The 72089-nt window shown below is 39.1% G+C and overlaps 1 long non-coding RNA gene across 1 annotated transcript; it reads left to right on the top strand.

The window, feature by feature from the left end:
- Positions 1-46605: 46605 nt before the first annotated feature.
- On the top strand, positions 46606-53222 carry LOC113898517. Its single transcript, XR_003512672.1, has 3 exons — positions 46606-47200; positions 47437-47496; positions 51885-53222. It is a non-coding gene; the product is annotated as an uncharacterized LOC113898517 (long non-coding RNA).
- Positions 53223-72089: the final 18867 nt, after the last annotated feature.

Here is a 72089-nt window from a genome sequence, read left to right as displayed (position 1 = left end):
ATTGCCTTTCTTTGGGATTGAAATGAAAACTGACCTTTTCCAGTCCTGTGGCCACTGCCGAGTTTTTCAAGTTTGCTGACATATTGAGTGCAGCACTTTCACAGCATCATCTTTTAGGATTTGAAATAGCTCAACTGAAATTCCATCACCTCCACTAGCTTTGTTCGTAGTGATGCTTTCTAAGGCCCACTTGACTTCACATTCCAGGATGTCTGGCTGTAGGTGAGTGATCACACCTTCATGATTATTTTGGTCGTGAAGATCTTTTTTGTACAGTTCTTCTGTGTATTCTTGCCACCTCTTCTTAATATCTTCTGCTTCTGTTAGGTCCATACCATTTAAGATTAGTCATTTTGATTTCTGATGTTCATTTATTTCACATGGGGTAAAATAAATTAGTAATGGGAAAAATGAGAAATATAAAACAAATATTCCTTCAGTCGGTAGGACCTAAATATATGTCATCATTAAATCTTTACATTCAGGTCACACTTAAACTGATACTTTCTGTAACTGTTGAAATATTACAGACATTGCATTAATGATTACCATCCCGTCATGACTGGAGGTTAACATTTATAAAGAGAGTTTTATATTCTCATAAAAGAATAAATGCTTATGCTGTTTCACAACTGCATCACCTCTCCAAATACTGTTTCATTACTATTATTTCTTAGGTGACTTGATGCTGGGTTATATTGGATATGAAATTTCATGCTGAAACTCCCTAATGTGTTTCTCAATTTAATGTTTGAAATGTCTCAGGAGAAGTTTCTAGTCAGTAAGCCTGCATAATTTCTTGTCACAGAAATTAAAGGAACAACTCTTCATGTAAAATGATGTTTTTAGCATGTAGAAAGAGTTCTCTTTGGGGTTAGTGGGATACGGGAAATAAATTCTGGGAAATTTCACTGATAATATATAGATATTCTGGCTTAGAAAGTTTTACCAAGAAACTACTCGAAAACTCAAAGATATGGAGAATATGTGCTGCACAAATAAGGGATATGTTGAGAAGGTTTCTCATTCAGAATTCCTGAAAATGAAGCCTAGATGTGAGGTCTCTCAACTACTTACATAACTTGGCACTAAGTGTCCTGATTATTAACAAGGGGACCTAGGAACTACCAGGCTAACAGTGTTAGGGATGTTGTGGCATTGGTGAGCCTGTCCCTAACTAGCATGGAAGTAATGGATGCTGGGTATGGCATAGCATTAACATGTTATTTTCCAAAAGACTATTTGCCAAAATTATTGAAAAGATTGTGTGTTCTCTAGAAATTTAGCACATATCACATCTGTTTTAGTTTCTTGCTATATGTTGGGTTTTGCATTAGTATACATAGCGCAAAAGATGAGGGACACAATCTTTGTCCTGGGAGGAGGCAATGAGTGCTCAGTTGCTATGGCTGGGAGTTGTGCTGCTTCTTTTTATAACCAAGCTTCTCCCTGTCATCATAAATCAGCCAGGCAGAAAACTCACTGGGATAAAAAAAGCCCTCCATACAATCTAAACACTTTGCCTATGATCATGGTTCATTCCTCAATCCTCTCCTTCTTCACAACCCAGACATCTGGATCTCAGCAGGAGGGAGAGTAGCAGGACATAGCTCAGAACTGTTGAGGGCAGGGGTTGGGGAGAGATCATGTAGAACCCTGGATGTTGTATTGGGTTTTTTGTCCACTACTTTGAATGATATGGAAAACCATTACAGCATTGGAGACAGAGAAGAGCATAGAATGATTTAACTTATAAAAGGATCCATCTGGCTAGTGTATGGTAAGAATAAACTGTAAGAAATAAGGATTAAAGAAAGAACCATGCAGGAGGCTATCCCAATAATCCACGCAAGAGCTAATGGAAACTTGAACTAGCTTGGCAGCCGTATACATGGTGAACAGTTCCCAGATTCTGAAACTATTTTGAAGTAAAATGAATATTCACTGGAAGCACTGATGCTGAAGCTGAAACTCCAATACTTAGGCCACCTGATGCAAAGAGGCAACTCATTGGAAAAGATCCTGATGCTGGGAAACATTGAAGGCAGGAGAAGGGGATGACAGAGAATGAGATGGTTGGATGGCATCACTGACTCAATGGACATGAGTTTGAGTAAACTCCTGGAGATGGTGAAGGACATGGAAACCTGCAGTGCTGCAGTCCATGAGGTTGCAAAGAGTTGGACATGACTTAGCAACTGAACAACAGCAATGAATAAGATTTACTTAAGGTTTGAATGTGGGTCATGAGGGAAAGAGAATTCAGAGATGAAGCCACTGATTTGGGGCAAAGACTTTGGAAGAGTGGAATTGCAATGAACTGAGGGGGAGAAGATATTCAGCAGGACGGTAAAGATCAGTTGTTAGTTTTAGTCATATTAAGTTTGTAATGCCTAATATATATCTAGGTGGAGATGTGAAGTGGGCAATTGCATATAGACCTGTGTTTCAAGAGAAAGGGCTGGAGTGGACATAAAATCTGCCAGTCACCAGTACAGTGCTGTGCTTAGTCACTCAGTTGTGTCCGACTCTTTGCAACCCTATGGACTGTAGCCTGCCAGTCTCCTCTGTCCATAGGGGTCCTCCAGTCAAGAATACTGGAGGGGGTTGCCACGTCCTGTCCTCCTCCAGGGGATCTTCCAAACCCAGGGATTGAACCCACGTCTCCCACATTGCAGGCGGATTCTTTACCATCTGAGCCACCAGGGAAGCCCAGTGCAGAGTAGGTATTTGAGGCCATAGGATCAAAGAATGGCACCCCACTCCAGTACTCTTGCCTGGAAAATCCCATGGATGGCGGGGCCTGGTAGGCTACAGTCCATGGGGTCTCAAAGAGTCAGACACAACTGAGCAACTTCAATTTCACTTTCCAGTATTTAGAATTTGTAGAGTTGAGATCCCAACAGACAAAATTCATATACACAATTGAAGTCAATGTTCGTAATTATGTCAACTGACATCAAGTCAAAGAAACCAAAGATAGTAGAAGAGAAATATGATGAGCTGAATTGTAAAGTAAAACAAGTTTCAATTACATGGCTGGATGATCTAACCTAGAGAATCCGTTTAACATCTGGATCAAATGATGACTTTGCAAGAAACATGTTGCTTTTCAAAATGCTTAAAAGCAGGCACAGTGAGTCATAAATAGAAAATTCTTCAGTTCAATCAATGCTTATTATTTTGGTAAGAAAACTGATTAGCCTGACTTATTACTACTGTTGCAAATTAGAGACTATTGTACAAAGGCAAATGAGAAAAGTACGTGCTTAACCCTGTCTCTGGTTTTGTCTTTATAATTTGCATGATCACAAAATTTTACTGATGACTTTGCCTAATAATAAACAGATATATAAGTATATATATTTATGTATAGATATAATTTGTGGCTATAGGTTAAGTCAAATCTTTTTTTTTTTCACTTATAAATTTTTCACTGCATATCCAAGAATCTATTATGCTAACTGTACTGAAAGTTTTGTTTTTAGAAGTAGCCCCTGAGCTACCTCTTCAAAAGACATAAAACCCTTTACTGACTTCATAGGCTCCTAAATTGTCTCATGTCTCACATTAATAAAGAAGAGAGTAGTGAGTAGTGGGAAAGTCAGTTAACTTTAAACCATTAGTAAGATAACATATTTTCTATAAATACAAGGTGTATTTTGCCAGGTCAATTATATTGTTATTTTAGAAGACCGTTGACACATTATCTTGGTAACATAAAACTTTGCTAGGAGTAATTAGCCTGAGAGCTTGGGTATAAATTATATTTAGTGGCCTAAAACTAATTTTTTAAAAATCATAGCAGTGTATCCTCTGCCAGGAGACTTGATATAAATCTTAGAAGGCAGTTGCTGTTCTTGAGAAGTGACTAAGCAGGAACTCAGTCTGATCATCTTTTGAGAGTAGGCTGAGTCCATCACGAATCTCTTAGGTCTGAAAAACTAAGTTCTATAGTCAATTACAAAAATCAGTAGCCAAATAGTACTGATTATTTTAATGTGATTGAGTGGAATTCATGGGCAAGAAGCACAGGTACAATGACACCACTGCACCGAAGACGATCCGTTGGCGAATGGGATACAGACATATTGCTTCCCTGGTCGTTCATACAGGAAAGAATCCACCTGTAATGCAGGAGGCCCGGATTTGATCCCTGGGTCAGGAAGATCCCTTGGAGAAGAGAATGGCAACCCACTTCAGTATTCTTGCCTGGGAAATATCAGGGACAGAGGAGCCTGGTAAGCTACAATCCATGGGGTCGCAAAGAATCAGACACAATTGAGCGTTGTGTCTGAGACTGCGATGAGATGAGATGATGAAATTATGATGAGAAATTAGGATTATCTAATGTGAGGTCTGGTTTGTCTGCCAAGCCTGTTGGGCTACAGACACATACATGTGCATGCACACAAAGGAGTGGTCCAAAGTTCCTGCTGGATTCCTTTCTGAGCTCAGTGGTAGGAAGCAGTCAGTTGAGCTGACTCTCGTATGGAGCCATGTCTTCATAAGTGCCACAGAAGTCTGTATTTAGGTCAAGCTTAGCTTTGGTAAAAGAAACAAGACCTAACTCTGGTGCTCCTCCTCTTTACTCGTTTTAACTACAGAGAGGCTGAAGCTCAATGTTGAAATACTGTCATTTAATGCTTGTATTGATTTAAGGGGAATGTTAGACTGTGTAGTTTATATAAATAATAATGATAAAAATATTTTTCCCAAGCCTAGATTTTTCTCATGGTTTGTTTATTCTTTTCTTGTTTTACTGCTACCCAATCAATAAATTGTAATGAGAATTTAGGATTATCTAATGTAAGCCTTTGACTGTGTGGATCACAATAAACTGTGGAAAATTCTGAAAGAGATGGGAATACCAGACCGCCTGATATGCCTCTTGAGAAACCTATATGCAGGTCAGGAAGCAACATTTAGAATTGGACATGGAACAACAGACTGGTTCCAAATAGGAAAAGGAGTTCATCAAGGCTGTATATTGTCACCCTGCTTATTTAACTTCTATGCAGAGTATATCATGAAAAACGCTGGGCTGGAAGAAGCACAAGCTGGAATCAAGATTTCTGGGTGAAATATCAATCACCTCAGATATGCAGATAACACCACCCTTATGGCAGAAAGTGAAGAGGAACTAAAAAGCCTCTTGATGAAAGTGGAGAGTGAAAAAGTTGGCTTAAAGCTCAACATTCAGAAAACAAAGATCATGGCATCTGGTCCCATCACTTCATGGGAAATAGATGGGGAAACAGTGGAAACAGTGTCAGACTTTATTTTGGGGGGCTCCAAAATCACTGCAGATGGTGATTGTAGCTATGAAATTAAAAGATGCTTACTCCTTGGAAGAAAAGTTATGACCAACCTAGATAGCATATTGAAAAGCAGAGACATTACTTTGCCAACAAAGGTCCGTCTAGTCAAGGCTATGGTTTTACCAGTGGTCATGTATGGATGTGAGAGTTGGACTGTGAAGAAAGCTGAGTGCCGAAGAATTGATGCTTTTGAACTGTGGTGTTGGAGAAGACTCTTGAGAGTCCCTTGGACTGCAAGGAGATCCAACCAGCCCATTCTGAAGGAGATCAGTCCTGGGTGTTCTTTGGAAGGAATGATGCTAAAGCTGAAACTCCAGTACTTTGGCCACCTCATGTGAAGAGTTGACTCATTGGAAAAAACTCTGATGCTGGGAGGGACTGGGGGCAGGAGGAGAAGGGGACAACAGAGGATGAGATGACTGGATGGCATCACTGACTCAATGGATGGGACTCTGAGTGAACTCCGGGAGTTGGTGCTGGGCAGGGAGGCCTGGCATGCTGCGATTCATGGGGTCACAAAGAGTTGGACATGACTGAGCGACTGAACTAAACTGAATGTGAGGTTTAATTTATACTTGATTTGTCTGCCAAGCCTGGTAGGCTACAATCCGTGGGGTTGCAAAGAGTTGGACATGCCTGAATGACTAACACTTTGATATATGTGAGATATTAAATGTATTGTTACCATTTGGCAGTACTATTGGGTTTCACATTTTCTCAATAATAACAGACACTTACTGATGGAAATGTGACAAAGTTCATCAAATATCTCATAGTTTCAAGGAAGGCTTGATTTAATCATTTCCTGGGATACTTCCAGAGGACTTCCTATAACCTCAGTGAGTAACCCAATTTCCCTTAAAATGAAGACCCCAGATATTAGGAAAATCTTCCTCATTGTTGGCTTCTCAAAGAAGCTCAATTTCCTCCACTCCAGCCCTTTTCACTTCTAAGGAGGTGGCTGGGATGGTGCAGTGAAGATCAAGGACAAATTCTAGGCCACATTTCCAAGAGCGTGGCACATTATGGGATTTGTTTATTTTCACTTACAGGAAATTATATATTACTGAATTGCCATGCTGATTCTATTTTTCGAAGTATATATGGGAGAAATAAACACACAACTAGTAAAATATATATCTGCCTTTGTACCACCTGAAATCACCTTGCATAATAGAAAACAGATTTATAAAGTGGTAGTTTGACCATGCCCTCAGTACATCAATCTCCTTTGCAAAATAGATGTGGATTGTCAAGTTCAGCTTTTTAGCCTCTAAGGGTTATGTCTCTACCATAAATGTCTTGGCTTTAAAGTAAGAATGTTGAGCCAGATAAATTCTAAAGTTCCTTCAATCGGTGAAACGTCAGGCTTCAGTTTAGTTCAATCTTTACTGAAAACATAGGTCAGCAGATACTGCAGGCACCTTGCACCTGTCTGAATACTATTACCTGCCTTTTCTTTGGCCTTCCCTCCCCTAGGCTAGATGTCCCACTTAGTACTTTCCTTTTTGACTTTCACATGCAGTATTTCAGTTTTTCCAGTGACACCTTTCTGGCTGTACTGGGAAGGGAAATGTGGAACCAGAGCTGACAGTGCAACCATCACAGTGTAAATCACGCTGGCTGTGAGCTACGCAGCACCCATGAACAGACTGAAGAGTTAGCAAGTAAAAACAGCTGAAGGATGGAAAAAAACCAGAAGTGTGAACTTCTGACTTCTGTTTTTCCACTGTAGTTTTCCTTTTTATGATTATCTCCCCCCACCCCCCCCGCCACCCCATATACCTATCTACATTTCAAGATGTCACTGGATCCTTTAGAAGTTCTGAAACATAATTTTTTGAGTCCACAAGCAGACGTCTTCTGGTTTAGTTAAAAAATCTGAAAGTGGTCCCTATCCACCTAGAATTTCTTATTAGCACAATAAAACCCCCAGCGACACCCTTGCTGCAGATCTGAGAAAAGGGCTTGGACTATAGATTAAAGAGTTAGCCTGGACCAAAAGAGTCAACCTCACTGAGACTTTCGGAATCAGACCAGGCTGAGGGTGAGCAGAATAAACAGGAAAATCAAGTTTCTTGTTTTATGTCATGAATTACTTAGCTAAGAAGCTTTGTTAGAACAAACGTGTCACATTTTTCCATTATTCTGTTTTCATACTCATCGCACACAAAAGGGAAAGTTGTAGAACTCAGACATGTTCAGCCTAAGAGAGAAAATGAGAGTGTAACATTAAAAATGGGTCTGGTGCGGAGCTGGCCAAGAGTTAACAAATTGTGAAAAACTGTGTTTTCCCATGAACCAGGCACACTGCATGCTCTTCTTCACAAACTGATTTGTGTGTGTGTGCTCAGTCATGTCTGACTCTTTGTGTCCCCATAGACTGTAGCCTGCCAGGCTCCTTTGTCCATGGTATTTCCCACCCAAGAATACTGGAGTGGGTTGGAGTTTCCTTCTCCAGGGGGTCTTCCTGTCCCAAGGATCAAACCTGTATCTCCTGCTTTGCAGGCAGATTCTTTACCACTAGTACCATCTGGGAAGCCCCCCAAACTGATATGTTAGACCAAATACCTTCAAGCAAAGAGATGACTGTAGTCCTTAGAGCTGAGCATGTAAGAGCATCACCCTCAGAGGCATGTTCCAAAGACAGTTTCAATTAAGGGTACTTACCTGCCTTCACTCTGCCCTTTGTGCCAGCCAGTCCACTCCGATCTTGGTTACTACAACTTACTGCATGTAAGGTTTTCCAGCACATGTAAATCACTGTGGTTTTTCAACATTTAGGTAATTATACATTCTCCTATAGAAGGGAAATATTCACCTTAAATCCTTCCTATCTTGCTACTGTTTCTGTGTCAAATGAATGTGTCAAACTTTATGTTTTCTTTTAAACCAAAATATACCATCCTCTACATTGCTTTGTTAGAAAAGAATTTCAAAGGTGAAATTCTTAATATTTATAGAGAATTTGCATGTAATAAATATAAATATTTATATAATTATATGATATAAATATTTAAATATAAAATATTTATAGAGAATTTATTTATTCATTTAAAAAATACTTTTAAAATTCAGGCACTGTTCTAGGCATTGGGTAAATGGTGAATAAGAATTCCTTACTGCCCTGCATGTCAGTTGGAGACTCATACTGTTAACTTATTGTTGCATTTATTTGTAAACACAATGACTTATGAGAGTATTAATGGGCACTGATTATTCAGAAAGTAATTGCCTGCCATGCAAAATGCCACTGTTTATAATCTTGTGGTGTATGCCCGTGTGCGTGTGTCTGAAAGCATTTAAAAAGAATTGAACTGTATAGCGTATGTCGTCAGTAATATTCACAAAAGTATGAATTTAGATTAGGATTTTGTACTGTCATTAAATGCAATAAATTTGATAATAAATTCATTTCAGGGGCACGGATGAGGCAATATGCAATGTGGGAGCCTTTATTAATTATATGTGTGGTAGGACTAGGTGAGAAAAACAATAACCTGAAAATGATGAGTGACGTGCATTTAGGCCACAAGGATGCCAAAATAGAAATTCTGTCTATTCCTCTGTGAATTTATTGTAGAAAATCAAGAACTCACAGTTTGTATAGTTTTCCTTCATAACTTCATTGGTATAACGGGAAGATCCAGGGGAAAGACATTTATCAGATGAGAAAGTAATAATCAGATACTAAATTAATTTCTTCAAATTTTAGAGAAAAGGGAATAACCACCAGCCTAATAAAAAATGCCTTGCCTTTTTATTACTTGGGGAATCTCAGGTGAAATCTGAGACTATAAACATTAACTAAAGTTGGTAACTCAACAAATCTGGCCATATAAATTTGTGTTGAAAGCATCTCCCTTGAACTAAAAAACTTACTGGAATAACATTTATTCATGAATTCCAGCATTAACCACTGATTTCTGCATAAACTCAGTTTGTGTGCAGTATATTACGTTAGAGGAAAGAAGCAGACTCTTCAGTTCAGTTCAGTTCAGTTGCTCAGTCGTGTCCAACTCTGTGACCCCTTGGACCATAGCACTCCAGGCCTCCCTGTCCATCACCAACTCCCGGAGTTCACTCAAACTCATGCCCACTGAGTCGGTGATGCCATCCAACCATTTCATCCACTGTCATCCCCTTATCTTCCTGCCTTCAATCTTTCCTAGCATTAGGGTCTTTTCAAATGAGTCAGTTCTTCACATCAGGGCCAGAGTATTGGAGTTTCAGCTTCAGCATCAGTCCTTCCAATGAATATTCAGGACTGATTTCCTTTAGGATGGACTGGTTGGTTCTCCTTGCAGTTCAAGAGACCCTCAAGAGTCTTCTCCAACACCTCAGTTCAAAAGCGTCAATTCTTCGGTGTTCAGTGGACTCTTGGTTGAGAATTATTTTAAGGTGAAACATTTAAGCATCAGAGAGATTCTTTGGTAAAATGGCCAAGTTTGAGAATGCTTTCTTTTCCTGTGTTTTCAACTAAGATGTAAACTATGCTTTTACTGAATAGAGGCAGGAGTGCTATAACCATTTCAGTGTGGAATAGACTCTGTTTATTCATATTATTAATTATTGTATTAAATGTTATATACAGAATATGCAACTTGTAATTACCACTTTTAAAATCTGTGCTTTTGGAGAAAGATGATTATCAGAGTGAGTACAACAGCTCTTCACCTATGATTCCAAGTTGCAAAGAAAATAGGTTGATCAGATTCAGTGATACTATTATAGGAGAAAGATCTGGTGCCTGGGATAATTATTTTGGCAGTGCTCTTTTAAGATTTGGAGAGGAATGACAGCAATAGTCAAATGAAAGGCTGGCAAAATTAAAATTGATGATCACATTACTTATTATACCGAGGCTCATACATTATACTCAATGAAAGGAACCATAAAATACAAATAGGAAAGCCATCCATTCTGCTGATTCTTAATTATACCTTTTTTTCCCCCATCTGTGTCTGTTTCAGCCCCTTAACTCATTCTAACATAGAAGGGAAGAGGTTTCATTAGGATTTAAGTGGCAACTTCAGGGATTTTCAAAATGTAAAAGGTAATACAAATATGAAATCACAAATTTCAGGACTATTTTTTGAAGGGTCAGACCTGAAGGGTCCCAAAGGTCAGACCAGAAGAGTTCCTAGCACACCTGGGAATATGAAGTGTTGTGAAGGTTAGTGCAGTATAAGAATATACGGTTCTTGCTCCAAGATGCTAACAAGAGGTTTTTGGTTTTGATATGCCAAACACTGTGCTAGGCACTGCCATGTTTGGAGCGGACAGTAATTAATTCTTTACTCAAGAACAGAAACTAAAGTTCAAATGATAGAGTCAGTGGGAAGGAACCATATTTTTTCAAGTCCAAAGTAAATAAACAGGTGAATATACAATGTACTTACAAGTTGTAATTGATGGGGTCACATAATGGAGAGTGCCCGCTGGGGAAGGAAGTACCTTCCTTCCCCAAACTAAAACTCACTAGCTTTAGTGTGGGGGTCATGGGAAAGTAAGCTTTGTGAATACCTAGCATTAAGGAAGATGGGAGACTTAATACAGAATCATCTGTTGATGCTATAACCAAATGTCCTGCTCTAAAGACCGACGTGTAGATGAGTGTTGTCTTCTCTGTGCAGTTTAGTAAGACCTTTTATAAGGCAGGGGTTCATGTTCTTAATCTCCCCTCAAGCTTTGCCCCACAAACACACATACTTATTTTAATATGTTTTGATGATTTTTCTACTTTGATTCTTCATTTCACTCTTCTTTCTGAGATTTTTAGCTATTGATGTGGCCTCTTTCACTTCCCCAACTCCCTTTCCCTTCAAGCCTTTATCGGTTGTGTGTATTATTGCAAAATAATCTTGTGTTTTCATCCTGGAATGCTTCTTTTAGCTCTTCTGACAACCTCATCTTTCAAGATTCATCTTAGTCTCTGCTCAGTGCATGACTTCTCTGATTGATTCAGATAGGAGATGGTGACCTTCCCTCTAGCCTACCACGACTCTTTGTAAACACTGCAGTTACAGCATGTTCTGCAATTTGGTGAAATTCTTGTCTACATTGCTATTTCTCCACCTAGACTGCAAGCTCTTTGAGAGTAGTAATCTTCCCACCAGCACCTGGTTCAATGCATAACATGTAATTGGTTCTTAATAAACATTAAATATTGACCAAGTTTCCCAGGTGGCTCAGTGGTAAAGAATCTGCCTTCCAATGCAGGAGATGCAAGAGATGCAGGGTCAATCCCTGAGTCAGGAAGATCCCCTGGAGAAGGAAATGGCAACCCTGGTTCAGTGCACAATATGTAGCTGGTCCTTAATACATATTAAATATTTACTGACTATAATTTTAGCATTCACTGAATTAAAAGAGTGAAGGGCTATAAGAAGGATTGATTGTGTAGTACCTCTAGGGCTAGACTGATTAGCTAGCTGAACTCACTTAGCAGTAGGGATATTCATAAGAAATTGACATTTTTTCAAGTATGGAATCTACTTAGGAAGTTGAAGAATGAAAACAACAAATCGATACTTGAGAAGAGGCAGGAAGCTAAAATTTCTTGATGCTCAAATGCATAGAAACCTGAGTCAGGAGGAAAGTTAAAAAACAGAAGCGACCTTAGACAATGTTTTACTGAACCTTCAAAGAGAACTTACATGAACTTTTCCGTGGCCTCCCACAGGGTTATTGGCAGAGGACAAAAATCCAAGCCTCCTCTCAATCCTCTGCCGTGTCCTCTGTTCTCACTGCTGTGACAACTCCATTTCCAGTGCTTATACAACCAGCAGAGAAAGCAGACAGTGTGTTTCTCTTCCTTTTTGGCTCTCATGAATAATTTTCAGCAGCTCCCCCAATTGCTTTCTGTTGCCCTGCTGAGTTCATCTTTGCAAAGGACATCTTGTCATATAGCAGAGAGAATCACCCAGTACCTTTCCAATATCCCTTCAGTCAATCAGCCAACAAGTTATTTATTTAGCAGTTGCCGATGTGACCAACACAGGGTTAATTTGGTGAAGTTGGCTGCTTTTAAGCTCAATGCATCAATTAAGTAGCACTTTGCATGATTTTGACTTGGCATACCCCGAAGGACAATATTTTTCAAGGCCACTGTGAACTCAGTAATGGGAAGCTCACCCCGTAATTAACTTAATATGAAATCCTGTATTTTGGCCTGATTCTCAGTGTAGGCTTTAAGGCTATCAGATACACAGCTTCCAGGACTTAATTCTGTCCTCAGATGTTCAAAGACCATGTCCATCAGCTCTTTATGTCTTGTGATTGAAACTGAGTACCCAGAATGCAATAGAATGAGAAAGATATTCTTCTCAATATGAAGTTTTGAATGTTTTTATTACACTGAGAATTTGGGACCAGGAGAACGGTGGGAGTGAGAATGATGCTTTGGAGTTTGTAACAGTTTTTGCTCATGCTTTGGCATCCAAATACCCTAGCTTCTGTGGCTTAGGTTTCAATTGAAATATAAAGAGATGGATTAAACCTTTGGACAGGGGGTTATCTTGTAATTCAGACCACTAAGTCACATGGCATGGGCACTGGGCCTGAGGAGTTGCTATCACAAGGGAGCAGTTTGGTTGGGAGGAGAGAGGATGTAGGGACATAACCATTAGAGGCCTGAACATATATATGTTAAAAAGAATTGTGTTTGCCTATATATTAGGTTTGCTTGGGCTTCTTATCTCCTTGGAAGAAAAGTTATAACCAACCTAGATAGCATATTAAAAAGCAGAGACATTACTTTGCCAACAAAATTCCATCTAATCAAAGCTATGGTTTTTCCAGTAGTCATGTATGGATGTGAGAGTTGGACTATAAAGAAAGCTATTCAGTTCAGTTGCTCAGTCTTGTCTGACTCTTTTTGACCCCATGAACCACAGCACGCCAGGCTTCCCTGTTCATCACCAACTCCCAGAGTTTACCCAAAGTCATGTTTATTGAGTCAGTGATGCTATCCAAACATCTCATCCGCTGTCGTCCCCTTCTCCTCCTGCCCTCAATCTTTCCCAGCATCAGGGTCTTTAATAATGAGTTGGCTCTTCACATCAGGTGGCGAAAGTATTGGAGTTTCAGTTTCAACATCAGTCCTTCCAATGAGCAACCAGGACTGATCCCTTTTAGGATGGACTGGTTGTATCTCCTTGCAGTCAAAGGGACTCTCAAGAGTCTTCTCCAACACCACAGTTCAAAAGCATCAATTCTTTGAGGCTCAGCTTTTTTTATAGTCCAACTCTCACATCCATACACGACTACTGGAAAACCCATAGCCTTGACTAGAGGGACTTTTGTTGAAAAAGTAATGTCTCTGCTTTTTAATATGCTGTCTAGGTTGGTCATAACTTTCCTTCCAAGGAGTAAGTGTCTTTTAATTTCATGGCTGCAATCACCATCTACAGTGATTTTGGAGCCCTAAAACATAAAGTCTGACACTGTTTCCACTGTTTCCCCATCTATTTGCCATGAAGTGATGGGACTGGATGCCATGATCTTAGTTTTCTGAATGTTGGGCTTTAAGCCAACTTTTTCACTCTCCTCTTTCACTTTCATCAAGAGGCTTTGTAGTTCCTCTTCACTTTCTGCCATAAGGGTGGTGTCATCTGCATATCTGAGATGACTGATATTTCTCCCAGCAATCTTGATTCCAGCTTGTGCTTCTTCCAGCCAAGTGCCGAAGAATTGATGCTTTTGAACTGTGATGTTGGAGAAGATTGTTTAGAGTCCCTTGGACTGCAAGGAGATCCAACCAGTCCATCCTAAAGGAAATCAGTCCTGAATGTTTATTGGAAGGACTGATATTGAAGCTGGAACTCCAATACTTTTGCTACTTGATTCAAAGAGCTGACTCATTAGTAAAGACCCTGGTGCTGGGAAAGACTGAGGGCAGGAGGAGAAGGGGACGACAGAGAATGAGATGGTTGGATGGCATCACCGACTCAATGGACATGAGTTTGGGTAATCTCCAGGAGCTGTGATGGACAGAGAGGCCTGGTGTGCTGCAGTCCATGGGTTTGCAAAGTCAGACACGACTGAGTGACTGAACTGAACTGAACTGGGCTTCTTATATTTTTATATACTAAACCCTAAAATTTTTGTGGCTCAGGACCTTCTGCATGTCAGTTATTACTTTCAGGCCAAGACAGAGCTTCAGACATTATTGTAAGACTGAATTCCATACTGCATAACTATGTGAATTAATCATAGCTCATCTGATAATAGAAGTTTAGCAAGGTCAGGCTCTTGGGTAATACTTGAATGGAAACTGCCTGGGAATATGCTTTGCATTTTGGTTAAAAACATGAGTTTGGAGACAAGTGACATGAATTTGGATCTGGATTCTGCCACTGGAGTTATGTGACTTTGGGCAAGTTATTTAACCTTCCTGTACCTTAGCTCCGTCATCTGTGTAAGCTGTGATAGTAGTACAGTTGTCTCTTGATATCTCAGGGGATCAGTTCCAAGCCTCTCCGTGGATACCCAAATTGGCAAATACCCAAATCCCTTATATGAAATAGCAACACTGTCAGCCCTCCATGTCCAATGGTTCTGCAAGTACGGAGAGCTGCTTCCTTGATAGCTCAGTTGGTAAAGAATCTGCCTGCTATGCAGGAGACCCTGGTTTGATTCCTGGGTCGGGAAGATCCCCTGGAGAAGGGATAGGCTACCCACTCCAGTCCATGGGGTCGCGAAGAGTTGGACATGACTGAGTGCCTTTCACTTTCACTTTCAAGTATGTCTAACTTCATGTTGTTGTAAGGATTAAATGGATTAAGATAATATAAATGTTTGGTACCTCAAAAAAAAGCTGTATAAATATTATTTATTATTGTTTATAAGACCCACCTCAATTTTTGGGTATGTTTTTATTTATCAAAAAAAAATTAAAACCTTAGACTACTTATAAATAACATTGAACTCAAAGCATCTATTTTGAATTGATTCAGTGCATATAAAGGTAATAAATTATGTATTCCTGAGCATTTATGATTTAATTGGTCAGAATTATACATAATTGTAATTGCATGACCCTGTACATTGGAGTCTCTATGTCATTCCAAGTTTTGTCAACTTCTATTGGAATATCACACCAGGGGAATGAAAATGTTCTATGTCAAAGATGTAGGGAAAAGTAAGAACTGTAAAAATGACTTGAAATATCAATAAAGCAACCATAAGATATAAGTGAATCCAGGAAGTCCAGGTAAAGTTTGCATTTAACAAGGCAATGTTAAAAGGAACAGATATCTCCTGAAATTCCCAAGAAAATCTGTGATGACTATGATTTCAGTGTGGAATCAGAAAAAAAGAAAATGTTAAACAGTAAGTTCATGACCTCTTAATAAGCAATGTGAATGAAAAATTTGCTGAATAAGAAAACTCTAGACATTTTAGGAAATGTCACAAGTCTAATGTAATATAATCAGCTTACTAAATTGGAAAGTATAAATATAACTTAAAATTCTGTCTTTAGTCTGCATAGAAGACTCAGTCTTTTGGCTTTTAATAAGCCTGACGTAGTGACTTTTTCCAGCTTCAATTGAAACATAAATGAAAATGAAAATATAATTTCATTTACATATAAATTAAATTATAGCCAGTTATAGAGGGATTGTCACTTGAAATTGGGGAAAATAAGACATTTCAAAGGTTTTGGCAAAGAGAATTTTGAAGAGGAGCTACTTGGAATTAAGGGTCTAGTGACCATTGCACATTTACAGCCTCAGTCTAATGCCTACGTGGTCGAGGCAGGTTTTTTGATCAGGGACCTTATGATTCTGTAGGTGATTAAGCACTTCAGTTCTTACACAGATATTTTCAACAACAGTGTTTGCAAAGGACCCCTCCACAACACATGAGGGGCATGCTCAAGTTCTGAGATCCTTGGAGGAATCCCTAGTTGTGATTTTTTCTGAGATGGGACTAGGCTTCCTGGTGTTATGTAAGAGCTGCCAGGAAATATAGAGGACCGGGGGGTAGTTCTTCAATACTTGCAGTTCACCCTTCAAAGTCCTAGTCTCATGCTAAACACCGGAGGGGCAGAAGGGCTGGGGCTGAGAGACTAAGAACTCACCAGGGAGTTAAGGTTGAGATTAATGTGTATGAAAACATACACATCACTTAGAAGGGCTCAGAGAGTGTTTGCCTGTTTTCATGGCTGGTCCTTCATTCTCTGCCTCACACCAGACTTATGCAGCCTTTATTTTCCACTGGAATTAGCTTAAATGCTTTATCTAAAAGGTACCTGATTTGCTTCAATCCAGTTCTTGAATAGAACACAGCAATAGTAAAATTTTGTTGGACTTTTGAGTAAGAAATTTGACCTACTTTTAGGTGCCAAGAGAGAGAAGGATAAATACTTAATGAATCCCATGTATTCTTTTGTGTGAGTTGTGTTATTTGGAACGGAATGAAAAAAAAAAACAAACTTGAAGCTAGCTATTATTGCTTATAGCTGAGTAAATGTAGCACATTAATTGTTCAGTTTTATCAAGTTTTATAGAAAATATGGGTAGTTTGGTATCCATTGATTTTCCAGGACTTTCTCTGGAAATTTTAAGTGAGTTCACTGTTTAATTTCTTTTCCCAAGACTCATGGAAATGATAACATACATTTGCTTGTGAGGCTTTGTCCTTCTGTGAGCATGTATATAAGGAAGTGATTGAAGCAATCATTTTCCTTGTATGCACGCAAATGTTGAAGATCGTACAGCCGGGGACAGGAAAAATGTGGGACAAGTAGAAAGTTCAGAAAGAATTAAAACTTGCATAGGTGTTCTTAGTGAAAGGCTTTGGGAGACAGTTATCTGAACCCAGTGCATTTTTTAGAGTTTATTATAAATAAGAATGTTAGGGAAGTTTTATTTACTTCTGTTCTCTAGAGCAATGCTACAATGGACCAGACTAGCCAGCAAATCTTTTAATAATTATAAAATATCTAAAATACTTTGCATTTTCAGTAAAATATATCAAAATATGTGTACTATTTTAATCAATACAAAAGAAAGGTTAATTGAATTTTTATTTTTCTCAATTTATAAACTTACCTTGCTTATACAATTTGCTTTTGAAGCTGTCTTTTTTTTCCTCTTAATTTCTAAGCAACTTTCCTTTCTTCCTACAACTCTCCTGGTTTATGAAGCCAAATTTGAAACAAATGACCCTAGTTGACAGTTCTATTTAGTGTAATCCTGTAAGAGGGAGCCATAAGGTCAGGTATGTTAAGGGACCGTGGAATAAAGGATAATTAGGAAGAATTGCTTAGCAACTGAGAATGAAAGTGAATGACATTTTATATAGTTTACAGTCTAAAGGGAAATTATGACAATTCCAAAGTCTCCCTGGGAGGTTTTTATTTGTGTATTTTTTGTGCTTATAATAAAGTTATCCTGGATGAGGAAAAAGAAGAGAGTGAAAATAGCCAAGAAACTTAAAAAAAATGCTATAATTTGCATTGTCCTGTACTACACATATTGTAGAACTTGAATAATGCATACTGCGGCATTGGCTTAAGAAGAGACAGAACAATGGAATGGAATAGAAAACTTAGACTCAGATGTTTATAAAATATTGTAAATGATAAACATGAGCTTCTGAACAATGAGAAAATGGCAGATCATTAATACATGGTACTGGGAAAAGAATAAATTTCCTAAACCTGATATCATAAATCAAAATAAAGACCAAATGGAAAAATTACATGAAAAGAGTGAAAACACCAGTGAATGAGAAGAATAGTAGCTTGACATTTTTGGTGAGAACATTCTTTCAAAGAATAAATTCCTTTCTTCCTCCTCCCTCACCCCAATCATAGTTACAAATAATCTCTCCCCCAAACTTCCATAAAATAATACTTATCATATGTGAAAATGATGAATTAGTAAAAATATTAGTGACACATGGAAAAGTGTTAATAGCCTTAATATGTAAAGAGACTTTGTAAATTTATGGTGTCCTTCACCATCTCCTGGAGTTTGCTCAAATTTATGAGAAAATGAATGTAATTTTCCATGAAGGCAGAAACCAACACACCATCTCCCCCCGCCTCCAGCCACAAAATTCTCTTCCCTAGATCCAGCCAACTGTCTGGCACATAGTTGATATGCAATAAAAATGTGTTAAATGAACAAATGAATTACTGAAAAGGTAAATATTCCAATAGAAATATATAGGTAAAGAATTTGAAGAGACTATTAGAAAAGAAGTATAATGATTCATAAATATATGATAAGAATCTCTAACTTCTCTAGCAATCAATGAAATGCAAATGAGAATGCTATGACATTGTCTTTTGAGTTTGTCAAAGTTGACACAGTTAATAGTGTTTGAAGAGAATAATGAACTAGATGGTGGAATTGTAAATTGCTATAAGCTGGAGGTTTAGTTCTATGTATCAAAACATCTCTATCTTTTGATTAAGAAATGTATTTTGATGTAACATCAGAAATAGTCAAGATTTATAAATAAAGTTATATATTGTTCTGTTATTTTATTAAAATTGGACCTTATCTATATGTCCATAAGGTAGGATGATTTAAATTAATCGCAATGCATGTATACCATGAAATAATAAGCAGCCATTAAGTATGTGTTTTAGACATGGCAGCGTGTATATGTCAGTTCTACTTTCTCAATTCGTCCCTATGGTAGAAGCCAACACAATATTATAAAGCAATTATCCTCCAATTAAAATTTTTAAAAATGTGTTTTAGAGATTATTAGTGACATGAGGAAATAATTAGGACAGATAATGTGCAAAGAGCAAGCTAAAAAAATTCTAATTCATGAGTGTTGTTTTCATAAGTGTTTATGTTCATTGCTGTTGTTCAGTGGCTCAGTCATGTCTGACTCTTTGCTTCCCCCATGGACTGCAGCATGCCAGGCTTCACTGTCCTTCACCATCTCCTGGAGTTTGCTCAAACTCATGTCCATTGAGTCAGTGGTGCATAGTTCGTTCAATTCTGTGCATCTGAGATTCAAAAGAGTGGGAAGCAACACGTGTAGTAGACCAATGGTCAGTGACAAAGGCCCTGGCTCTTAGGCTTTGCAGAAAAGAATTCCCACAAAAGATGGAAAGTAGTGAAACAAAGTGTTTGTTAGGAGGAAAGAACGAGTACAGTACGTGTAGATAGACACACGTGTGGGCTCAGAGAGAGAGTCGCTGAGTCACACCCTTGTGGCATTTTGAATGACTTTTATGGGCCATTTCTTCCAGGTTTCCTTTGGCCAATCATTTTGATTTGCCTGACTCTGAGTCCACATTTGGTATATCTCAGAGTCCTCCTGTGTGTGTGCGCACATATCTTAGCCAAGATGGATTCTAGAGAAAAGGTTTATGGGTAGTTCATATCACTTACTATGAGATGACGGCCCCCTCCCTTTTTGACCTCTAAAGTGCCTTTCTGCATATGTGTAGTTAGGGAGATCTCCTGACTTTGAGAATGAAGAAAATGAAGTTTTTTATCTCTCATCTGTGTAGTGCTTAGCCTCCTCCATCATCCTGCTTTTATGGAGTTTTTGCTATTACGGAGTTTCTGGCCACAGGGGAGAAACCATTCAGCCTGGAGCCATCTATCTCCTGCCTCAGAAGGAATCTCCTCTAGAGATTTCAGAGTGAGCATGGCCCTGTGACACCTTGATTTTGGACTCCTGGCTTCTAGAACTGTGAGAGAAATAAATGTCTGGTGTTTCAAGTCCCCCAGGTTGTGGTCATTTGTTTTGGCATCTCAGGAAACTCACTCACCCTGATCCGATGACAAGGTCAGAGAAAGTTCAGGGAAGGAGGGGGCACTCCTGGGACCTTTAGCGGTGACAGCCCTCATCACTGCAGTTGACAAACAGGACTGCTCTGTCCAGGACTCCAGCTCTGCTTCCCTCTCTTAACACCCATGGCCCTTTGTTTGCACTGTTTTCATAAAGCATGGGTCATAAATCAAGCCGTGCCTTTAGGGATCTCATGGAAAAGGTGCATACATCTTTTTGAATGCTTGTTTCTTGCATGAATTTGGATGGTATTCATTAGAGACATTTATAAGACATCAGGCACAGAGATTACCCTCATGGTATTTTAGCCAAAGGAGTACCAGTTTTCCTTTTAATTTGGTAAAGTGTTTCTCCGTGGCCTTCAGGAAGAGGGAAAGGGGTATTTGTCTTTGAGGGGTATTTGTCTTTATCAAACTGGGCTATGAAGTGCAAAATTCGAGGTCCACGGGCTTCTTCTGAAGTTCTCTGACAAGGTGTGCTGGTTAGCAGGAGAAAAAGGTCCAAGCCCCCTCTGAATGTTAGAAGATAAATGTCCATGCAGTTTTAAATAATTTAGAGAGAAGAATGACTGTAGGAATTCCCACTTTGCTGCTGTTAGTCCTCCCATCCCTCCAGGGTAAATGCCCAAACAAGGCCTGATGTATTACTTTGGCTTGAATAATTCAAGCAATATAAGATTTCAGAAAATTCTGATATCCGTAGAAAAAAGAAGTCTTAGCAGTGACAACTGTTTATAGTATAACAGGGAAAAATATGAACTTGTAACTAGGCGGTGGTAGACACTAACCCCAAATGGATCCTGCTGCTGGTAGTTTATTTATGGCTGTGCTAGAGTCTTAAGCAGAGCACAGAGAAGCAGTATTGCTGATTTAGTTATTAGGCATAAGTACAAAGGGTTAGGAGCTTCTGGGGCATTATTCATTGACAATAATCAGTAGCCTGCTATGAACAATGCTGCATGCTGTGCAAATATAGCAAGACTGCCTTCATAAATAATGCCAGAGACACTAGCTTGTGCCAAGGCAGATAGGATATATCGATGGCAAGTTAATGTGTTAGGCCCCTGGGTTTGCTTAATTGTGCAGGCTGACTTACCCTGGGCAAGTGAAGAGAATTGCTTTAGCTCGATGCTGGTTCTGGAGTCCGTCATCCCGCTCCTCCCAGGCTTCTTCTCATAATGATGCAATTTGCTTGACTCTTGCTTGATAGTGAATTCTATCTTCTTACAATATACAGTGGTGCTGTCCTTCTAATTTTGGTGATGAGAATGGAATGTGTTTTCTTTTCTCATAATTATCTTCTACCAGCAACAGAAATGGATGTTTAGTCTGCCCAGAGATGTCATTGTCTGCTAAATCTGCTCATTTTCAGGCTGTTTATATGCACAAGAGGTAGCAGTCGAAACCCTTTGCTCAAGTTATATGAAGTGAGTATTACTCACATTCTCAGGCCACAGCACAGAGGTGGGAAAATGAAAGACAAGATTATTTATGGGGAATTCCTCTCCAGAATGCAACTACATAGCACATGTTTGAAAGATAAGAGGTTTCTGTAGGAGTGCCCAAGACAAGGGTGTTTTGTGTACAGAATCACACCAAATGGCAAGGTGGCAAGCAGAAGAATGACCCCTCAAAGATGTCCATGTCCTAATCCTCAGAACCTGTGAATGTTTCATGGTACATGGCAGAGGGACTTTGCTGATGTGATTAAATCCAGGACTTTTAGATGAGAAGACTATTCTGGAATTATCCAAGTAGACCCAATAGAATCCCAGGGTTCCATGGTAAATGATAACAGGAGGCAGGAGAATTAGTGTCAGAGTGATTTAGCATGATGAAGACTCACTGGCCATTGCTGGCTTTGAAGCTGGAAGGGGGCCGTGAGCCATGGAATGTAGGCAGCCTCTAGAAGCTGGAAGAGGCAAGATAACAGATTATTCCCTAGAATCTCAGGATGAATGCAGCCCTGCCAATACCTTGAATTCAGCCCCATGAGACTCGTGTTAGACTTCCGACCTCCAGAGCTATAAAATAATAACTGTGGTGCTTTACTCCACCACACTTCTGGAAATTTGTTATAGCAGTGCTAGGAAAGAAATACAGAACACATAATAAATAATTCATACAGACACCTTTATAAGGTGATCCAGTTCACTCACTCAGTTACATGAAGAACATATTGAGCATCATTATGTGTTCACCATAATATATTAGCATATGCTAAATGACACACCCACAAGCACTGTAACAGTTCTGAGGCCTACCATAAAAGGCTAAAAAGTGGGCAGTGGCCCAATTCCTGGAAATCCCTGTACCTTACCCCAAATAGTCGGAATAGTCCTCCCCCTTATTAGCCCATGAAATTACCCAGCTCATAAAAACTAACCACGCCTACATTCCAGGGCTGCTTTATCTTCTGAGATAGACTGAGTTCAGTCTATGGAATGTATGTCTTTCTATTAAAAAAAAAAAAAAAAAAGCTAATGCTTATTTAGCATTGTGTTTTGGCATTGGCAGTGCATCAGTAAATGATATATGATCATTAATTTGTTCTCAAAATACTTGCTTAGTGTCTGCTCTCTGCCAGGCACAGTTCCAGAGAATACATAGGGTAATAAGATGGGGAAGATTCATGTCCTCCCATAGTTTATGCTCTTGTACAAAAGAAAGCAGATAAAGAGCAAGTGAATGAATAAGATCACTGCAAGTTGTATTAAGTGCTACAGGAAAAATTAAAACAGGGTAGGTGATAAAGATTAACTGGGAAAAATGTCCCTTAGGTCAGCTGGACAAGGAAAGCCTCAGCTGAACAAAGAAAGACTATGAAAAGACAGTGACATTTGGGCTTAGGTCTGAAGGACAAGAAGGTGGCAGTCTTGATAAGCTTGAATGTGGAGCATAGAATGTTTAAAGACAGTGACGGGCGAAGGTCTCATGATGGACATAAGCTTAGCAAGTATGAGTAGCAGAGCTGGGTGTGCGAACAGATGATGGCATGAATGGGGTGAAACAGATCACTCAGGGCTTCAGGCCATGGTAAAGAATTTGAATTTCATTCTAAGAGAAATGGAAGACCAATGGAAGCATTTCAGCATGAAGTGGCATGAACTAATGGATGTTACAGTTTCTTGGATGACCTTGAAATAATGAAAGCGCTTCTGTAGTATTATTCAAATTTGGAGCCTAATGTGAATTTAGAGATCATATAGCTCGATTTTCTCATCTTAATGGAAACTGCTGTCTTCATTGATTAGTTCCCTTGCCTGGGACACAAGCCTGTCTCTTCTTTTCAGTTTGTATGCTCTTTACTGGGCTCTCCCACACCTGCACACAAGGTTACCAGTTTTTTCCTCAGTAATTTTTGTAATCATTTAAAAAAAAATTAAGTTTTTGTTGAGATACAATTGACATATAACATTGTATAAGTTTAAGATATACAATGTGTTACTGTGATTACATATATATTGCAATATGAATACCCCTGTAGTGTTAGCTAACAAACACCTCTATCATATCACATAATTATTTTTTATGTGTTAACTGTTTATTTAAAATCATACGAGCTTATTTTCAGATTCAGATAATTTTTAATTATGCAAAGGAAGAGGAAGAGACTGACAGAAGACACCAAAGAATGGATAATTCCAATATCACTTCTTTCTTCAGTACTGAGCCTCTCCTTTCTTCCTCCTTTTCACTGAACTCACTCAGGAACCCAGGATCTATTATATAGATAATAAAAATATTCTTATAACTAGTGGGCTTGGCTCTTGGAAATTGAAAAAAAAAAGTCCTTGAGAAACAGTCTCCACTTGTGCTCTTCACCATGACCTTAAATTCATGAATGGCTTATTCTAGATCATTCATATTGTTTTATGAAGCAAGTTATTTCTAGTAACAACCTGCATAACATTTTGGTGTTTTCTTTTTATTTGTCAGAAAGAGAAAAAGTTAGCACTGAAAATTGGATGATTGGCAGTTGCTAGGCACCAAGGAGACATTCAGGAAGTGGCAATGACACACACACACACACAAAACCATTTAAAAATAAACAGCCATTTTAATCTTTAACCACAATTCCAATGAAGCCGATTGAGTTATCTGATTACTAGTACTCTCCAAACAGAGATTTAACAAGAGAAGTGGGATAATATTTTTGAACTTGCAGTGCCGCATCAGTTGTGCTTACTTAATAGAGTTATTTTTCTTCTCAACATTTGTCAGGTTCATTAAAATTTACTTTTATAATTTTCAGGCTTAGTAGTTGGGAAGGTGGATGGTTGTTTGCAAAGCGAAGTAAAATCTGTGCCATTTAAATTTCAGTTATCTTGGCTCAACTATTTCCCTAAGGAGACCCTTGTAATCTAGATAGAAATGGAGTAGTAATTTATTCATTTCATGATCCCCAGTGATTTTTTTCTACCATCATGTAGAGCTTTATGATAAGAGCTTCAACCTTCTAACCTGCTGATGTAGTTGATTCTGAGCCGGAAATGTCTCACTTTCCTCCAAATCATTCCCTTTGCACTCATGGCTCCCCTAAAAAAAAAGAAGAAGCACCACGTCTCCCCTATGGTCTGTGGAACTTTAGTAATCTCTGTTGTAAATAATGTCAGCTTCGTATACTGAATTTTATATCTCTAGTCATAAACTCAATAAATGAGATACACCTAAGTGTACCGGGAAGAGCAATGACCTGATAATGCGTTACTTTGCAGACTTAGTAACACAGGCTGATGCAGAAACAGCATTGTGCAGTGGTTGAACAAACAGGCTCCAAAGCCAGACTGCTTAGGTCTGAAACTTGCTCTGCCATTGACAATATGTAGTCTTAGGCAAGTCACTTATCTTCCTTTTTCCTATCTTTCTCATTTTTAAGATGATGAAACTAATAGTAACACCCTCATTATTGTTAAGACGGTTACAAGGAATGATGTTTGTGAACTTTTGGAAAGTGCCTAACAGAATCAATATTATAAAAGTAATAGTATCTGATTAAGTAAAATGTATAAATGTATATAGGATTGACCTCTTATCAGATTCTAGTATTTTTCCACTTTTCTTTTCACCCCTTTTCTTAAACTATACCTAGAAAAAGGAGCTTTTTAAAAAAATTTTTATTTTGTATTGGGGTATAGTCGATTAACAAACAGTCTCATGATAGTTTCAGGTGAACAGTAAAGGGACTCAGCCATACACATACATGTATCCATCTCCCCTAAACTCATGTCCCATCCAGGTTGCCACATAACATTGAGCGGAATTCCTTGTGCTATACAGTAGCTCCTTGTTGGTTATCCGTTTTGATCATAACAGTTGTACATGTCCATCCCAAACTCCCTAACTATCCCTTTCCACCCCTACCCCAACTCCCCAGCAACCATAAGTTCATTCTCTATGAATCTCTTTCTATTTGCTAAGTAAGTTCATCTGTATCATTTCTTTTCAGATTCCACATGTAGGGGATGTTGTACAATATTTCTAAAAGAAGCTTTCTAATTGCTACCAAAAGACAAGCCTTATGAATTAATAAATAAATACATTTCTATATATAGCAGGTCAATCCTTGCTTTTCCCAGTTCCCTGTGTACAGAGTTCAGTTATCATGGCTTAGTTAACACTCGGTCCCCAACAACAAGATTCAAATTATCATGGCTTTGTTAACATTAGGTCTCCAACAATAAGATTCAAATTATCATGGCTTTGTTAACATTAGGTCTCCAACAACAAGATTCAAATTTCAGTTACTATAGCGTGTTAACTGAGCAGGTGCATCAGTGCAGACCTCCTGCTTGCTCTTCAGTCCACAGTCACTCAACAGATGCCCATCCTGATGAGTAACCCATCATGGTACTTCTTTCAGAATTTGTCAGAGACCGGTCACTGCATGTCTATTATTCAGCTCACATGACAGCAAAGCATGCGGTTGTGCTACTTCCTTGTCTCCCAGTGATACACCCACATGACGTTTTCCACAAATGGATAATGAACAGAAATATGAAAATGCAATGAAGAGACATGTGATAGCATATTGAATGAACATAAATGGGGCTATAGAAGAAAGAGCAGAGTGTGGGGAATGTTGACACTGGCCCACTTGAAGGGACTGTAGATATGCAGCAGGAGTAACTTAGTGAAAACTTAGTGAAGGTGATCTTATCAATATAAAGAAGAAAGTGTGACAAAAAGGATAAAGCTGTGACGAAAAAGGATAAAGGTCTTAGAGAAAGTGACCTCCTCACGTAAAAAGAATTCTCAGTGATATTTCACAACATTAAAAGCACAAAGTCTAAAATATTTGAAGCTGATCAAAACTTAGTGCTAAGACAGTTCCCCAAAGCAGAAAAATGCTCTTTCTGCCTCTAAAATTATTCCATGACAAGGAGAAGCAAATACTGTTCAAACTACTCTTGATAAAGGCACAAAGAAATAATTTTAAATTCTCAATAGTTCTAATATTTTAAATACAATGTACTAAATAAATATTATATTTATTTTCTTTTATCTTTCCCTTGGGCTTCCCTTGTAGCTCAGTCGATAAAGAATCTGCCTGAAATGCAGGAGACCCAGGTTCGATTCCTGGGTCAGGAAGATCTGGAGAAGGAAACGGCAACCTACTCCAGTATTCTTTCCTGGAGAATCCCATGGACAGAGGAGCCTGATGGGCTACAGTTCATGGGTTTACAAAGAGTCAGATGTGACTGAGCGACTGAGCACACATGCATATTTCCCTATACATTTATGAACTATGGTGAGAGGGTTTTAAAGTTTTGACAAACATTTTTTAAAATTAATTTATCTTTAAAGGAATAAGATTACTTTGTGTAGTCTCAGCTTGCCTGCTCATTTGTATGGCCCTGGACTACTGGGCAAAGTAAGGCACTATTCTGAAGACAGACAGTGCTAATGCAATAAGAGGGTGGGAAAAATAATGTGAACAAAATGATTTTGCTGGTTGAGGAAGAGCCTTTAAAACAAAGTTTTATTAAAACATAGCAAATTATTCTATCCTTGGGATATTTCTTGATCCAGCATTTAATCACCATTAAATACTGTCACAGAATTGTATTTATTGCATTACTCAGAACTGAGGATTCTCTAAATAGATCAAAATACCTGAAGTCTGCATTCTCATTTCCTGGCCCTATATTTTTCACGGGAAAGGAATTGAAGAAGCCTTTTCTTTTTCCTTAAGCAGTTCAAGAGAGCGTGTCATTGGACATAAATTATATGCTCAATATAGAACTTGAATTGTATAAGATCTCACAGTAAAGGGCACTGAATGTCAATGTTCATCTGAAATAACAGAGAGCATTATAGTCATTTTATCCAACTTGAGAATGAACACAAAATTTAAGGTTTTGTAAGTATGCATCAATATTATTTTGATATTTATAGACTCCTTAAAGTTTTTAGGTTGGGAATAGTGTGTTTGGTTATATCTTTCCCATCCATTTTGAACATTTAAATACAACGAACTTGTAATTAGGAGTTTTGACACATTTTAAGGATTGCTTATAGGTCATCATTCTTAAGAATAATCCTTCTTAATTCAATATTATGTAATATTAACTCTTCCTTTTTCACACTGAGCCCAAGTCAAAGGGAGACTTCTAGGTTTATTGAATGGAGCCTCTGCTTCTATATCCTCCACTAAGAGAGAAGAGACACCATTAGAGTCATAAGATCTTCACAATTATCACTCTTCAAGCTTCAAATGGTCAAAGTGAAATCTCTAAGGATCAGGAAGTGTCAATAGAGTCTGGGGCTTCATGGTTCTGGTTACTGAGTCTCCTTGTCTCACGTTGTTTTTTCTTGATTCTTTCTCTTGGGAAGGTTTTCAATATTAGTTACACCCACACTTTGGCTTCATGCTACTTGGGTTCTTAAGTTAGTTAAAATTGCCAAGAAACATCTATGATTGCAAATAGATCACAAATATAACATGTCCATTTCTAATCACAAGAAGAGAAATGCAATAAAAAATTAGCATCATGTAATAGACAAAGCACAAATAATAGACATCATGTCTAGTTTGTGGTAGAGTGGAAAAAGTCTTCCTTAATTGTTTGCTTCTGAGACTGTAAATTAGCGTATACCTGTAATTAGGAATAGAAAGTGACATAAACATCAATTTAGCAATATCCATCAAAAGTCAAAATGGGGACTCTTTAGCCACTAATTCCACTTGTTATACTTATCTAATATCTTGAATATTTATGAAATTATATAAGTACAAGAACATTCACTGCAGAATCATGTATAATATTAAACTATTGAAGAGACCATGTCAGTTCAGTTCAGTTCAGTCACTCAGTCATGTCCAACTCTTTGTGACCCCATGAATTGCAGCATGCCAGGCCTCCCTGTCCATCACCAATTCCCAGAGTTCACTCAAACTCATGTCCATTGAGTTGGTGATGCCATCCAGCCATCTCATCCTCTGTCGTCCCTTTCTCCTCCTGCCCCCAATCCCTCCTAGCATTAGAGTCTTTTCCAATGAGTCAACTCTTCGCATGAGATGGCCAAAGAACTGGAGTTTCAGCTTTAGCATCATTCCTTCCAAAGAACACCCAGGACTGATCTCCTTTAGAATGGACTGGTTGGATCTCCTTGCAGTCCAAGGGACTCTCAAGAGTCTTCTCCAACACTACAGTTCAAAAACATCAATTCTTCGGCATTCAGCCTTCTTCACAGTCCAACTCTCACATCTATACATGATGGATGGATTTCCACCACTGGAAAAATCATAGCCTTGACTAGATGGACATTTGTTGGCATAGTAATATCACTGCTTTTTAATATGCTATCTAAGTTGGTCATAAAAAAAATAATAAGTTGGTCATAACTTGCCTTCCAAAGAGTAAGCATCTTTTAATTTCATGGCTGCAATCACCATCTGCAGTGATTTTGGAGCCCCCAAAAATAAAGTCTGACACTGTTTCCACTGTTTCCCCATCTATTTCCCATGAAGTGATGGGACCAGATGCTATGATCTTCGTTTTCTGAATGTTGAGCTTTAAGCCTATTTTTTCACTCTCCTCTTTCACTTTCATCAAGAAGCTTTTTAGTTCCTCTTCACTTTCTGCTATAAGGGTGGTGTCATCTGCATATCTGAGGTTATTGATATTTCTCCCGGCAATCTTGATTCCAGCTTGTGCTTCTTCCAGCCCAGCATTTTTCATGATGTACTCTGCATATAAGTTAAATAAGCAGGGTGACAATATACAGCCTTGACGGACTCCTTTTCCTATTTGGAACCAGTCTGTTGTTCCATGTTCAGTTCTAACTGTTGCTTCCTGACCTGCATATAGTTTTCTCAAAAGGCAGGTCAGGTGGTCTGGTATTCCCATCTCTTTCAGAATTTTCCACAGTTGATTGTGATCCACACAAAGGCTTTGGCATAGTCAATAAAGCAGAAATATATGTTTTCCTGGAACTCTCTTGCTTTTTCGATGATCCAGCAGATGTTGAGACCATGTAACAGGATACAAAAAGCAAAATTTCTATCAATATGACAATAAAAAAAACTTAAATAAAATCCAGTTTTAAAGTAGATCTCCTTATGCACACTTTACAAAGAAGATGTTATAGAAATGGTTTTGTGACTATGAACTCACCAGCCATGGAGAAGGATCACAAGGAAGGGTCAGAGATTGGAGAGATGTTCTACAAGGTCATTATTTCTAAGAGGTAGGAGAGATATAATAGGTCTCCAAGTTGGGTGCTCTGGAGAGGACCACTCAGAAATATGTTCCTTGAAGTTGAACATTGATGGAGCTTAGTGCCTGGTCATGTCCAAGAAAGCTTAAGTGGCCTGTGGTAGTATTTGCTTGTCTGCATTGGTATCAGAGAGCACTCTGTCAGAGCAAGCAAGACATGGGTATTTCTTCTGGTCAGATATGGCCCACTGGATGGCAGGTAGAGTAACCTCATAAGTAATGTGGCAGGGGAATTAAAGTTGCAGATAGAACTAAATTTGGTGACCAACTGACCTTCAGGTAGGGAGATTATCTTGGATTATTCTTGACCCAACGTAGTAGAAAGTTTAGATCCTGGAAAGTGCTGAAAAATAATGAATCTCTGTCCAACAAGAGAGACAGTTTGTTATTTACTTATTTATTATATTTTTAAAATTTTTGGTTGCACGGGGTCTTTGTTGTTGCGCAGCCTTTCTCTAGTTGCAGAAGGTGGGGGCTACTCTTCATTACGGTGCATGGTCTTCTCATAGCAGTGGCGTCTGTTGTAGAGCACAGGCTCTAGAGTCTAGATTCAGTATCTGGGGTGCACGGACTTTATCATTCCCTGGCATGTGGAATCTTCCTGGACCAGGGATCAAACCCATGTCCCCTACATTAGCAGGAGGATTCTTATCAACTTCACCACCAGAGAAGTTCAGAGGGAGAGTTTGGAGTGTGCCTGGGTGTGTGCTACTCAGCTTGTCATCCCCTTCACTCACAGGGATTTGTGTTAGAACCTCAGAAAGAGGAGGAAGTCACAGCATGCTCACAGCTGGTTATGAGTGAAAGGCATTTCTCCCCTTCAGCAAAGTAACTTTTTTTATGTCAAGGAGACTAGACAAGGAAGCAGCAAGTGACATTAGAGCAGTCAGTATCAGGAGTCAGAGAAAGCATGGTTACCTGGGCAGTGGACTCGCGGCAGGGCAGCAGAAGGCTTTGGGGTGTCATGCAGAGACTGACGTCATAACAGGAGCAACCGAGGAAGGACAGGGGAGCAGGAATGACCCTGACAAAGCATCGCCGTTGCTCACTCACCATCAAGGAATTCATCCATTCACACGTTCAGAAGCTCATGAAAAATCCATAGGGCCATCTTTAATGAGTTTGGGGGAATTTGGACCTGCTGGAGGACAGGGTATGGCTTTCTGAAATGCTGCTGGAGGGGACTGAGTTAGAAAAATAATGCTTTTTTTTTTTAAAACAATTTTGAGCATTCTTTAGCTCTCCTTTAGTGTGATTTAGGAAAATATGGGTAAAATTACATTAGGACCAATTCAGACTTTAGAAATCTAATTCCTGCTTTACTTCTATCTTCTCTATTAAGAGGAATAATTTTCACATTAGGAAGAGCAGAGTCACTATGGTTAAGAAAAATATCAAATAACAATCTAGGTGAGGAGATGATTACAGCATATTTTTCTCATATGAAGAAGTTGCTGATACAATTATGAAGCCATTATAAATTATCTTCAAACACTTACAGAAAATAGAAGAGATTCCTCAGACTTCTTTCTTTCTTTTTTAAGTTTTCTGAAAGGGAAAAGGTCTGCTGGGGTCATATATGTGATTTCAATGCTTAATACACTTTCAAAAAGGATTATGAGGATATTTTTGGATCACAAAGAACTAACATGGATTCACCAAGAATATGTCATGTGATTTGATACTCGAGTAAAGTATTGTGTTATAGTCTTTAAAATTCTTCATAATGAGACAATGAAATATGACTTTGATCATATATCAGCTGCCCTCAAACTGAGTATGTGCTTTTGAACTTTTTTATCCATAACTTGAATGATGATGAAGACAGCCAGTTTATTCAACTTTTGAAAGATATAAACATAAGATTCTAAAAGATGAACATCTTAGTAGCATAAAATAATGAATTAAAATTAATGAGATGCAATGCAACAAAAAGTGAATATAAATGACCATATCTTTGTTTAAAACAATAAGTGCAAAGTGCAGATTTGGGGAACTTTAATATAATGCAAATTAATGTAAGGTTTTAGTTGGCCAGTGAAAATTGAGTGGATGTGAATGATGAAAAGGCTTATGAAATTTTGTTCTGCATAAATAAAATTTAGTGCCCAGAACAAGGAAAGTAAAAGCTCACTGTTCTCTGAACAGCATAGACCTTATTATAATATTGGATTCAGTTTTATCAGATTTTACCAAGAGTTGAACACATTAGGGTATAATTATTGAAGAATGGCCAGACTCAGAGAAATTAACCTGGAAAATAAAAAACTTGGTAATACACAATAGCTGCACTTGAATATTTGAGAGATGGTCATGAGGAAGAAGCATTAGATTTTTTTCTCTAGACTTTCACTTGAAAAGATTATAGCATGGTGGTGAGTTGAATGCTCTGACCTGAAGTGGTGAGAGATGCAGCGGGAGGGTAAAAAAGTCCAAGCGTGAAGAGGTAGCCATGTTAAAGATGGTGGATAAGAGAACACAGAAGGGCTGTAAGTAGAGGAACAGGAGCAAGTTAGTATTAATATTTTTGGAGAATCTCTTTAGCCACATTGGGACAGCAGAGGCTGACAAAGAAGATCTTGTGAAGAGGTCGATTCCAATGAGCTGCAGGCTGGATAGAATAATCTCCAAGACTTGTGGATTTGAACTACAAATGTCCAACTTTGGAGAAAATTGAAGCACTACTTAATTGCCTTTCCAGAATTATCTTGTGGTCACAGTTGCTCTTATAATTAACAGAAAGGCAAGGTTTATATTTCCTTGAGAAAATTTCAAAATTCTAATCTGTAAATAGCTCACACAGAAATACAGTGAATGAGAAAACGGAACACTAATACATTATAAACTGGAATTTAATTAGCAGAGAAAACTAAGCACAAAACAATTCAAAACAGTCTTCCTTGAGACAGATTTTAGTTTCTGAAGCTCTAGAAAATAAGCTTACTCATACACAGAAAAAATTTGGAATTAAGATATTGTTACCACCACCATCAACAACAACAAAAGCATAAACCCCAGCACCTCCACACGCACCATCAGTATAATTTGTTTTTCCTCCAAGTCAGTCCGTTCAGTCACTCAGTCGTGTCTGACTCTGTGACCCCATGGACTGCAGCATGCCAGGCTTCCCTGTCCATCACCAACTCCCAGAACTTGCTCAAACTCATGTCCATTGGGTCAGTGATGCCATCCAACCATCTTATCCTCTGTCATCCCCTTCTCCTGTCTTCAATCTTTCCCAGCATCAGGGTCATTTCCAATGAGTCAGTTCATTGCATCAAGTGGCCAAAGTAAAGTAGATAACAACAAAATAATCCAAGTCATGTCTTAGCAAAAAACAGATATGTTTATTACCTATTGTGAGGAAGACTAAATAGAGACCAAAAGACTGAATTTGTTAAGTAGGGTCTATTCTTCATTTCTCAGCTGGAATCGCATCATGTGTTAGCTTGGACTAACTTCATTTTTTTTATTAGCTTTATTGGGGATACCTACCAGTGAATACAGATATGTGTGTGATCTTTCTAAGCCTTTCCTTTTACAGAAAGATTGTGGGTCAGCCAGTATCTTTATGCCCTATTGAGCTAACAAGTGGGGATGAAATGGCATAGTAGAATGGATACTGGATTAATAGAAGGTTCAATTGAGTGGAGTCATGGTTAAGTATGGGTACTCTGGAATCAGTCTTGAGTGTGGTCAAATCTTGATTCTGCTATTTACAAAGCTATTTGACTTGGCATGTATTACTCAATCTTTCTGTGCAACTCTATTTGCCTATCAAATGAGCTCTTAAGTACCTCATATTATTATTAAAATGTCAAAAAGTCAAAATAAGTAAAATCTTATAGTTGTGCCAGATACATGATAGGTAATCAAATGAAGTTAGCTATTACTCTTAGTCCTGACTGTGTTTCAACTAGTTCTCATGCAGATCAAGATCATTAATTTCTTTGGGATTTGGTTTCCCGGATTTGGAAGCCACTTGAATAGAGGCTGGCAAATGACCCTTTCAAACTGCTTAGTTAATGTTGTCATCATTTCTTTCTAACATTTTCATTTATGAGTTATATATTGACTACTTATTATGTATTATGTACAAGGAATTATGCCTTGGAATAATGGATTTTATGGATATTTTACTGGCCTTCAAGAGTTTCCAAAATATAAAGGAGATAAGACATGAATGTGTAAGCCCTGCATGGAAACATGCAGTTTCCATGGGGCAACTTCTGTGTGCTCCATACTGTGTATAAGGTTCAGAGAGAACAGGAGAGTGGAAAATACAAGAGAAATGTTTGGGTAGAGGCAATACAGAGAGTGAAAACACGGAGGTGGGAAAGGACAAAAAATGTTTAGGAATGGAGCAATTTAATGTGGTGGAGAGCGCCTGTTGCAAGAGTAGAGCGCTAGTTTGAAAGAAGTTGTGCCACCCCGTAGAGCATACAGAGTGCCTGCCTGATGCATGGGTCATTCTGTAAACAAAAAGAAGCTGTTGAAGGTCGCTCAGTCGTGTTTGACTTTTCTGCGACCCCATGGACCATAGCCCACCAGGCTCCTCTGTCCACTGGAGGGGGTTGCCATTTCCTTCTTCAGAGGATCTTCCTAACCCAGGGATGGAAGACATGGTCCCTCCATTGGCAGGCGAGTTATTTACAACACTGAACCACCAGGGAAGAGACCAGATAAGAAGCGATAAAAACAGTCTACCCTTGACCTAGGGATGGGCATCCTTCTCATGAATTTCCCTGATTAGGAAGACTGGCTGCATATATCTCCGCTGCTACAAGTGTCTTTCCCTCTGATGATGCACATCCTGGAACCCTCAGCTCTACCAGTCCTGTGCTTCATCCAGCCGCTTCCAATTGTGCTTAGGTGCTAATACTAGTAAGTTCATACTTTCTCCTACCTGGGGCTTTTGCTCTGGAACCTTCTTTACCTTCTGCCTAGAGAACTCAGTTGGGTAAAGTAGAAGCCTCAATATCTTTTCTCCTTTCTCTTAAAACCTTACACATAGCCTAGTTCTAAGTAGCCCCTTTTCCACTGTCCTCCCTGGTCCTCTGACCCTTATCAGATCTCTGGAGCTGAAGACACACAGCTGCAAGAGGAACACCTTGCTCCAAATCTTACCGAGACTGAGAGAAAGCAGGAGGAGGGAAAGAGAGCTGGTAATCCACTGACTTTTCTCCCAAAGGTTCCGCTGGCCAACCCTGAGCAAAGGTTTGCTGAGTATTGCTGCAGGCAGCTCTTTTAGGTCCCTGATGGAACTTTCGTATCTGTATTTCCTGAAGAGGTTAGAGTGAAAAAGGTCAAGGTAAATGAAGCAAAGAATACCCTGTAATAAAGAGCATGAGCTTTGGAATCAGACAAAATTGTCTGGATTCAGATGTTAGATTTATACTTCCTGGTGACAATTCTTTAGACCTCTATTTTCTCATCTGTAAAACGGGCAAAGCACAAGCCAGAGTTGTTTTGAAAACTCAGTGAAAGGATATAAGCAAAAACAAAACAAAAAAACCCCCTACTACCTAATAGGAGCTACTCTCTACTACTTCCTGCAGCAAGGCCCTCTTCCCCCATTTCTCATGATACTTGGTGCATTGTGGTTGGTTTGTTAGCAATTCAAACTCATGGCAGAAAAGAGCCTGTGATCAATTAGTTGGATAATTTCTTGAAATATTTTAATAGTAAAATAAAATATTTTATCCTTTATTTAAAATGCTTCAAGCATTTTACCCTTTTGATGTACTTTTGAATGCTTTGGAAATCAAAATATTACAGTAACCACCTACTATAACTCCTTTGCTGCCTGGTGACCAACCAATTTTTAGGAGCTGTCTCCTCTGGCCCGTCTTTTCTCTGATCTTGCTCCCACCCAGGTAAAGTCAATTAGATATTCTTTGACTCACGCCCACATCTGTATGAGATCACGTGCCCAGTATTCTTGCTGGAGAATCCCATAGACAGAGGAGCCTGATGGACTATGGACCAAAGCCTTGCAGAGTCGGACACAACTGAAGCAACTTAACTTGCATGCACACGTGCCTCATAATAGTGTAATCCCGTGTGTTATGTCTGTTAACCATTACCTCTCCTGCCTCAGACTAAGCAGTTGGTACTTCATAGCCCACCCATCCCCACTTGGTTTACAAGGTGTGCATGCATGCTAAGTGGCTTCAGTCATGTCTGACTCTGTGACCCTATGGACTGTGGCCCTCCAGTCTCCTCTGTACATGGGATTCTCCAGGCAAGAATACTGGAGTGGGTTGCCATGCCCTTCTCCAGGGGATCTTCCCAACCCAGGGATCAAACCCACATCTCTTAGCTCTCCTGCACTGGCAGGCAGGTTCTTTACCACTGACACCACCTGAGAATAGGAGGTGTCCAACCATTAGACTGATTTTATCCAGGAAGGGGCAGCTCTTACCACAATTGTATCTGTTAGACAGTAAATGCTTACTAGATTTGGGCAATATTAGTTCTTAAGCAGAGGGCATTTGCATCAGGCAAGGGAAATATTTAAAATTTACAAAATTTTATATAAGTAGTACAACAAAAACTTTAGGATTTTATGGATTCTTTCCTTTACACAATGTTTGAAAATCATTGTTTGCAAGCGTGGGGGGATGTTTTAAGGGAATCTTTTGCTTGTAGTATTGCCTATAGTATTTTCTGAAGTCATATGAGGACATGTTCTTCTTCCCTTTGTGGCAGACTCTGGATCTCATTCACTTTAAGCCACGGCACAGTGTCCAAGAGAACAGTGCTTTGCATATGCTTGCTGAACAAATGGACGCATGGGACAGGGCATATTCTCTATATCCAGCCAAAGGAACAAACTCTGAAAGTATTCAGAATAATCCTGCCTGTCTTGACTATTCATTTATTAAGCACTTTTTGTGTGTTTGTTTTGAATTTTTTGTTTGTTTAAAGAAGACTAGCATGGAAATAGCAAGTCTTTGTTCAGGCTGGTTTTCATAAAAATTCTTTTATTTCAATCGTGGTGTTAACAAATACACAATGTTAATTGCTGCTTTCTCTACTGTGGTTTGTTTACTGCTGTAAAATCACAACACATCAAATTCTTGTCTGCCTTAGTCTCTTGACAACATTCACTAGAGAAACACAGGGGATTAGAAGCTACCTCAGAGATATGTGTACATGAACTTTGGTTAATTGAGGAGAGAAAAATACATTAGTCAAATTTCATGTTGAGAGCAAAATAATAAAAACTATGGATATCATCAAATATATCTGATTTAATAAGCACTGATCATTTCTGAATCATCTAACTTCCTAGAATCAATTAAAATTTAGTGAATATGCAATGTGTATGTTAGTTGCTTCCCATTATAAATTTACTTGAACCTAACTGGTGGCTCAGTGGTAAAGAATCTGCCTGCCAATGCAGGAGATGCAAGTTCAATCCCTGGGTCAGGAAGATCCCATGGAGAAGGAAATGGCAACCTACTCCAGTATTCTTGCTTGGAAAATCCCATGAACAGAAGAGCCTGGTGGGCTACAGTTCATGGGGTTACAAAAGATTTGGACATGAACAAGTGCCTAAAAACAACACAACAACAAATTTCATGTTTAGAAATTGTGGGAAAGGGCTTCGTTTCTTTCCTAAAATAATTTTTATGCACAGATATTTGGGACTAAATTTAGGTCTTTTCATACCAATAGCATGGCATAAATGGAAGTAATATTTATCTTCTCGTATAGGTAAGATTTTACTAGTAAAATTCTACTCCATCTCAGGTTCTTTCTGAGCTTAGAAAGTGTAGTCTGCAGTAGCTTATATATTTTTAATCTTAGTATTTAGAAAATGTGATTAGGTTTGTGGCTGTTGTCCATTGACTCTACCCTCAGGTTCCTCTGGGCACTGTGCCTTTCTTTCCACTCCCAAAGAACCATACCAGACCACCGCAGGGTTTTTCCTGTTTTTTTCTGTCACTAAACTTTCTTCCATCCAGTCCAAATAGCTTTTATGAGATCAAGATTTCAAAATCTTTATTTGACTCTGCTACTCTCATGCTCAGAAACTTTCATTAATGTAACAACTGCTTATGGAATAAAATCCAAACTCTCACTTGGAGCTGAAGGTGCTCCATGGTTATGACATCACCGACGTTTTAAGTTTTTTAAAGACTTCCCAAGTGGCACAGTGGTAACGAATCTGCCTGCCAATGCAGAAGACTGGCTTTGATCCCTGGGTCGGGAAGATCTCCTCGGAGGAGGAAATGGCAACCCACTCCAGTATTCTTGCCTGGGAAATCCCATGGACAGAGGAGCCTAATGGGCTGTAGGGGTCTGTGGGATCACAAAGAGTTGGACATGACAGTGACTAAACAACAACACAACATGTTTTAAGTCTAGCCCCGAAAGTCTCTGAAATGAACCCAAGTGATATTGTACTGTTCGCTGCACATGTGCTTTCTTGCCTCATATCACTTTATATCATTCTCCCAAATTACGATGACCCTTTCTTTTCCTATTGAAATCCTTTAAGTTTGTTTAACTCTCAGGTGCTCTGTATTGCTATTGCTCATCATAATATCCAGAAAAAGTCTCTTCCCCACACATCACAAGGATTACATTTTTTTTGTTTCCTTCCTTTGGAGAGACTGCCTTATGTTGCCTGAAGTCTAATGTCTGAAAACATTATTTTATATGTTTGTTTACCTTTCTAGTTGTGTACAGCAAGAGAGAGAGCTGGTCCTGCATAAGTTGATGTGTGATGGCCAAATGTGGGGGTTCATATTCCCAAAATACAATTATTTTAATCAGAATTTTTTTTTTAACTTGAAGGAATTTTCATCTGGAAAATGTAATTCAAAAATCAATTTTTAATGTTTCATATGCAAACACTTTTTCATTTTTAAATGAACTATTCTTTTGAATAAATTATTTCTGTGTAATGTTTAGAAGTGATGACTTGATCCATTGATAGAATTGGTGCATATTAAATTTTACTGGTCATAGCCTCTGCAATCTACCATACTAATTAGCTCTGGCAAAGTTTACCAGTGACATAATTATGGGCAAAGACAATATTATCATTCAGCCCTCATCTTATTTAATTTTGAAATTGCTTTTTCCCTTCCCTCACGAATCATGACTCTCTCCTGGTAGTCCTCTGTCCTATCTGAAAACTCCTCTTTTCCTAATTTCTCTTCTTCTAGTGATGGATTAAGTGTTTGTATTCTCCAGGGCTCTGCTTTTCCTCCAGTGAGCCTTTGTGGGCAAGCTCATTTCTCTCTGAGTTTCAAGAGTCACCTATGCCAATGACTATCAAATCTGTCCAAAAAATCTTTTTATCCATCTTAGGTCTCTCCCTCCTGAGCTTAAAAGTATGTGACTCAAATATCTGCCTTGGAGACATGTTTCACATACTTCACAACATGTCCAGAACTGACCTCATTGTCTTCCACAAACCTACCTTCCTCCTGCATTCCTCATTTTAGAAGTTCACGAAGCTGTTCAAGCCAAAAAGCCAAGAGTCAACCTAGACTTGTGTCTTTCTTCTGATTTTGATATTTAATCATTCCTAAGTCTTGTAAATTGTATCTACTTAAATTCCTACTTTTCTAGTCTTGATTCAGGCCCTTCTCATCTCTCACCTTGACTATGGCTATGGTCTCCTAATGTATTTGTCCATAGTTTCACACTCTCTTATGATACCCTTCACACTGTGGTTATTGTAAATATGTAAGGAAATTTCAATGATACATTATACTTACCTGCTCAAAAAAATATCAGTTTTCCCATCATGGACAAAATCCAAATTCCTGAGTATAGCATTGAAAACTATCTACATTCTGTTTTCATCTACATCAACTCTGACTCTCTTCCTACTCTGGGAAGAAACCAAGATAATCACCATATGAAGCAGAGTGCTTCATCTCCCCATTCATTTGATACTCTCTGTCTGAAATTTTCTCAGCATTACTTTAATTCTCTTTTTACCTACTCCCACCCCCAAGATACATGCATAGTGCTGGACAAAGGAGGTACATCAGGTGAAAAATAAGTGAGTAAATAGTAGAGAACAGAATTACCATGGACACTTAGAGTAGCACTGAAAACTAAAACTTTTATGTTTCCTTACATATGAACATAAATATCGAAACATTCTTAAATTCTGTTAGAATTTTCATAGTATTTCCATGTACATGGTTCCAATATGGCCCCCCAAAAATTGACAGTTCAAATAAGCTTAGAAAGGATATTTTTACCTATAATAAAATATTATTCTGTTTTGTTTAATTGGTTTTAGATCAGAAAAAGCGAAAGGATGAGAATCTTTTATCATATACTGCTCCCTACAATATATACATATGTTATTTACTGCTGCTGCTGCTGCTAAGTCACTTCAGTCGTGTCCTACTCTGTGAGAACCCATAGATGGCAGCCCACCAGGCTCCCCCGTCCCTGGGATTCTCCAGGCAAGAACACTGGAGTGCGTTTCCATTTCCTTCTCCAATGCATGAAAGTGAAAAGTGAAAGTCAAGTCGCTCAGTCGTATCCGACTCTTAGCGACCCCATGGACTGCAGCCCACCAGGCTCCTCCACCCATGGGATTTTCCAGGCAAGAGTACTGGAGTGGGGTGCCATTGCCTTCTCTGTGATATTTACTATATATATGCAAATTACCATTAATAATAAACACTTTGCCATCACTGACTTATTTACAGTTCTTAGCATCATTCTGGAGCATTTGTTTACCATTATTTTGAAATAAAAGTAATGCAGAATCTGCACTGATAGAAGGAGTACTTGGTTACAGTAACCAAATGGGTATTATATAACTATCTTAAACACTTTGGCAGTGAATTTGTTCATAGGAAATGAAAGAACATGTGAAATAGAATACCTTTCTCTTCCCCATCTTTCTCTTCATTTATTTATAGATATAGTTTTCACTTTCTCAGAAATGCTTTTAGAATAAATACCCAGCACTTTTTGACATTAAGTTTAAGACTTTCATTACAGAATCTGTAACATATGTTGGAAGGAAAAGCTTGTTTAAATAACAACACATATATGTGTGTGTATTTTAATATTTTAATTAAAGGCTTTCCTCATATTGATCCACAGATTAAGCATAAAGGAAAATCTAAAAGGGGAAAATACAGAGATGCATAGGGGACATATAATATCAAGGAATATTAGTATTCATGATCATAAAGCAGGTGAATGGAAACTAACTGCAAAAAGACAGATCAACTGTCTAATCAACTGCTTAGTCAGTGCTTGCTAGCAACATATTGGCTATTCTAAGATCAAATGTGAAAGGAAATGTACTCTCATGGGTGGGTTTGAGCCATCTGGACGATCACTGATGTGCCCTCAGCACACTGGTAAATTATGATTAAAGCTGGTTCTATAAATAGAGAGGGACACAGAGAATAAGGGTGAGTGAGAAAAGAGAAACAGGAAAACACTCACCTCCTGTTAGTTATATAACAAAGATATTTGACTGAGCATTTGGTTCCAGTCTGCAGTTGTGTAAAGGAAAGGAAAAGAAATTAAGAGATTCTGGCATGTAGATCATTCCATCATATTAGCTGAACTATAAATTTAATATGAAATGATTGTTGCTAAGCTATGACACTCACTGTGGGCTGCAGGAAGGAATTGGTAAAACTGTGAGGGATTTTCAGGGCAAAGACAACTTGGACAGGAGGAGGAGAAAGAGAAGAGTGTCAGCCCTCTTCTGTGTAAATTGTGTTGAATTTTCAAACACACACACAATAACAGCAGGAACATTTCTAAAATGAACAAAAAGACACATTCTTATGATAGACTGGCTTACTCCTTGATGAGCCATGAAATTCTATATTAAAAATGAATAAAAGTCAAGATACTAAATTAGATTCTTTGCAGCAGAGTTTTGTTTCTCAGACAGGCCTTCCTTTTACCAATTACCAGATTCCTCCAGGTGGGATAATATTTTTCAAAACACTTATTTCAAGAAAAAGAAAATATAAAATACAAAACTCAGGCCGTAACCTTGATAAGAGGCACCTTAACAAGAACATGTCTCCAACCATGCATGACCCTCTCCTTGTTTTACCTTTCAAACCAGACTCACTATTCAGATTTCTCTGTGGGACATAACCTCTAGCACAAAAAAATACCTGTAATACTCACTTGTTAATCAGCCACCCAGTACAACTGCATCACAATTATGGTGGTGGCAAATTCTGCTTTTGGGAGGAGATCAGAAAAGCAAAATAAACAGACCACAAAACTAGAATAGATACAATCTTTGAGCCATATGGACATTCATAACTATGGTTAGTAAAAAGAATAAGGACTATTATAATTTGGTAGTAATAGAAGTTGTTGTTGTTTATTTGCTCAGTCATGTCTGACTTTTTGCAACCCCAATGGACTGCAGCATGCCAGGCTTCCCTGTCCTTCACCATCTCCAAGAGCTTGCTCTATCTCATGTCCATTGAATCAGTGATGCCATCCAACCATCTCATCCTCTGTCTCCCCCTTGTCCTCCTGCCCTCAATCTTCCCCAGCATCAGGGTCTTTTCTGATGAATCAGTTCTTTGCATCAGGTGGCCAAAGTATTGGAGTTTCAGCTTCAATATCAGTCCTTCCAATGAACACTCAGAACTGATTTCCTTTATGATGGACTGGTTGGGTCTCCTTGCAGTCCAAGGGACTCTCAAGAGTCTTCTCCAACACCACAGTCAAAAGCATCAATTCTTCAGTGCTCAGCTTTCTTTATAGTCCAACTCTCACATCCATACATGACCACTGGAAAAACCATAGCCTTGACTAGACAGACCTTTGTTGGCAAAGTAATATCTCTGCTTTTTAATGTGCTGTCTAGGTTGGTCATAACTTTTCTTCCAAGGAGCAAGCGTCTTTTAATTTCATGGCTGCAGTCTCCATCTGCAGTGATTTTGGAGCTCAAGAAAATAGTCTGTTCCTGTTTCCATTGTTTCCCCATCTATTTGCCATAGATGAGACTAGACGGAAGTAATTCTCATTAATTGAGTCTACATAGTAAGCAACTGAACCTCATGCTTTGCATACACTCTATTCTTTGACATAGGTAGGTATTGTCATGTGGGATTTATGGATGAAGTAACAGGTTCAGAGAAGCAACATGGCTAAGGACTCTTGGCCAATAAATTCTGTGACTGGAATTCAAATTTAACCAATTCCAGTCTTGAATTTTTGCCTTTATATAACATTACTTCCTCTTTGAATCTTGTAGATTGCTTACAATGAGAAAGTAGATTATGTTAAATAAACCTAATTATGTTTATAAATAAAGTAAAAAATAAAATTTTAAGGTCTAATTGCAAAGCTAATGCTTTATGTTAATATTTCATTTTACTGTTCCTGAAGCATTTTCACAAAACTAATATTTTATATTAATATATCATTTAACAGTGTCTGCAGCATTTTCACTGACCCTAGATTATTTGATCTTTGTAATATCCCAATGATATGGGCAAAGCCATTATTACTACAGGTGAAGAAGCTATAATTCAGAGAGATGAGTGAACTTGCAAACTGAGAGTTTGATGCAGGTCTTAAGGCTGCCATTCCCTTATGTATCCCCATTCTTCTGGGGTCCTGGGTAGTATATAGTGCAGGCTACTGATATCGATTCCCTCATGGATGAGTTTTACTATGAATTCCCTAAGTAGCACCACTAAGTAGGTGGTGTCTAGAGGGTCCATTTCATTATGCTTCCATTAGAGTTTAAACAACCCAATATTACTCAAATTTCAACCTATATAGCAAGATAAATGATAGTGATTTAAATTATTACTAATCAGTTCAGTTCAGTTGCTCAGTTGTATCCGACTCTTTGCAACCCCATGAACTGCAGCACGCCAGGCCTCCCTGTCCATCACCAACTCCCGGAGTTCACTCAGACTCACATCCATTGAGTCAGTGATGCCACCCAGCCATCTCATCCTCTGTCGTCCCCTTCTCCTCTTGCCCCCAATCCCTCCCAGCATCAGAGTCTTTTCCAATGAGTCAACTCTTCACATGAGGTGGCCAAAGTACAGCTTTAGCATCATTCCTTCCAAAGAAATCCCAGGGCTGATTTCCTTCAGAATGGACTGGTTGGATCTCCTTGCAGTCCAAGGGACTCTCAAGAGTCTTCTCCAACACCACAGTTCAAAAGCATCAATTCTTCTGTGCTAAGCTTTCTTCACAGTCCAACTCTCACATCCATACATGACCACAGGAAAAACCATAGCCTTGACTAGACGGACCTTTGTTGGCAAAGTAATGTCTCTGCTTTTCAATATGCTATCTTATTACTAATTGCTGACATCTGGAAAGTGTCACCTGAAAAGCATGAATGCTTTATCTCCAATAAACGCAGAGTCACTTGAGAGTGAACCAACAACTACTCTAATAATTTCAAGCATCTTCAGAATTAGTTAGTGCATCCTTGTTATGAAAGAGATTTCTCCAACATAACCTTATTAATTATCTCAACAATGGGGTAAATTCTACTTGAGCTGGTAAAAACCCACCACTTGGCTTATTGTAGACACTCAGTAGTAAATAGATGAATAAATTAATGAATATACAATAATAGTAGCCAGATCCATTGATATCACTTGCTATACCATTTTTAGGGGTTTTGACATTTATGGACTGATTTCCTCTAATTTTGATCTAATCTGAAGTCAGTACATTAATGGTGCTATTAGTAAAAGTGTACATGTGGAATATGTCAGCGAAGTAAATGAGAGGTATAAACATTCATATTTATGAGAATATTGTTTACATGTAAAATTGTGTGTTGCACAAATGAACTACCATAATACTGCTGTTGTCTTAGTCCCTGTGTCATGTCTGACTCTTTTGTGACCCCATGGACTGTATCCCGCCAGGCTCCTCTAACCGTGGGATTTTCCAGGCAGGAATACTGAAGTGGGTTGTCATTTCCTTCTCCAGGAGATCTTCCCAACCCAGGAATTGGACCCATGTCTCTGGAACTGCTGGCAGATTCTATACCACAGAGTCATCTGGGAAGCCCACCAAAATGTAACAATTCAAAAAACTTGAGGATGTATTCACCTAGAAATTCCTTTACTTGAAGATAGTGAAGAAGCATAAAAACATTTACTTGTGTGAACATTTACTAAGTGATGTCGCAATATATTTTTTTCCTAACCCAACATTTCTAAGAATTAAGAATACATTCTCCCAATAACATTTACAAATAGAAGTGAAGTGGACTGGGGAGAGGATAGGCATCAGAAATGTGCTCAAACAGGTTGTACCAGTGATTCTGATGTGCTCATCTTCCCTGACTTCTCTCACTGAGAATTAGTTGTCAATATCTCACTGTACTTAAAATTATAGATGTATTAATGGGAAATTTTGCCTCATTAAGTTCTGGCCTGGGATGATCCATTACAATTTTATAACAATGATGTTAGTAATTATCATACATTTTGAAATATTTGCATACATGCATTATATGTGCTGATATTCCACTTGTATCTTTGCTGTTCAGTCACTAAGTCTCATCTGACTCTTTGCAACCCCATGGACTGCAGCACCCCAGGCTTCCCAGTCCTTCATTATCTCCCATAGTTTCCTCAAACTCATGTCCATTTTAATTTCCAACTAATAAACTTGTATTAGTTGGAAATTAAAACCCACGTGGAAATGAATCCCAGTCATTTCATTTACAACTGTATAATCTTGGGGAAGTAACGGAACCTCCCTGATTCTCAGTTTCTAGTATACTTCCATAGCCTACATGCTTCTTGAGAATATTCAATTAGAAAACAGGTTGAAATTTCTGGTATGATAACTGACATACAGTACTTGCTCAATAAAAAACTTGTATTAGTTGGAAATTAAAACCCACGTGGAAATGAATCCCAGTCATTTCATTTACAACTGTATAATCTTGGGGAAGTAACTGAACCTCCCTGATTCTCAGTTTCTAGTATACTTCCAGAGCCTACATGCTTCTTGAGAATATTCAATTAGAAAACAGGTTGAAATTTCTGGTATGATAACTGACATACAGTACTTGCTCAATAAAATGCTCAATAAATACTTTCTCTTTCTCACATCTTGGTCAGTTCTCCAGAGTTAATTTTAGTAACACTTACCTAGTAGGCTGTTTCAGTTGTTATATTTCTACATATTTTAAAAACTGGACATGGAGTGGGGGTTTATGAATGGAGCTAGGCCACAGCTCCAATACTCTAATGGTAACAAGAGCTTCACTGGACTTGGGCACAGAAGGTCTCAAGGTAGCCATTGTCAAGAGCAAGATCAGAGAAGTCAGTGCTCCCAGGCCAAAGCTAGGTCTACCCTGTCTACTCTTATTGCCATCTTTTCCATATTTTCCTAATCTTTGCCTTTATTATTGTTTCTCTTCTCAAATACTCTGTCTGAAAACAAGCACAATTTCAGTCCAAGACGTTTTTTTTCCCTTGGTTATGTTTTTGAATTATGAAACACATGCTGTTTTGACCATTTCTATGTTAATCAGTTGTTGCTGTTCAACCGCTTGGGATATGAGAACACACTTGTGAAGAAGTGAATTTACTTTTCCTTTAGTGGAGAAGAATAAGGAACTTAATTCCTTTGCTAACCCAGAAGAAGGAAACACACGTCAGGATCAACTTTTCAGAATTTTGTTCTATATCCTTGCTCTGAGTCAAGCATTACTTTTATTTTATTTTATATTTATTAAAAAAATTTTTTTTTTCTAATTTTATTTTATTTTTAAACTTTACATAATTGTATTAGTTTTGCCAAATCCTTGCTCTGAGTCAAGCATTACTTTTAAAATGGAACTCATTTCTTGGTGCTTCCCTGGAACCCATGCCTACTCCTCAATCTTCAAACAACAGGTCATTGGAAAATTGCTCCTATTGTGTCATCTTGGATTTCTCTTTAACCTCAGAATGCAGCTTTTGTGCTTGTTTATCCAATTTTCTATTTCTTCTTTTCCCTACGCCAAAAGAAGTGGCATGGTCTGATAGATGTCCAGTTTAAGGCACAAGTATAGAAAAAATGGATTCAAGTTCAGTTGGTTGTTGGGATAGGGAGGTGTTACTGATGTGCTCATTTTTTTTTTTTCATCTGTATAGTGGAGATAGTAATTTTAATATAATTTCCCCCTTTAATGTTCCAGATACTCCTTGTGGATGGTGCTTAGAACACTCCAGGTCCATGGTGATTGGCTTTCAGATACCTCCCATTGCCACTTAGTGACAGCCCTAGGGACTTGGAAGGATTGCAGTGGCTATTTCCTCCTGGCTCTTCATCCAATGAGATCTCTGGGGCTAATCTGACAACCATCCTTATCAACAATGCAGGTTTATGGCATACTATTGGCTGTGGAGCACTTCAAAAGGTAAAGTAGGCATTTAGTTGTTTGGATGATATTAAGATTTGGTATTCTGGAGGACAGAGGAAAAAATAAAAATTTTCATTGCTAGTATTTTTATTATAGAGTGGTGATAACTATTTCAAGATTGTTCTAGGTGCCCAACTGATTAAGGAAACAACCAGTTATAACCTGTTAATAAAAACTCAAACCCATTAGAGCCAACTTTTAATTCTCTGATCTTAAAATGATCTCTTTCTTAGGACTTTGGTTTGAATCGTACTCCCTTGTGATGAGAAAAATCCTCATCTTCATTTTGCTTTGTAAGTATTTTCTACCCTTTCCTGTGCCTATCACCATATCACTTTTAAAATCAGCTTAGCAGAGCAACCGACCGTGACCTTTCCAATTGAAACCAAACATCTTCCTTTTCATCAACAGGAGGTTTCGCTTTCAGCATGAAATTACCCAAGGTGATTTATTTACCAGTTTTAACATCTTAAAATAGACTCACCCCAACCCACCTAACTGACAAGTTCCTGGATAATAAAGAAAAAGCTCATTTCAGAATAGAAACAACAACTGCAAATCTGAGCTGAATTTGTTTGCAGAATTTCAATTGGTTCACATCAGTTCCCTCACTTTACAACAAATTCCAAGTCCATGGTCAGAAAATAGGTGAGTCTCAGTCATCTAGAAGAGAACCTTAATAAAACAGGAGCCCACAGCCTGGCATTCCACTCAGCAGTGCAGTGAAAACACAGGCAATAAGCTGGATTTGGAATTGTCTTTCTGGGAATATCTGTATGTTGCAGAAGGCTCCTTCTTTCTGCAGTATCTTCTGCGCTTTCCTGTGAGACAGCAGTAGAAAAGCAGGCCTCACTCTGCTCCTGTTCTTTAATCACTTGTGCAGCAACACAGGACAATATTATTGTATCATCCAGCCAGCTGACAAGAAGAGATTAAACATTATTTCAACAGCCATACATTAAAGCTCCAAATTAGTCCACGGAACTAGGGTGACTTCCAATGAACCTTTGCTGTATGACTCAGAAGCGAGATGCAGCCAGGTTAGGGCCAAGATGGATTTTGAGAAAAGGCAAATTTGGACTTTCTGCCTCACTGACTTCAGTAGAGGCTGCTGACCCAGAGCTATTCCACACAAAGAGAGAAATTAGCAGGAGAGTCTCTGAAAGCAAGGTTACTAAAAGGGCTCAAAGAAAATTTATATTCAAGGAAAAGAATGATGGCTCATCATGTTTTAAAATCCTAACGGTCACCACAGGTCTCCCCTGAATACCACGTCTCTGCTGAGCATTTATTGTGTGCCAGAGTTGGAAACCCAAGGCAGAAGGGCAGCCTGGAAGTTTCTTTTGTCCTTTGTTCTTCCACATGGCAGATCCAGTTTCTGTACATTCAGTTCAAGTCTGCCAATTTGCATTAGCACATCATCCGCCTGGTTACCAAGAAAATGTGCCTGAGGAAAAAAAATCAGAGCGTGTTCATGGTCATTAGGCTGGGAGCAGGAGCATGAATCAGCAGTTTTGAACTGCACAGCTGGGGAAGGAACAGGCCTGGGAGCTAGAAGAGCTTGTGGGTAGACTCGCCACTGCCTGGCAAGCTCTGCCAAGTCCACTGTGCCCTGGCTACAGAAGGGGCTGGGGAGATGCAGGACACAAGCTCCTCATTTCCATGCAGCTGCGTCTTCCTAGTCCTGGGTGGCTCAGATGGTATAAAGAATCCACCTATGATACAGTAGACTCAGGTTTGATCCCTGGGTTGGGAAGATCTCCTGGAGAAGGAAATTGCAACCCACTCCAGTATTATTGCCTGCAGAATCCCATGGGCAGAGGAGCCTGGCAATACAGTCCATGGAGTCACAGAGAGTTGGACATGACTGAATGACTAAGCACAGTCCTTTAACAAGGACCAGCTGTAAGACCAAGACACACATTTGACAGTATTCATTATATATGGATCTTTTACTTTTAAAAGAAACCAAAAAAAGTGTGAAAATTAATTTATCCTGATTTGCTTGTACATTTGGTATTATTGATATATGAAAGCAATACTAGTAGTGTTACAAATGCACGAGATGCAAACATGATTTTAAACTCTGGTAGTGCTGGCAGTAACATAAATAATGGACAGTCTGCTTTTTTCTCTCCTAAAACAACCTGTAAGTCTTCATTTCTTAGATGGAGACATGAGGGCAAGGCAAGTGGCTTTTAGATCTAAAATGAGGAAAGTCGCTTGAATGTAAACCAGGTCTTGAATCCAGATCTCTGGATTTTTTAGAGCTTTTTTGCTGTACCACAACTAACAAGGCTATCAGTCAAAAACTCTCTCTACCCTTGCCAGCACTTTGGGCTAAGGCCTTGAGCCAAAGCATTGCATTTCATGGGGAGTCTGTGATCAGGGGAAAATGATCAGTTGACTGATCAATCATGAACTCCTTGGAGAACTTCATCGCACAGACTGCTTTCTAAGGAGTCAGAAAGTTGAGAGCGGTTGCTTCCAGGACTGGCATCTAAAGGAGAGGTGAGGACTAGAGCAGAAATGGGATGATGTTTAGGAGGTGACTCATGGGCAGCATGTGGATGCAGAATACTCACAGGAGGGATGGTAAAGGGAGCGGGGGTGAGCAACGCTTAGGCCAAACCCCACTCTCTTTGAGGTTCTGCCCAGGCGATCCTTCACTCCCTGGTTTGTTTGCGGTACCATCTATCTGTGCCTCACCCAGGTGATTCTTTAATGCTCACAACTCCATGCTGATGGGATTATTTTGATGGCTCTATATGCAAAGAATGTTTCTATTAATGATATACTGGTGATTTTTCAAATGCTTTGAGTATAAATTTCTTTCTGCATTGGGTCCCTTAGAGCAGTGAGAGATTTTATTTATTTACAAGTCAAGTGACCACATTATGAGTCTCTTCTCAGGATGAGCACAAGCCATTAATGTGCACCACTAGCAAAATATATATTGAAAACTGCCCTCAATATATTTATTTTTTATTTTAAAATTTAGCATTTTTGTATACTTCAACAGAATTATCAGACTATCCTCTCATGATAGAACAGCTCTGTTTGGAAGCCAGACTTCATATGGATAAAGAAAGAGATAAAATATTGTGAAGATAAATCACATGCACTTTTATGTTGGCTCTAGCAGCAAAACGACTTTATAAAATGTAGTTATAAATAACTGAAAATTTTCTTGAAGATGTCAAAGTATAAATAAAAGTCATCTAGAGGGGAAAAAATTGCTGAGTTGTGTGCGTTAATTGATTCGTAAACTAGAAGTTAAAACAAATATTTATTTAGATGCTTATTTGTTTATAAAATGTTTTGTCAGAAATAATTTAATAGGAATGGTAGCTGCTTTTACTCAAATCCAATTTAAAATTTAAAGTCTGGGGTACCACAATGTAGGATTTGTCACTGTAAAGACTTGGGGGCCAGTCATTGTAGCACCATTTAATCAAAATTTACTCCTAAGCACATATGTATACTTGGCCAGTTCTGCTGGATGGGGCAAAAATGTGAAGTCAGACTGTGCTGTTACTGTTTCTCATCCATTAGAACTCCTCTCTCAGAGCACTCCAGCTAAGAAGGTACAGACATATCTATCAGTTTTGAAGGAGGTCTAAATGTATCCTAAGCTAAAGCAAGGACTACTTGAATATGAAGTCATGTGACTCGAGCAATGACTTGAGCAATAAGTAGGTTTCTACTTGGGAATATTTGGTGTCCTTATCTATAGAGCAGAAATATTAACAATATCAACCTCATAGGGTAAGAGTAAGGGTAGAATGTCATCATGGGTGTGAAAGCCCTTTATATGAAGAATGTAGAATACTGTGCAAATGTCGGCTATCTTTACTAACTAGAGGATAAAGAGCTTATCGTGATGCTGGTGGACTGCTGTCCTCTGATGGAAGTACCATAGTTGTACAAACATGAGAGATTTCCCAACCCAAAAGTGGGTCTAAACATATTCAGTGGATGTGCATGATCTTCACATACCTATCTGTGGAAATATAGGAAAATTAATTTGTTTATGGAGTGGTAAATGAAAATAATAAATACCTGGGTACTGTTCACTATCTTCCACAAATTGGCTGTGTAATCTTATGTAGGTCACTTAACCTAATTTAGAGGCCTTGTTTTTCTTATTTATAAAATATAAGATTTGAATTAGAGTACAGAACATTTTTTAAAACCATGAAACTGAAGGAATTATGAAGAGTTGACCTACAGATCAGAAGATAGCTCATTGAATATAGTTTAGAGCCTTGATAATAGTCAGGAGAAAACAGCTCAATCTGCTTTAATTTCTCAAAAAAAATCATGGTTTCGAAAAAAGGAATATGACTCCTCAAGAAGAGATAAAAAAGTAGAAGATGGACACTGCAGTCTGCAATGCAGTCCGTAGAGAGGACATACAATTTACCTAAGGAGGCTATGTTTTATTCAAATGGTCCCTTTTAGAATCAAAAACACTTATGCTTGAGAAGACAAGGGGGACAAAGTGATTTAGAATTTATCTTCGAGAAAGAGCTTAGTGCTTGAAATGGAAATGGAATGGAATGGAATGCCCAGTTGGATAGAATTTAAATGTTAAAAAATAAAGTGTGACTTAATGTCAAGAATGATACAGGCCACATTCCTCCTAATTCTGTTGACTGAATTCAGCTTCTCCCCTTAGACGTCTCCTGGCTCTCGGCTGTAGGTGAACATGTGGGAAGACTCAGGCTGGAAGGAGCCTATCAACCTACAGGGACATGGAGATGTGGGAAGAGCAGTGATGACCCATCTGGTTATGAGACACTTGGAGACGAAGAATTAGAGACAAAGATGTCAGGTTGAAAGGATCCCTGGGGGTATTCACCATGGGCAGCAGAAGTGGTTGTCCACATGGGACTAGACACCCATCTTCATCTTCATTCTCTGGATAATTGGGAAAATATAATATATTATTCTGTGCTGGTCAAATTTTTGTTTTTGGTTTCTCAGTGGAGGGAGGAATAATAAAAGGTAGGAAAGAAAAAGTTGTAAATCATTTAGGAAGAAGGCAGAGGCTCTAGAAATAGTCTTTGTGGAAAGAATATCATATGATATGTTTACAAGAAGGTAAATTTTGTTGCAAGGGAAATGAGGAACAAATCAATATAAGGTAAAGGAGGTGCCAAATCATAGGAAAGAGGAGAGACAGAAACATTTTTTTGAACTTGTCAAAACAACTCATTATTTCACTCTCTGTGCCAAGGTCTTAAGAGTCTCTACATTTATTTCTGTTTGCTCCTCAGACCACTGTAACTATTTAGTTTCAGCATTCATTTCCCCCTACAGACAGATATTGCTTTATTTCTAAAATACTTATCATCCATACTGTGAAGATTATAATTGGACATACTTTCCTATAAGTAACTGTCTTTGATTTTTCCAACCATGGTTAAAATATTTATTTTTTTCTAACATTGACTTTGAGATTTTCTCCAAATTCTTGGAGACATCACGTGCATAGACAGGGTATGGCACATTTCACAGCAAATGCATTTGCTGCCAGAATGATCAAGAGTTAAAAGAGAAATCACACACAAAGGCTGACATAGGAACAAATGTCCAACTTGCTTTACTTGAGAAGTACACTGCTATAAGTGGATGATATTCTTCTATACAAGTGTAAATGGGGAAGGTACTTCATCATCATGCAGCCTCCTGTTCTAGCAAGTCTGCCTCCAAAGATAGCTCCAAACGCACATAAAGGACTCAGGCTCTGTAAGTCAGAGAGAATGTCAGGAAAAAGAGAGATCAGTCGATATCTCAGATAGTTGGTGCCAAGAGGATGGAAGTAAAAATTGAGAGGAACAATCTATAGCCAGAAGTGGATTTAGAGGAACATTAGTAAGGAAGTAAACACTGAAAATTCAAAGTGTAAATGCCCAAGAGGGAGCCATCTTGACAGAAATGGTGTCATAAAGGGTAAGTGAGAAAGGTCATTTCTTTACATTTTATACTGGCATTATTGCATTTTCTTTGCAGATTGTTCTTTTCAAATTTTTTTCTCTTTCTTTTTAAATTTTTTTTAAATTATAAAAGTATGATAACACATTTTCAGGAGACTTGGAAAATACAGAACAAAGTTACATATAGTTCCACTCTATGTTAAAATTATTTTTTAAATAGATAAATTAATATTTTTAGTTGGAGTTCCAATATCAAACTCTCAAAAATTAGCAGAATGAATATACAGAGAAGTAGAAGGATGTAGTAGACTTCAAAAGCACCATGAACCAATTCAACATAATTAAGATTTATCCAATTTTCACACAACAGTAGAATACAAATTTTATTCAAAATCTGATAGACTATAAACTAGGAGACACTGAAACATATCAGGGACATAAAACAAGAATTTGCAGATTGTTCTGAAGGAGCTAAATTATATATCTTAACATCAAATGGTAATCAGTTAATAATACTCGTGTCCTCTTGTGCATAGACTGAAGTTACTTGTGCTTAAACAGACTAGTCTGCAGGACATGGTATTTTTCCAAGTATCCTCAGCTTCCTAAAAGAAACATTGTAAAAAAAATTAATGAATTTAGTTCACAGAATACTAAATTCGATAAAGAAGCTTGCACTTTTATCTCATTCATTAAAGAAATTTTATTTTCCCCTTGTGTGTTAGAAAGGTTTCCAGTCCCTCCAAGGAACCTAGGGATCTAAGAGCCTCCAAGAAAATACTACTTTTAAAGCAGAGTTGATTTACAATGTTATCTTCATTTCTGCTGTACAGCAAAGTGATTAAAGCTATATGTATATATACATTCTTTTTTTATATTCTTTTCTATTATGGTTTATTATTTATAACAGGATATTGAATATAGTTCCCTGGGCTATACAGTGGATCTTGTTATTGACTCTATACACAGTAATTTGCATCTGCTAATCTCGAACTCCCAATACTCCCTGCTTTATTGACTACACCAAAGACTCTGACTGTGCGGATCACAACAAACTGTGGAAAATTCTTAAAGAGATGGGTATAACAGACTACCGTACTTGCCTCCTGAGAAATGTGTATGCAGTTCAAGAAACAACAGTTAAAACCGGACATGGAACAACAGACTGGTTCCAAATCAGGAAAGGAGTACGTCAAGGCCGTATATTGTCACCCTGCTTATTTAACTTATATGCAGAGTACATCATGTGAAATGCTGGTATGGATGAAGCGCAAGCAGGAATCAAGATTGCTGGGAGAAATATCAGTAACCTCAGATATGCAGATGACACCACCCTTATGGTAGAAAGTGAAGAGGAACTGAGGAGCCTCTTGATGAAAGTAAAACAGAGTGAAAAAGCTGGCTTAAAACTCAGCATTCAAAAAACTAAGTTAATGACATCCAGTCCCATCACGTCATGGCAAATAGATGGGGAAACAATGGAAACAGTGAGAGACTTACTTTTTTGGGCTCCAAAATTACTGCAGCTGGTGACTGCAGCCATGGAATTCAAAGACACTTGCTCCTTGGAAGAAAAGCTATGACCAACCTAGACAGCATATTAAAAAGCAGAGACATTACTTTGCCAACAAAGGTCCATCTAGTCAAAGCTATGGTTTTTACAGTAGTCATGTATGGATGTGAGAGTTGGACTATAAAGAAAGCTGAGCACCAAAGAATGGATGCTTTTGAACTGTGGTGCTGGAGAAGACTCTTGAGAGTCCTTTGGACTGCAAGGAGATCAAACAAGTCAGTCCTAAAGGAAATCAGTCCTGAATATTCATTGGAAGGACTGATGTTGAAGCTGAAGCTCCACTCCTTCAGCCACCTGATGGGAAGAACTGACTTACTTGGAAAGACCCGGATGCTGGGAAAGGTTGAAGGCAGGAGGAGAAGGAGACGACAGAGGATTAGATGGTTGAATGGCATCACCGAGTGGATGGACGTGAGTTTAAACAAGCTCTGGGACTTGGTGATGGACAGGGAAACCTGGCATGCTGCAGTCCATGGAGTCATAAAGAGTTGGACACGACTGAGCAACTGAACTGAACTGAATTCCTAACTCCCAATTCATCCCTCCCACACCCCTCCTTCTTGGCAACCACAAGTCTGTTCTCTGTGCCTGTGAGTCTGTTTCATAGATAAGTTCATTTGTGTCATAGTTTTGATTCCACATATAAGTGATATTATACTGTATTTGCCTTTTTCTTTCTGGCTAACTTAGTATGGTAATCTCTAGGTGCTGCAAATATGGCTGCAAATGGCATTATTTCATTGTTTTTGAATGGCTGAGTAGTATTCCATTGTGTGTGTGTGTGTGTGTGTGTGCATGTACTTCCATGGTGGCTTGGGGGCAAAGAATCCACTTGTCAGTGTAAGAGGCACGGGTTTGATCCTTAAGTCAGAAAGATCCCCTGAATAAGAGAATGGCTACCCACTCCAGTATTCTTGCCTGGATGATCCCATGGACAGAGGAGCCTGGTGGGCTATAGTCCATGGGGTTGCAAAAGAGATGGACATGACTTAGCAACTAAACAACAATAACCACATCTTCTTTATCCATTCATCTATCGATGAACATTAACATTGCTTCCTTGTCTTGGCTACTGTAAATAGTGCTTCTATGAACTAAGGATGCATGTATGTTTTTGAATTATAGTTTTGTCTAGATCTATGCCCAAGAGTAGGATTACTAGATTATATCCAACTCCTGTTTAGTTTTTTGAGGAACCCAACAGTTTAGGAGGGTTCCCTTTTCTCCACATCAGCATTTGTTATTTGTAAACTTTTAAATGATGGCCATTTTGACCAGTATGAGGTGGTAGGTACCTCATTGTAGTTTTGATTTATATAAGAAAATGTTACATTTTAAGAGACCTTTCCCTGTAGACCTTAGACATATAGCTGGTTTATATATAATTCATACTATATTTGTAATAAAAATGTGATTGAGTTTTAGCTATATTTGAAAGATGAGCATTAAATAACATTCTCCCTAGGGAACCTCGGCAGAGGACTACTCCATTACTCTGGATGAGATTCAGAACCTGATGCAGATTTATGCTAACTCTCCAAATGATTGGGCTGATTGCTCTTTGATTGACTGGTTATATCTAGTAGGTGCATGCTAAGTTGCTTCAGTCATGTCCAACTGTTTGTGACCCTATGGACTAAAGCCTGCCAGGCTCCTCTGTCCATGGGATTCTCCAGGCAAGAATACTAAAGTGGCTTGTTGTGTGCACCTCTAGGGGATCTTCCCAACCCATGGATGGAACCTAAGTCTCTTGTGTCTCCTGCATTGGCAGGTGGGTTCTTTACCACTAGCCACCCTGGGGGAAGCACTGTATCTAGTATAGTTGGAATATACTGCACTGGTCCCAAAAGAAAGGGAACCCAATATTATAATTTCAGGGCAGCCTAAGGCAACAGGGCACACATGCAATGCCTTCCCACTCTTAACACCACCGAATTCCAGTATAGAAGTGCCATCCATTCTCCAGACAGATAAGAGCGGACTCGACTTTCTTGGGGACTTAAGTGTCCAAAAATTCCACTCTCCTTTCTCAACTGAAAACATGAGGAGAAAGATGAGAAAACCAGAACAGCATACACTTCTGCTTGGCTGAGCAACTTCCTTTCAGAAGGCTCAGAGGCAGTATTAATGCTTGGGTTTTATCCAGTCCTTTTAAGTCTGAATCTTTATGTGATGGGTCAACTGTTTAGGGAAGAAAAAAAAAATCTGTTCTAGTTCATTCAGTTCAGTTCAGTTCAGTCGCTCAGTTGTGTCGACTCTTTGCGGCCCCATGAACCACAGCATGCCAGTCCTCCCTGTCCATCACCAATTCCCGGAGTCCACCCAAACCCATGTCCATCGAGTCGGTGATGCCATCCAACCATCTCATCCTTGTTTGTCCCCTTCTCCTCCTGCTCTCAATCTTTCCCAACATCAGAGTCTTTTGAAATGAGTCAGCTTTTCGCATCAGGTGGCCAAAGTACCAGAGTTTCAGCTTCAACATCAGTCCTTCCAATGAACACCCAGGACTGATCTCCCTTAGGATGGACTGGTTGGAACTCCTTGCAGTCCAAGGGACTCTCAAGAGTCTTCTCCAACACCACAGTTCAAAAGCATCAATTCTTTGGTGCTCAGCTATCTTTATAGTCCAACTCTCACATCCATACATGACCACAGGAAAAACCATAGCCTTGACTAGACGGACCTTTGTTGGCAAAGTAATGTCTCTGCTTTTGAATATGCTATCTAGGTTGGTCATAACTTTCCTTCCAAGGAGTAAGCGTCTTTTAATTTCATGGCTGCAATCACCATTTGCAGTGATTTTGGAGCCCAGAAAAATGAAGCCAGCCACTGTTTCCCCATCTATTTGCCATGAAGTGATGAGACCAGATGCCATGATCTTAGTTTTCTGAATGTTGAGCTTTAAGCCAACTTTTTTACTCTCCTCTTTCACTTTCATCAAGAGGCTCTTTAGTTCCTCTTCCCTTTCTGCCATAAGGGAGGTGTCATCTGGATATCTGAGGTTATTGATATTTCTCCCGCAATCTTGATTCCAGCTTGTGCTTCTTCCAGCCCCGCATTTCTCATGATGTACTCTGCATATAAGTTAGATAAGCAGAGTGACAATATGCAGCCTTGACATACTCCTTTTCCTATTTGGAACCAGTCTGTTGTTCCATATTCAGTTCTAACTGTTGCTTCCTGACCTGCATACAGATTTCTCAAGAGGCAGGTCCTGTGGTCTGGTATGCCCATCTCTTTCAGAATTTTCCACAGTTTATTGTGATCCATACAGTCAAAGGCTTTGGCATAGTCAATAAAGCAGAAATAGATGTTTTTCTGGAACTCTCTTGCTTGTTCAGTGATCCAACAGATGTTGGCAATTTGATCTCTGGTTCCTCTGCCTTTTCTAAAACCAGCTTGAACATCTGGAAGTTCATGGTTCACATATTGCCGAAGCCTGGCTGGGAGAATTTTAAGCATTACTTTACTAGCATGTGAGATGAGTGCAATTGTGTGGTAGTTTGAGCATTCTTTGGCATTGCCTTTCTTTGGGATTGGAATGAAAACTGACTTTTTCCAGTCCTGTGGCCACTGCTGAGTTTTCCAAATTTGGTGACATATTGAGTGCAGCACTTTCACAGCATCATCCTTCAGCATTTGAAATAGTTCCACTGGAATTCCATCACCTCCACTAGCTTTGTTCGTAGTGATGCTTTCTAAGGCCCACTTGACTTCACATTCCAGGATGTCTGGCTCTAGGTCAGTGATCACACCATCGTGATTATCTGGGTCGTGAAGATCTTTTTTGTACAGTTCTTCTGTGTATTCTTGACATCTCTTCTTAATATCTTCTGCTTCTGTTAGGTCCCTACCATTTCTGTCCTTTATTGAGCTCATCTTTGCATGAAATGTTCCCTTGGTATAACCAATAGACAAGGAAATATTACTGATTTTACAGGGTAAATAGATCTGCTGCTTGAACAGAAATTTGAACATGCCATCTGCATTGAAATGCCAAAAAAGTTTCATTTCACCTTTCACAATCCCAAAGCTCTCCTGTTTATTCTTCAAAGTATTTGTTGATTGAACTAATGGTAAATTCTAAAAACAAAAATCTTGTTTTCCCATCACCTTTAGTGCCTGACTGAGGGCAGTTACCTCATGTTTGACTCAATTCATATTTCACTATGGGATTCCACCCGCGTGTTGTGAAATCTCCTAATGTTATCAACAGAGCCCAGCTTTACAAGATGCTTCCTTGTCTTAACAATGAGAGGAAAACAATCTTTGCTAGGCATTTAATTCTATTTTTATGATGCATTTCTTTCAAAGATACTTCAAGTGGAAATCAAGCACTTTGTAAAATTATCTTGAAAAAAAAATTTGTTCTTGGCCTGGGAGATAATGTTGAAGGGAAAGTATGACGTGGGAAAACCGGGGGGAGAATAGATGGGAAATGTGAAGATACAAAAAGATGGCATCCTTGAATCTCCATCCATCCCTGTATTCACCAAGCCACCTTAAATAATCGCACAGTCTAAGGAAAACGAGTAGGCTTAGTATGCAAAGGCAACTTTAAGACAATTCCCCCAACTCCTCTTCCAAGCATATTACTGCTCTAGAGTCCATACTAAGTAGGAATAATTGTAATTTGTAGCTTTCTCATCTCCTTTTCTGTGTTGTTATCAAGTCATGATAAATCTTGAATTAAAGCAATTTACAAGTGGATAATATTAATAAAGATCACATTAGCAATAACATTGGTTAAGCAAAGAGTCGGATATGACTGAGCGACTGAACTGAGCTGAACTGAACTGAACTGAAGCACTTTTTTATGCACTTGCTGTATTAAGTGCTTTATTAAGCACTCACCATAGGCCCGTCTCCGTTAAGTACTTTTTGTGCTTTATTTCACTTGTTACTCATGGCTACACTGTGTGAAGTAGGAACAATTATTTTTTCCCATCTTAATAATTGAGAAAACTAAATCTCTGAGAACATAAATGACTTGCTGAAAGTTACCTAGTGAGGGGCAGACCTGAGAGGTTAGCACAGCCAGGCCAACAGCAAAAACCAAGACACCAGGAGATATTGCCAAGACAGTGAAGAGGTGTTTGAATTTTCAGTCTGTTCACACATGCAGTTTGATGGCTACTGTGAATCGAAATAGGAACATAGCTTGGCTTGTGCAGGGCAGAAAAATATTTATTCTGTTTTCTAGGATGTAGGCTGGTGACAGAAAGTAGACTCTAGAGAACAGAAGCACTTGGTTTCAAATAAACTGTCTGCATTAAATATTCAGCTTTCCTGCAGCTTAATGCGAGTACAGAACCAACAGAATGGGCCAGTTGGCAAGGGCTCAGGCCTGGTGTGAACAAATCTCTGCATTGACCCTGTTGACAGACTAACACATTATCAACTAGTCAGACCTAGGAGGGGGCCCAGGGACCCATAGTTTCTTGGGGGCATTGGTGCTGCCTCCGTAGTGAGGCATGATGTCTGTCAGACCTGGGCTCTGGGTGGGTATATATTGATGTTGGTGAAGTTCACACAGCTAATTTTCTGTACCACCAGCCAAATGCAAGAAAAATGTGGGCTCTTGGACACTGTGAGCTCACTACCAATGCTATTGCTTGAGGGGTAGGTGTGTTTATTTTCCCTCTGATACCTGGGCAAGCACCCAGGTCCAGGCCTCTGGCTAAGGAAGCAGGAGGCAGAGGGAAATTGCCAAAGGACTGGCTCCAGCAAATGGATCCTGCTAGCAGCTATTTGATCATCACAAACATAAAGAGGAGGGGAAAGAGCCAAATTCATTTTGCAACTGGAGTTCTTTGGGTGTTCAGTTTCTTTGTAATATACTGTTAATGTGATTAAAATGGAGGCGTTCAGACTTAAACGGTTGTTGGAATAAATTAGAGACATCAAAATTGGCAGAGTTTAGGTTCTGAAGAACTCCATTCTGTCAGCTCTCCCTGAAATTTAATCACTCTAATATCAAGCTATTTTTCTTCGTGTTGTGAAATTTGGCAGCAAGCAAAATCAACAGGGTCACAGCTTTGAAGAGGAATTCGTTGCAACTTGGCAGGAGAATGATGGGGATTCTAATGTCTAAGAATGCTTCTTTCAAAGGACCTAGGAGAAAGTCACTATTAATTATTTAGATTACTGCAGGGAGTATGGAAAAGGTTTGTGTGTGTAAGTTTGTGTGTGTGTTCTTGTGTGTGCATGCATGTAAGTACAGTCAACAGACACTGAAGTCAATTTGGTGAAACTGATTTTTTATGTAATTCTGCTCTCTCTAAACACTTTTCCGCTGGCCTTTCAAAAAGAAGCAGAAGCAAAAATTCAAATAGAAAAATACCCTTAAACATACATGTGACAGAGAAAACATGCAGGGAATGAGAACGGGAGAGATGCTTTCGTATTTCTGCACACACATGCACATATGCATGATGACATTTCAGTTGCCCACACAGCAGGTGTGAAGAAACTTGATCAAGTTGAGTTAGCCATGTCTTAATGGTTTGTCATGTCTCAAGCATTTCTGGGTGGCTCAGAAGCAAATTCAAAGGCTTTTCTGAATGGTCTTTATACCTCAAACTTCCAGATTCTTTATCTTGGTTTGTGTCTACATCCTCAACTCATTAAATCTAGTGTAGAAGGGCTGGAATACAGATAATTGACACTGGCTAATGAGCTAATTGGAGAAGAAAATGGCAACCCACTCCAGTGTTCTTGCCTGGAGAATCCCATGGATGGAGAAGCCCGGTAGGCTGCAGTCCATGGGGTCGCACAGAGTCGGACACGACTGAAGCGACTTAGCAGCAGCAGCAGCAGCAATGAACTAATAGAAGTTTCTAGGCTAGTTATTTCCCAAAGAACCCTTCACTTCTTCCTCCAAACATACATACACACATACACTAATACACACACACACACATGCACTCAGAACTATCTGCTGTTCTATATGTGTGTGTCCACCAGATTAGAAATGGCATTTCTTTTCAGGGTATTTTAAAGATTTCCCTGCAGGTTATCCAAACAGTAGGGTTGGAAAAAAAAAAAAAAAAAAAAAAACCCTCATAAATGACCACATTCAGATTGTCTTTTGAATGATGCCCTTGCTAACCATGAAAATAAGCTCTCTCCAGCATGCCTGGGGCAGTACTAAAAAAGAATCAGGCAGTGGCCTTAATGAAAATCCAGTTTTAGGACTAGGAGAAACTTAATATACTGTGTCTTCTGTCTGAGGTCATGGCTCTATTCTCAAGGAGGTTAGAGCAAATAACATTTAAGGGTGAAAAACATCACATGTAAAATATGCACTGGACAGAGAGCTTAAATTACACTACTCCTAGATGTGCAAGGAAAGAAAATGGAGATTTTAGTTCCTATGGTATGTCAATTTGGGGCTTATGCACAATCAGCCAAAAGGCAGAGTGGGCTATGGGTCTGGGGATCAAGTTCTTTCCATTTTAGGCTTTGATTCTGTCTAGTTTGGGTTTTCCCAAGTAGCGCAGTGGTAAAGAATCTGCCTGTCAATGCAGGAGACGCAAAAAACATGGGTTTGATCCCTGTGTCGGGAAGATCCCCAGAGTTGAAAATGGCAACCCACTCCAGTATTCTTGCCTGGAATGTTCCATGGACAGAGGAGCCTTGTGGGCTACTCTAGTTTGTGACCTCAGACAAGTCACCTCCCCTATTCAGGATTCTTATCTGTAAAAGCAGGATGAACATATTGATTTCCATACTATTGTGACAGAAAAGCATGAAGAAGATTCTTAGACATCAAAGTATTTTGAAATTAACAAAGTACTTTACAAATGGAACCCATGATGTTAGGATTTACACAGAGGAAAACTAATGCATGTAAATATTAATAGAAAGGAAAGACCTTCCTCCCAGTGAGGGAGAGGCTCCTGAAAAGGTGGAAGGGACTGACTGCCATTATTTAAGGCCTGTGGCATGAGACTGTGTAATAAGTACCTTTCCCATTTCTGTCTCCCAAGTGGCCACTTGGTTTGAGGGCCTGCAAGGTCAGTGTGAGTTGAATTTCCAGTTTGCTGATTTGTGTTGATGTCATGGTTGCTGAGAAACTTGTATTTTCCCCCAGAGATGATTTGATATGCTTTTCTATAGATTCTGAATTCCTGATCTTTCCCCCGCCCTTAGTGCTAATGTAATGAAAACAGAATTATTTCCTAATGATCCGAAGTCCTAGTTAATTCTCCAGCTGACTGTAATTGTGATTCTCTGACCTCAAAATCCACAGTGAAGTCTGTCAATGGTGAAGCATTCTAACTGGAGCCCAAGACTGCAGTGGGCAGTGGGAGAAATTCAAGTGAAAAGGATCTTCTTTTAATTCACATTATTACCCACCAACAAAGGAAAGGAGAGTCCTCTTGGGCCTCAGATGTTAACGGGAACAAGGTTAGTGAACCTCTGTGTTTTTATGTTTGTTTGTTTTTTTTCTAAAAAGTTACCAGCTTTTCAAATTACAAGCCTGCTCAGTCCCCTAACAACCTAGATAGTAGTCTTTCTATAAATAGCTTATATCATTACATTCCTGTTTATTCTCTAAATGGTTTTGTGCTTCATCCTTGCCTTCTGTTCATAAATTCCTAGGCTCAAGGCCAGCTTTGTGTTTTTATCCTTTGGCGTAAGCAGAGTATAGAGTGGAAATGAAGAGGATGAAAGCAGTGATTCCCTCTCTATACCCACCAACAAGTGCCCTATTCCCATGGCCCCAAGGGGCCACAATAAATGAAACTTTGGTTAAGGATGTGAATGAGCTAGGTAAATTATAGAACCTTAGATAAATGTACACATATATGTATATATGAGTATTCATTGGCATGTATGTATATATACATATATTCATGCATATATGTGCATATGTACATGCATATGTGTTCATTCAGATTCTTTAACTAAGAATATGTCAAAACCTTAGTAAAAGGTAAGGAAGACAATGAGTGCCATCTCGTGGAAATACTAACCACTACATTTCCCAAATTGTCTCTACAACAAACATCTTTTAAAATGCCAAACCAATATTCCTGGGAGTAAAGATTTTCTTCGTATCTTTCCAAGTTGTTCATCCAAATTATAATATGTCTGCTACATACGCAGTGTCACGGTCCAATGTGCCAGGATACACCTTAGGGAATGGACCATGTTCGTGGTGATGGGTGCTGTGATGACTCAGGAGAAAGTGCTTTCATTACTCACTCCAGCTCAGGTATAAGTCTCAAAAGTCATGATATTAAGTGGCAAAGACGACAACTCTAGGACTCACAGTGTTCTATACATGACATGGTTTTGTGACCAGTTGATGTTGATGGAGCCAACTTTTTCCACTATGTGAAAGTGAAAAGTGAAAGTGAAAGTTGCTCAGTCGTGTCAGACTCTTTGAGACCCCATGAACAATACAGCCGATGTTTCTCCAGGCCAGAATACTGGAGTGGGTAGCCTTTCGTTTCTCCAGGAGATCTTCCCAACCCAGGGATCGAACCCAGGTCTCCTGCATTGCAGGCAGATTCTTTACCAGCTGAGCCACAAGGGAAGCCCAAGAATACTGGGGTGGGTAGCCTATCCCTTCTCCAGCAGATCTTCCAGACCCAGAAATCGAACTGGGGTCTCCTGCATTGCAGGCAGATTCTTTACCAACTGAGCTATGAGGGACGCCCAGTCATCACATTATTCACACTCTGCTCACAACCAAAACTCAATTGATCTATCCTAAGACAAATATTTTTAATTTCAATAAACTGACATTACAATATAGTAGCCTAGCTGCAGGTATAGTACTACAAGCAGTTGTAACCAGTGACCTGAGACACAGACGAACATGAAATGCCTGCTCATATTTGTCATATCCAGATGTGCATAAGAAGGTGAACTGACTTCTGCCTGGTGCAAACACGACCAGGGACAAGGCTTTCTTTCCAGGGGAGGGTAACAGTCAGTGGTGAAGCAGGGTTTCTGTCAAACATGTGAGCATGATTAAATAATAGGAGCTCAACACTCAGCAGAAGAAAGTGTTTTTGTAGCTATTACACAAATAGGAAATGCAGAGGGGTGGCCACGTCAGAGCTTATGGCAATGAGTGAAAAAAGAGCACTAATATTAAGAGTTGCTAAGATCCACCCTTTCATTCACTCATTAACAAATATTATTAAGAGTTGCTAAGATCTACCCTTTCATTCACTCGTTAACAAATATTATAAAATGCTATGCGTGTAGTCTGCATGACAGATAATGCAAGAGATCAATCCAGGCAAGAACTAACAAAGTTCCCTACCTTAAAGGGGCTTCCATTCTAGCTGGGATTACAGACAATAAATAAGTGAAACATTCTGTTTGTTTGAGGATGATAGAAACTAAGGAGAAAAGTAAAGCAAAGAAGAGGAGAGAAAACCCTAAGGGGGAGAGTGTTGCAATTTTACATAAAGTGGCCAGGGAAGGCCTCCTAACATCAGGACATGTGTGTTGAAACTTGAAGGATAAAAGAGAGCAAGGTTTGCAGGAATGTGGGGCAAAAAGCCAAGAGCCTGAGGCAGGCCAAGAAATAGATTTTCCAGCACCAGGTGCTAGGTTAGGTTCTTTTTCACATTATGCCCTCTCTACAACCCTGATAAAAATCCCCTTTGACAGTGAAACATCCAGCACACCAGGAGACTGCCCAATGTGCCCAAGCTGGTACTTGGTAGAATTAGGTCAGAACCCAGCTTAGCCCTGGGCTAGATGTGTTTTTACCCACTAAACCTAGTTGCTGATCAAATGGGTCTCTATTGGAGTTTAGGGAGTAGGAGCTGTGGCAGGATCATAAAGGAAGGATGTTGCTAGGGCCAGAGCCTAGAAATGCCTATGATGTTGTTGTTGTTTTGTAAAAAAACAGTCGGTACTTTTCATACAGACTATGTTCTTGTCATAAGTCCAAGGAATAGAATATTACTGTGTGACCTCATCTGATATTCCACATGTTCATATTTAAATTAGACCTTATAAATAAAATCAAATATTCTAACAGCATATGGATCAGTAACTTCAATTACCAATCGAGTGATCCTCTACCTGGGTTCGTGTAGAGTTATTTGAACGGTAGGAATGAGGATATTAAAGTGAGTGTGTGCCTACCAGACTAAAGGAATTGACCCTTGTCCCTCCATATCACAGAGTTTGGGTTTTAGCTTGATGTTCAATGTGTAGAAGAAATAGATCACAGCTCAAGAGCGCATGCTCAGAGTAGAGACTCTCCAGATTAGCACATGGGCTCTGCACTCTGTTCAGGGTAGGAGATACAGCTCCACACACATCTCAGACACCAGATAGTTGGCATGGGGGACAGAGAGCACAACCACCGGCCAGCACTGCCTGCAGCCTGTCCTGTCTCCTAGGATGAATTTCTTTTGCCCGGGGCTGGAACAGTCAGAGCAAAGTAGTGGCTGCAGTAACTGCTCACCTGGTGTTGATGCTGCCCGGTATGGACGACCCCCATTACACAGCTCTTCGTCTCCCCTAGATCAGCCTGCCCACTGTGAGTGGGAGGATACAAATTGGAACTGCTTAAATGTAGGTGGGGTTTCCTAGGTGGCGCAGTGGTAAAGCCAATACAGGAGAGGCAGGTTAGATTCCTGGGTGAGGAAGCTCCCTTGAAGTCAGAAATGGCAACCAACTGTAGTATTCTTGCCTGGAAAATCCCCTGGACAGAGGAGCTTGGTGAGCTACAGTCCCTGCGGTCACAAAGAGTTGGACACAATGAAAGACTGAGCATGGACACGCAAACGCAAATGAGGTTATTTTTTCACATTATGGGTCCCATTACTCTTTAGAAAACACTCTAAGATTTTACTGGCCCGAGATTTTAAAAACACTTTAAGATTTTACTTAAAAACACTCTAAGATTTTACTATCCTGAGAGTGTCACCAGCCTGGTCATCAAGGGGACTTGAGTACTCGCCTGCTGACCCAGTTATAATGCGAATCATCACCGGTGAGAGTCAATTCTCCTCCAAAGTCTTTTTGAGAAGATTTGACAACACTTTTGATCCCCATTTTGATAAGTAACAATCATAGTAACGTTTTTGGAACATTTTTTACCCCTCTTGTCCTTTAAAGTTTTTTTTTTTTCCCCTATTTTCAAAAGAAATTACAGCTTCCAAAGTTAATTCACTGACTGCTTGAAAACTATTCAGTTGTCCTGAAGAATCTGGTGTAAATTCACAATAAGATCTAGAAGTCACATTTTATATATTTTGTTCTAAAAAGTGGTAGATGTTAGATATGTCCTGTGCTGTCTTGGCCTTTTTCTTTGACTTTATTTTTTTGTTGTTGTTGTTTTGTTTTGGCTTTCTTATCTCATTGGCTTCTATCTCTTATAGGTAGAATCTGTCATTATATAAAGAATCAGTACTGATTTAAAGGTCCATCAGCACAGGAGAATCTGCCATAAGCATGGCTGTACCAAGTGGTTTGTTTGAAGAAGGGAAGCAGTTGGGGCAGGTGAAGTGTGGGAAGGGGAGTCGAGGCCGTACAGGAAAGTGACTGGGTAAGACGGGAGGGACAGGCAGTGAGCTGCCTTGGGTGGGGTGTCCACAGAGGTTGTCCTTGGCCCCAGCACCAAGCTGAAGGGGCTTCTTTAACCTCCTCTTCTGGGTGGTGTGCCTTCCTGCCCCCTCCCTCAGTCCTGCTTTCCTCAGGATCTTTCTTCCTCTCTCAAAATTTTCAGATGAAAGATGATACTAACAACAGCTACCCTTACTTGAGCACGTGTGGCAGTTAATCCTTTTAAAAATCCAGCTTTGGCCATATTAAAAGAAATGCAGAGAGATTAAGAGATTTGTCCTATGTTACACAATTTGTAAGTGGCAGAGCTGGGAATGAATCCCCAACTGGGAAGACTCTGAGCTCATCTTTGTGGCCACTTTGTGCCTGTTCTAGAATAATTGCATTTTTATTGTGATCATATTCAAAGGGTCCAATGAGTGCCAAACTTGAACTTCCAGACACTTTCAGAAACTGGAGAGGATGGGAGTAAAACAGCAGTGCGTTTTAGAGGGTCTTCTCAGTGTCGGCCCCTGATGCAGCATACAGCCCTGTGTGTATCAGCTCTACTAGCATTTAAAGACCACATCTGCCAAGCTCTGTGTGAGGCTCTGGAAATGATAATGACTTCCCTTCTCTTGCCCTCAATAACCCATCCTTTTCTGGAAAGTTCAAGTTGTCGAGCAATGTCTCCAGGAATTTTTTTTTTTTCTCTTGTTAAAAGTAATTCTGATCTCACCTTAGCGGAATTCTATGGTATCAGTTACTAGACCTATTTAAAATTTTCATTCCCATGCTCAATATGGACTCCATTTTTCAAATTTAGAGTTGATGTGTTCATCAGTTAGAAAATAGCAAACATCTAGTATTTAGTGTGCCTGGTATTAAGCTTATACTGAAGTAAAGGACCTGAAAGAGTCTAAAATTTGTCACCAAATGAAACCGATAGAGGCCTGGCCAAGTCACAACCTTTTTCATTCTAGGTTATTACATGATATTGAATATAGTTCCCTGTGCTACACAGTAGGCCCCTGTTGCTTGTCTGTTTTATATATAGTAGTGTGTATTTGTAAATCCAATACTCCTAGTTTATCCTTCCCCTCTCTCCCACTTGGGTAACCATAAGATTGTTTTCTATATCTGTGAGTTTGCTTTGGTTTTGTAAATAAGTTAATTCATATCACTTTTTTAGAGTCCACAAATAAGTGATAGCATATGGTATTTGTCTTTGTCTGACTTTTGTCAGTTAATATTTTCTCAGCTTTTTGAGGTGTTTTTTAATCTTGGTGAAAGATTAGTGGGGAAGTTTCTCATACTGATGAAAAAAACTTAGTCATGTGATGAAAAATTGTTGAAGTTAAGAGGCAGGTGCATAGTGGCTTATTCTGCTGTTTTATATTTTTCATATGCATAAAATTTTCCAAGTTAATTTTTAAAGAATATTACCCATGTATTATCCTTTTGTTTATACCCAGGCTTAGCCATCTCATCTAACCATACAGCAAAAACTTTGCCCAATGTTTTGCTGAAATCTAAATAACCTTGGTCAAGAACATCCCTTTCAGTTACTTGTCTGGCAAATCTTCAGAATTCCTCCCAAACTGGAATTAATCATTAAAAAGTTAAATGAAAAGAAACTTTAAAAAATTATCAAAGTCTCTGTTAGTTTGGCTTCCGGTCTTGGCCATAACTTTGTCACATATAGCAAACAGTATTCTTGTGTTATGTTATCACTGCTACAGCATCAGAGTTGTACATTTATGTATATTTTGGAACCTTAGTTATTTTCTGAGTCAAAGGATGAGACAGCTCATTCATCTATGAAGAGAACTAAAGGTCACTGGGTACAAAGACATCAATGGAAATATAATAAGAAGGAGTCATATTTACCAGAATTCCTCTAGGGAAAAAGAGTTGCAAGAAGTACTCTGATAAGACTCTGGGGATGAGAACAAAGACATCCAAGACTTGTGCTCAGGTTACAAGAAAAAAAAAATCTCTAATCTGATTCTGAGGTTAGTGGGTCAGTTAAGGGTGAGGAGATGTACAACAGTGTTAAGTTCATCAGGGATGAGGATTGAATTAGTCAGAACAGCTCAGCACAGCTAGTGCACCCCTCCTTCTCTACCTCACCCCACAAAACGTATAACTTCTCTACAGGTGTCGAACAAATATATTTAAACCATCAGTTTGAAAGGGCAGAAAATTATTAAGTCAATCTTGGGTCTCAGAATTTAATCTGCAAAAAATTAAAATGATAACCAGATTATTACAAAGAAAAAGAACATGTTACCGACGCTTTTCTAAAGATCTCACTATCAGAATGATTTCACCTAATTTTGCTTTAGGAATTGTAAATATTACAAGTTCAGAGACTTAGGAGAGGGAAGTGCACAACTAAAAGGAAGTAAAATGCCCCAAAAAATAGACTGAGTCATACATAGCTCAGAAACCCAGACACCCCCAGGGCAAAGAGAGAGTTGTCCAGGAGAACTGTATCCACCCACTGTGGCCAAATGACTGAAGTATTAGTAGCTACGAGGTGTTTCCACTCATTTTTGTGGGCACTGTGAACAGAGTGGCTGTAGATACAGAGGACATGAAATTCATCTAACTAGCTCTGGGTTAAGAAAAGGGCAGGTATACTCATGAGAATGGTTCAGTTCAATTCAGTTCACTCACTCAGTCGTGTCCGACTCTTTGCAACCCCATGAATCGTAGCACGCCAGGCCTCCCTGTCCATCACCAACTCCCGGAGTTCACTGAGACTCACGTCCATCGAGTCAGTGATGCCATCCAGCCATCTCATCCTCTGGCGTCCCCTTCTCCTCCTGCCCCCAGTCCCTCCCAGCACCAGAGTCTTTTCCAATGAGTCAACTCCTCACATGAGGTGGCCAAAGTACTGGAGTTTCAGCTTTAGCATCATTCCTTCCAAAGAAATCCCAGGGCTGATCTCCTTCAAGATGGACTGGTTAGATCTCCTTGCAGTCCAAGGGACTCTCAAGAGTCTTCTCCAACACCACAGTCCAAAAGCATCAATTCTTCCGCGCTCAGCCTTCTTCACAGTCCAACTCTCACATCCATACATGACCACAGGAAAAACCATAGCCTTGACTAGACGGACCTTTGTTGGCCAAGTAATGTCTCTGCTTTTGAATATGCTATCTAGGTTGGTCATAACTTTCCTTCCAAGGAGTAAGCATCTTTTAATTTCATGGCTGCAGTCACCATCTGCAGTGATTTTGGAGCTCCCAAAAATAAAGTCTGACACTGTTTCCATTGTTTCCCCATCTATTTCCCATGAAGTGATGGGACCAGATGCCATGATCTTAGTTTTCTGAATGTTGAGCTTTAAGCCAACTTTTTCACTCTCCACTTTCACTTTCATCAAGAGGCTTTTGAGTTCCTCTTCACTTTCTGCCATAAGGGTGGTGTCATCTGCATATCTGAGGTTATTGATATTTCTCCCCGCAATCTTAATTCCAGCTTGTGCTTCTTCTAGTCCAGTGTTTCTCATGATGTACTCTGCATATAAGTTAAATAAGCAGGGTGACAATATACAGCCTTGACATACTCCTTTTCCTATTTGGAACCAGTCTGTTGTTCCATGTCCAGTTCTAACTGTTGCTTCCTGACCTGCATACAGATTTCTCAAGAGGCAGGTCCTGTGGTCTGGTATTCCCATCTCTTTCAGAATTTTCCACAGTTTATGGTGATCGACACAGTCAAAGGCTTTGGCATAGTCAATAAAGCAGAAATATATGTTTTTCTGGAACTCTCTTGCTTTTTCCATGATCCAGCAGATGTTGGCAATCTGATCTCTGGTTCCTCTGCCTTTTCTAAAACCAGCTTGAATATCTGGAAGTTCACGGTTCACATATTGCTCAAGCCTGGCTTGGAGAATTTTAAGCATTACTTTACCAGCATGTGAGATGAGTGCAATTGTGCAGTAGTTAGAAATGCCTAAAGAACTTCTTTAAGGATATATCATCCAGAACACAAAAATGTGAGACATGACCTTGATAGACCCCCATATCTCTCTCATCAGGCCTTGAAAATCAGTCTCCTCTTGTTAAATAGGAAAGGTTACTGTTTAATAGTTAATGAAGGCCAGGGAATCTGAACAGATAAGAGCCAGATCTGTGCAGACTGCATTTGGGACAAACCCAAATCCTCTTATCTCTTCTCAGAAAGTCAGCTGTTCAGAAGATATTGCTTTAAGGAGAGGGAGGACAGGAACAGAAGCACAGATGAGGAGACCCACTATCTTTCTGAAAGAACACAGACCCTATGAAGAGGTGATGCTCTGCTGCTTTATGGGGGGATACAATGGCATGCTGTGTTTTTCCCCTCAATTCAATACACTGATGCCCTGTGTAACTTTAAAACATGTACACTATTGTGGATGTACTATAAGATTCCTACTTTCTTTTTACTGCTTGCACTGCTCTGTGATCTACATTGTTTTATACCCAAATGACTCATAGTCCTCATATGAGGAAATGTTCTGAGCTGAGAGAAACCCAGGAGGAAATGGAGAGGAGGTGAAGCTTTCTTTCTTGAAGGCATTCAGCTATCATGTCTTTGGGCTCAGGGTTATTGAAAGGCAGACAGTAATAAAGGTATCTTGCTCCATTTTGACTCCATCACCCTATCCCACCCCACCTTTTATGTCTCTCTCTTGAAGCAAAGCTATCCAAACCTCTCTAATTCCCTGAAAGCTCTATCAGCACAGGTCCTGATTTCCTGTTGACTAAAAAGATGCACAATGTGAGAGTTGCAAGTTTTATTTGGGGCAAAATGAGGACTGCAGCCCAGGAAACAACCTCAGAGAGCTCTGAGA

This window comes from Bos indicus x Bos taurus, chromosome 9 (assembly GCF_003369695.1).
Source record: "Bos indicus x Bos taurus breed Angus x Brahman F1 hybrid chromosome 9, Bos_hybrid_MaternalHap_v2.0, whole genome shotgun sequence".
NCBI classification, from domain to species: Eukaryota; Metazoa; Chordata; class Mammalia; order Artiodactyla; family Bovidae; genus Bos; species Bos indicus x Bos taurus.
Note: the sequence above shows the minus strand (reverse complement) of the source record. Positions and strands in the feature narration are given on the sequence as shown.